The 71805-nt window shown below is 36.3% G+C and overlaps 5 protein-coding genes and 1 pseudogene across 9 annotated transcripts in view; 2 read left to right on the top strand and 4 right to left on the bottom strand.

Annotated features, from left to right (window-relative positions):
• The first annotated feature begins 5559 nt into the window (after positions 1–5559).
• On the top strand, positions 5560–6073 carry LOC145035194 (26S proteasome non-ATPase regulatory subunit 1 homolog B pseudogene; annotated as a pseudogene).
• A 4235-nt stretch (positions 6074–10308) lies between these two features.
• Positions 10309–18619, top strand: LOC145034493 (beta-glucosidase 24-like). Of its 5 annotated transcripts, none has more exons than XM_078982916.1 (13): positions 13972–14999; positions 15098–15233; positions 15671–15740; positions 15857–15915; positions 16007–16082; positions 16162–16327; positions 16442–16679; positions 17015–17133; positions 17236–17453; positions 17611–17711; positions 17792–17894; positions 17989–18097; positions 18225–18619. In XM_078982916.1, the coding sequence occupies exons 1-13, from the start codon at positions 14938–14940 to the stop codon at positions 18589–18591; spliced, it is 1824 nt and encodes a 607-aa protein (XP_078839042.1). In that variant the 5' UTR covers positions 13972–14937; the 3' UTR covers positions 18592–18619. The 5 variants fall into 5 exon arrangements, with proteins under 5 accessions (XP_078839045.1, XP_078839046.1, XP_078839042.1 ...); XM_078982917.1 differs by having other exon boundaries at positions 13975–14999; positions 15082–15233; XM_078982918.1 differs by having other exon boundaries at positions 13975–14999; positions 17680–17711.
• A 1788-nt stretch (positions 18620–20407) lies between these two features.
• LOC145035195 (uncharacterized) lies at positions 20408–22186 on the bottom strand. The gene is made up of 6 exons (XM_078983784.1): positions 21932–22186; positions 21541–21753; positions 21345–21424; positions 21063–21138; positions 20868–20969; positions 20408–20804 (listed from the first exon to the last, which is right to left on the bottom strand). Exons 1-6 carry the CDS (start codon positions 22184–22186, stop codon positions 20664–20666), a joined length of 867 nt encoding a protein of 288 aa, XP_078839910.1. The 3' UTR covers positions 20408–20663.
• Positions 22187–40007: 17821 nt separating this feature from the next.
• Positions 40008–43084, bottom strand: LOC145034494 (uncharacterized). Its single transcript, XM_078982921.1, has 12 exons — positions 42936–43084; positions 42696–42843; positions 42300–42418; positions 41980–42222; positions 41709–41864; positions 41537–41629; positions 41333–41444; positions 41099–41242; positions 40883–41013; positions 40675–40758; positions 40452–40595; positions 40008–40368 (listed from the first exon to the last, which is right to left on the bottom strand). Exons 1-12 carry the CDS (start codon positions 43002–43004, stop codon positions 40237–40239), a joined length of 1575 nt encoding a protein of 524 aa, XP_078839047.1. The 5' UTR covers positions 43005–43084; the 3' UTR covers positions 40008–40236.
• Positions 43085–64096: 21012 nt separating this feature from the next.
• LOC145033403 (uncharacterized) lies at positions 64097–65674 on the bottom strand. Its single transcript, XM_078982034.1, has 6 exons — positions 65402–65674; positions 65104–65316; positions 64925–65004; positions 64752–64827; positions 64556–64645; positions 64097–64467 (listed from the first exon to the last, which is right to left on the bottom strand). The coding sequence occupies exons 1-6, from the start codon at positions 65510–65512 to the stop codon at positions 64330–64332; spliced, it is 708 nt and encodes a 235-aa protein (XP_078838160.1). The 5' UTR covers positions 65513–65674; the 3' UTR covers positions 64097–64329.
• A 1535-nt stretch (positions 65675–67209) lies between these two features.
• Positions 67210–71805, bottom strand: part of LOC145034495 (uncharacterized) — a 6410-nt gene continuing 1814 nt past the window's right edge. Inside the window, exons 2-22 of the mRNA XM_078982922.1 lie at positions 71492–71746; positions 71266–71390; positions 71131–71175; positions 70943–71024; positions 70800–70868; positions 70552–70722; positions 70378–70443; positions 70207–70275; positions 69978–70046; positions 69834–69895; positions 69450–69728; positions 69232–69368; positions 68921–69054; positions 68775–68831; positions 68569–68679; positions 68433–68487; positions 68277–68332; positions 68108–68166; positions 67949–68000; positions 67744–67866; positions 67210–67663 (exon numbers count right to left, since the gene is read on the bottom strand). Coding sequence (XP_078839048.1) covers positions 67798–67866; positions 67949–68000; positions 68108–68166; positions 68277–68332; positions 68433–68487; positions 68569–68679; positions 68775–68831; positions 68921–69054; positions 69232–69368; positions 69450–69728; positions 69834–69895; positions 69978–70046; positions 70207–70275; positions 70378–70443; positions 70552–70722; positions 70800–70868; positions 70943–71024; positions 71131–71175; positions 71266–71390; positions 71492–71746 — 2022 coding nt within the window. The 3' untranslated portion in view covers positions 67210–67663; positions 67744–67797. The remainder of the gene's footprint in view (positions 67664–67743; positions 67867–67948; positions 68001–68107; positions 68167–68276; positions 68333–68432; positions 68488–68568; positions 68680–68774; positions 68832–68920; positions 69055–69231; positions 69369–69449; positions 69729–69833; positions 69896–69977; positions 70047–70206; positions 70276–70377; positions 70444–70551; positions 70723–70799; positions 70869–70942; positions 71025–71130; positions 71176–71265; positions 71391–71491; positions 71747–71805) is intronic.

The following is a 71805-nucleotide window of genomic DNA, read 5'->3' on the forward strand; positions in this document are numbered from 1 at the left end:
CTATCACAGGTTAAAAGCCGGTCAAAAGGGTTATGGTGAACGCAAACAACAAGTTCAATGATATATTGAATACAAAAAAAAAAGGAAAGGGACCAAATGAGTACAAACACAAAAGTTAATTACCTTAAGAGTCATTTTCCCTTTCAAATTTTAGCAAACGGCATTGTTGCGTCAACTAAGCGCCAGAAATATTTTTCCCCAAATCGTAGCGAAGCCACCCACGTAGCCCAAGAACACCGACATCCACCGGCAGCTCACACCAACGCCACCATTGTCGCCGACCAGGTACGATCCTCTTCCTCTTCTCTCTTCCTCTCTCTCTCTCTCTCATCTTCCTTATCGTCTGTCTCTCTGGTGACTCCGTCGCCGCCGCCCTCTAACCCGTGCACCCTATCTTCCATCGTTAATCAAATTGGGAGGAGCCGCACCACCAGCAGTCTGACCTTCCTTCACTTCTCTCCTTCCACTGATCTCCTGCCCCTCCCTCCCTTTAGTGCCATTTGCGAACCAAACACACCTCCTTTCCAACTTCGCCGCAGTACCCTCCCTCTCGCCTCTATCTGACGCCGTAAAAACCATGCATCTTGGAAAGCCCTAGTTCAAAACCCGATTTCGACACTGAACCACTACCGCCCCCTCTTCTACTCACTCACCCTGCGTTCTAAACCCTAGTTTTATGTTCTTGTGTCTAACCTAGCTTTTTTCCTGGTTGAATCATAAGATTTCGTTGCACAAATGCATACATACATATATACTTATTCTATTTATTTATTTGTTTGCTTTAGATCAGTTTTTTGTGTTTTGTAGATGCAGGGAACTTAGTTGATTTTTCTAAAAAGTCAAATTTTGCTCAGACACTTACCAGTAAGTATAGCTGTTTATACCTTTTAAAGTATAAGTAGTGGTCTATGGAGTGTTTGCTACTATTAAAACAAAATTTTGGTTTTGACATGATGTTTCTTATTCTCGTATGCTACTATGAAAAGAAAGGCAGTCGAATTAGGTGAAGTTGCTAATGTGGACCAAAGGGTTGAAGCTATGGTTGAAAGAATGCTCATCAGGTAAAGCTCTTGAACTTAATAAGCTTTTTAAATCATACGCATGTCCTATTAGGGTCAGATTTCGGGTTGGATGAATCTTGTTTATTCGGGATTCGTTATATATCGATTGCTTATGTTTTTGGGAGAGCTGGATGATGTTTCTATCCTCTTAGAAACACATTTATGACCGGAGAGTCGTGATGGTTCAATGATTGGGTATCAGCTTGCTTTTGATGTTGTATAGATTGAGAATGAGAGTTTTTTGTCACGTGTGCATGATCGACTCCCGGATCCCAATGTAGTAGGTGAGGGAGGAGATATATACTGAAAGGCATGCAATCATCAAAATGATTTTGTCTGGGAATATTTCAAATGGGTTGACCCGACTTTTCTTACACTACCGTTCCAAGTAAGTAACCAATTTTTTTTTCTAATTATGAAATAGTTTTTGTTAACAAACAGGGCGGATCCATATATCATCAACAGAGTAGTCCGGCCAGTGGCCGTGAAAAGTTGTGTTTGTCATGGTGCACGCATCTATGCGCATGCATGTATTTCTTTGGATAAATATTTAGAAGAAAATCAGGTGGACAGTGTTATGTACATAACAATAACATACATGGTTTGCATGATTATTTAATTTCACCAAAATATTGTTTTCGTTGCTATTGTTCTATTAGGAATGGCTGGGCATGGCAAAAAGGTGGGCAGAATTCAGCGCAGTTGCTGGGCTTGGTGTCATTTATAAGGGCAACTTAGAGAAAGTACAATCTTTAATGGATAGAGCTAGTAACGGTTTGGTTGGGCCTCCTTATGTCCAAGGTGGTGCCCTATATGCTCTCGGGTTTTCTTAACACAAATGATGATGGAAAAACCAAAGGATTCATAATGGATATCCTTAAAGAATCAGAGATCGAGGTTTGTATTTTCATCACTACTTGTAACAAATCAAAATAACACCTTATGCTAAACCTTGTTTGGTGCATGTTGTCTGACATGGAACTTGTCTTGGTTTAGGCTTGGTACCACTAGGAAGTGCAAATGATGATACATACGATGAGATATTGGATGTTGCCTTCTGTGTAAGTGTAGGCGGTGATGGTATCGGTGTTGCTAATTCAGGGTTTGTTGCCGGCATCAGTCTTAGATTGGTAAATGCTGAAATTTTAAGTGAGAGGACATACGTTATCCGCTTTTCATGTTGTGTTTCACGTGTACGTGCAACCATCTCGTATGTCCTCTCACTTAAAATTCTAGTATTTACCAATCCAATACTGATGCTGGTAGCAAGCCTTAAATCAGCAACACCTGTACCATCACCGCCTACACTTACAAAGGAGACAACACCTAATATCTCATCGTATGTATCATCATCAGCACTTTCTAGTACTAGCAAGCCTAAACCAAGACAAGCTCCATGCCAGACAACCTGCACCAAACAAGGTTTAGCATACGGAATTACTTTGATTTGTTGCAAGTAAGTAGTGATGGGAAATATAAACCTCGATTTCTGATTCTTTAAGGATATCTATTATGAATCCTTTGGTTTTTTCATCATCATTTGTGTTAAGAAACCCTAGAGCATATAGGGCACCACTTTGGACATAAGGAGGCCCAACCAAACTCTTAACAACTATGTCCATTAAAGATTGTAATTTCTCTGAGTTGCCCTAATAAATGACACCAAGCCCAGCAACCGTGTTGAATTCTGCTCACCTTTTTGCCACGCCCAGCCATTTCTAACATAACAATAGCAACAACAATCTTTTGGTGAAATTAATTAATCATGCAAACCATGTATGTTATTGTTCTGTACATAAAACTATCTACCTGGTTTTCTGCAAAATAGCCATCCAAAGAAGTATCTGCATGCGTATAGATGCTTGCACCATGTCAAGCACGATTTTTCATAGCCACTGACCAGACTATTCTTTTGATGATGTATGGATTTGCCCTGTTTGTTAACAAAAACTTTTCCATAATTAGAAAAAAAAAGTTTGTTACTTACTTTGAATCGTGGTGTAAGAAAAGTCGGGTCAACCCATTTGAAATATTCCCAGACAAAATCATTTTGATTATTGCATGCTTTTCACAACATATATCCTCACCTACTACATTTGGATCCGAGAGCTGATCATGCACAAGTGACAAAAAAAACTCTCAATCTCTACAACATCAAAAGCAAGTTGATACCCAATCATTAAATCATCACGGGTCGTAAATGTGTTTCTAAGAGGGTAGAAACATCATCCGGATTTTCCAAAAACATAAGTAATCGACATATAGCAAACAAATCGCTAGGCTCCGTATCCCGATATAGCTCAAGAAGAAGATGTAGAATTTGCACAAATTTTATATGTCAATGAAGTGAACAAATAACCAAACTTTGTTAAAAGTACTTAAAACCAATTATTAATATCATGTGAATATTTACCTCATTATGATATTCTCTCCATTTGGCTATCTTGCAATATGTCTTTGATTTCTCTCATCATATTATCCATCCTCATAAATCTCACCCATTTTAGGGCCTTCACCATCAGAAAAAAGATGGGTTTAGTGACAGCCGATACACTTTCAACATCATCCCCAAAACGAATCATCTTTAATTGTATCACATACTTTTGCCCCATTAATTTCATATTTTCATCCCCCCATTTAACCCAATCTTTCCAAGAATTAAGGACTATAGGCAATAGCCTCCCTACACCCCATAATTAATCTAGTTTTGAATTTTCACAAAACATCGAGAAGGTATGAGTATGGTTAATAAAGTATTTCACAATTGCTTTTCCCTTCTATAGGTATCACTCATCCAATAAAATTCTTGTGTCATATCTTTAAAAATTAAGTTTAAACTATGAATACCTTTTCGATCTTGCGTTCGGTGGCTTTGCAATTAGCCGTGTTGTCCGTCACCATTTGTAAGACATTACTTGGACCAACGGCTTCAATTGGTATTCATAGTTTAAACTTGATTTTTAAAGATATGGCACAAAAATTTTATTGGATGAGTGATACCTATAGAGGGGAAAAGCAATTGTGAAATACTTTATTATATTATTTTAAAAAGAATTATGGGGTGTAGGGAGACTATTGCCACAACTATAGTCCTTAATTCTTGGAGAGATTGGGTTAAATGGAGGGATGAAAATACGAGAATTAATAGGGCAAAAGTATGTGATGCAATTAAAGATGATTCGTTTTGGGATGATGTTGAAAGTGTATCGGCTATCACTAAACCCATCTTTTTTTTTGCCACTCTTGTTCTCTCGACCCCCGGATAATCTTCCACATACATACACACTGCACCACGAGCATTGACGACAACAACATTGAGAAGTGGCTTATGTTTGACATTAGACCATCCATCCGAAATAATCGAAAGACTTTGAGTGTACCGAGTATCTTTCACCAGTATTAATTCTTTATCAATATCTCTCAAACACTCATCTAGCGAAACGGTTCTTACTTTTTCACTAGATGGAGGTTTATATCCATGGGTGACTTCTTGATGGCTTGTATCATTTCAGTGAATTGAGGATTCCACAAGACATTGAATGAGATACCATTAGCATACAAGCCTCTCATGATTTTGATGTCCATCATATTTCGCTCCATGACACCAAAAGCATACTCAAGTCGTTTTTTTGATGGTGTATTTTTTGAAAGGATTGAATTTTTAAAGTTCTTGACACACCTCCGCTCCCGACTTCTTTCACCTTGCTTGAAATTCGTTTCGTTGTAGCTTGGATGAATCTTTAATCATAGCTAAAAATCTAATTTATGTCGTCTTCCCAACTTGAGCATCAAAGAAATGTGTATGAATCCTAGTGTATGAGCTTGTATATTTTACTTTGCAATGGTTACAAATTCATTGTTTTGATCCACCAACATTCTTACTAGTACCCGAACCAACCATAGTCACTTCTTCTAAAAGAGGTTTGCCAGCTTCTTTATCATTTTTTTTGCTTCCTGTTGCACTTACTGTTATGTCCCCGTTCTCACCAATGTTAACAAAATTTTCCTATGGTTCTGTTTCACTATCTGATACATGAATACTAGCCTTGCCATTGCCAAGGTGAAAAGCAGAAATCGGCAAGTGTATTAATGGAAGTCGATGTTATAGTGGAATGCAAGAATCATCTAATTGAGAAGTTGAAGTTTATGGTGACAAGGGCCTGATTTAATAAGCTAATCGTACTTGGTATCGAGGAATCAGACAAATTGTCATTACTTTTTGGAACCGACATTACCATTCCTGCCCAATCGGTGATCCAATCGCCGGTTTTTTTTTTTTGCAATCGCCGACCCAATCGGCGAATTGCTGCAATCCAATTCGACGGAAATGCGTTCCTGTCATCATACCGGTTGCTTGTTTGGATTGCCAAGGAGCCGTACCAGAGAACGTTTTGCATGGCGTTGGGATCGACTCATGCAATGGGATCGACTCTGTACCCCGTTTGGGTACGGAACGTTCAAAACGTGGTACGTGACCACATGAGTGGCTCCTGTGACTATGGTTGATATCATGATCCGTGATGGAGACCCGATAATAAGATGCGGGGACATCTATGCATTGGCATTAGCATACAATGGGACAACAAATAAAAAGGCAATCCAACAACTTCTGCATTTTGCTATTTCAGACGCGAGTGATGATGTTAGAAGGACTGTGGTGTTAGCCCTCGGGTTTGTCCTCTGCTCTGAACCGAAACAGGTCTTTGTTCTTTCTCTTTCTATATACCACATTCCATAATTGTTGTGGTAGTTAGTAACTTTAATAATTACTGCAGACCACACACCTGGTCTCGTCTTTTTCACAGTCGTATGATCCCCACCTTCGATATGGGGTGGCTATGACCTTAGGGATTTCATGTTCTGGTACCTGCTCACACAATGCCATATCGGTGCTCCAACCCCTTCTATTAGATGGGGTTGGTTTTGTTCGACAAGACGCATTCATAGGAATGTCCATGGTGATGATCCAAGCCACACAAGAGATGGACTCCCGTGTAGGGGAATTCAAGTAATGTTCTACAACAAAGTTGATATTTGATCACTTAACACCGTAAATTTCAAGACAAAATTTTCATTTAAAATAATCATTTTATTCTTAGAAACACTTGTTTAAAATCTCATTCATAGTCGATTTACAAAACATACCTCCATTTTCACTTGCATAGAAAACCAGTATCCTCCAAAATATGACTCTTTCTCTGGTGTGTACAATCAAGCCGGTGCCGTCCCGTGATACTGAAAGAAACCTGAAAAACATCACACAAAACACTGTAAGCACGAAGCTTAGTGAGTTCCCCAAAATACCACACATAACACATATTAGCCACTCGAGGCTATAACTCTATGGGTCCGTGCACCCAAACTCTGTGAACCCTCAGGTTCTAACTCTGGGAACCTTCCGGTTCCAACTCTATAAACATGCACAGCATAAATCACATAGAAATAATGCAGTACAACACATCACGTACATATAGCATACAAATACTCTAATCACATAACTCTGGTTACCTACTCAAGGTAAAGTATAGTGAGAAGACTCACCTGGCAAGCAGAAAGCAGATATCCCCACACTTGAATCTCGAACTCGCCACCGCCTAACACGTAAGGAAAATACTCTCATGAATATAACTCTCGAGACTAGAATAAATCCTCTCATAACACCCTCTTATGGGTAAAAGACTATTTTACCTTTCTCTTGGCCCAAAGGCCACCTCGCTGACCAAACCCTAAAAGTCAACGGCCAACCCTTGGTCGAAATCAAAGTCCTCAGTCTAAGTCAACCCCTGACTGACCCTACTCGCAGAGTCAACCCTGTGACTCGTCGAGTTCCCATAATCAGAACTTCACTCAATCTGCGACCTAACTCGCCGAGTCACCCCGAGACTCGCCGAGTCCAACAACTCTGAGTCCACTCGCACACGACTCACCGAGTCATCCCTCGACTCACCGATTCTCGACTCAACTAGAGAATATTTGGGACTCTTCGACAAGACTCGCCGAGTCCAAATGGACTCGTCGAGTCCAAGGCTATCTTCAACCTACTCGCCGAGTTGTTCTTCCAACTCGTCGAGTTCCAGGCCATCTTCAAGCAACTCATCGAGTCGCCCCATGTGACTCGTCGAGTACCACCGGTCTGAATCCATACAGAAGCGTCTCAGGCCATACAATTGATCCAAAACATAGATCTAGTCTCCTACCACTCATCCATCACGTAAAGTGGCAAACTTTACGTGAATCCAAAGAGATCTAAGCCGTTTGCACATTGGGGCTAGGGTTTGGGACATGTAAGCTTCACTAAACACTCCAACACAGGGACTTTCATGCTCTCTGATTCTTCTCCCTTCCAGATCTGAGGTAGCAACCTCAGATCTAACCTCTAAACTTCCCATTTCATCCATAGACAATTTCTCACAAACCCCAAAATGAAGAAACAACATAACAACAGGTCAATAATGAGATATTACCTCTAAGTGATGCCCCAACTGCAATGAAATTCGAATCCAAGCAAAGCCCCTTGCTCCAAGCCTTCAATCTTCCCAAAATTTCTTCAACCATTACTTCTCCAAGCTCCAATCCACTCAACAATGGTGCTTCTCCGTGATTTAGGGTTTTCTGGGGCTCAAGGGGTGATAAAGAGGCTGGGAGGAAAACATAGTGATCTTTATATAAGGCTCAACCCCGAGAATTAGGGTTTTCTCCACTCAGCGCCTACTCGCCGAGTCCATTACACTGACTCGCCGAGTCGGCGACTTAACACGCAACCAAGTCGCGACTCTACTCGCCGAGTCCGCACATGGACTCGCCGAGTCACTCTTTCCCAATTTACTCTTTTAGCCCTTCAACTCTACTCTTGATATTTCGGGATGTTACAAGTTTTTGATGTGGATGATTTTTCTCCAAAACCTATCCTCATCATCCATAAACCTTACATAAATAAAACATGTTTGTTTATTTTTTTTTCTTTTTGTCAGAAATTTTCAAATAATGGTTCCATTTTGAGCTTATCTTACTTACATGATATAGTTCTAATATATTAAGTTCATTAAGGTATAACCTAATTTCTTGGAAAATGGGAAAGTAAAACAAAGGATATATATATATATATATATATATATATATATATATATATATATATATATTAAAAACCAGATTAAAAAAATATTTGGTAACTATTACAAAATAACATTTTGATTCAACTAAAATGACGAAGTTATTAATAACAAAAATGTGACATTTTACAGTTTTTTTTGAATGAAACAAAACATGCCCAAATACAAATCAACATTGTCAAATAGAAAGAATTATATTTATTCTTGAATAGAATGATCAACTACATTTCTTTATTTTGTTGTTATATCTCAAAAGAGTTTATTGTTTACTTTCAGGACTTGTATGATGTTGACACCCTGACCCTGAATGGTGCCAAAGTGATTGTAAGTACCATTGTATGATAAAGAAGGAGTAAGAACAAGCATCACATGTCCAAAGAAATATAGCAGTTGCCGCAGTTCTTATTGTGAAGATTTTCTGGTAGTAGCATCACCATACCAGCTATTTGGCTGAACTGAAGACAGGAGGCACGAGATGTATGGGACACTTTACTGGTAAAGGTAATTATGCTTTGATTATGGCATGCCCTATTTTAGGTGTTGTGTGGATATATAGTGTTTGAATTCACTATTGTATAACCAACTAGGTTACGTCTTATATAACTAACTAGGTTACGTCTTCGTCCAACTAATGGATGTTATTATTATTATTATTATTATTATTTTTAAATTCCATGAGGGCAAAAATGAAAATAGGGTTATAGATTTTTGGCTTTCATGTAAGAAATATAAACATACTTTCAGCTTCTTCTTTCCTAATTCTTATTAATGTATGTTTCATGTTTTGCATAGTTGCTATGATGCATCAGTTTTTGAACATCTGATATATATTATAAAATTACTTCTTTTGTCCCAAAATTATTGTATATAGATAAAACACATACAGATTAAAAAAACATTAAGTACCATTAATTTTATACAATAAAATGACAGTTTTGTCAATTAAATGGTTATTTGTTTAAGTAATAATAAGGGGTATTTTGGTAAAAATGTTGTTTAATTTTAGAAGTAGATTATTATTTTGGAACAAATCAAAAATGAAAGATGGACTATAATTTTGAAACGGAGGGAATATAATATAATGAAGTCGCTAACTTTCCAACTAGAACTTCTGACCCACGCGAAGCATGGATTTCCTACTAGTTTAACATATATAATCGGAAATTGTTGAATGCCAAAAAATAATTTATCAACTTATTACATCTAATAACCATATAAGTTAATTTAAATATTTATATTTTTTTTAATTTTATTTTGATACCGATTAAACTAATAGAAATTTTAGAAAAAAACAAAAGTTAATTCAACCGAAAACCTTTTCATTTTATCACAAACTTTATTTATAAAGAGATCTAATCTACAAGGCAAAGATAACACGTAATGGTTATTATCTTATAAAAAGGTGGAGTATGAGAGTATCTTAGTTAAAACACTATAAGGAGTTTTATTACGAAAATAAGTGCAAAAGTCTAATATTAAGCTAAGACTATTTCAATATCAATCACAAAATTTTCTTGTTTATTTTGTAACAATCTTATCGTTAATGCTTCGTATTCCTTTTAGCAACAGCTTTGATCAAACGATTAAATACGGTGATGATCGGGAGTGATATAATGATGTTACTTAATTTCACTTGGAAATCATATTTATTTCATGAATAGTTTTGTTGAGCTGTAACGATTTTGATAATTAACTTAATGCATTATGCATTATAATTCTTTTTATGCTAATATCATGCATGGTCATAAGTTAGATTTGTTTATGTCAATTTATCATGGTCACCTGACGTCTACTTTGAGGATAGATAACTCTGCCATGTCACCGACCATCTAATAGTCAATTTATTCACAAAAATCACACGTTAGATAATATTCAAGTATTCAACCCTCAACTAGGAAAACTGTTGTTACTTTTAGATTTCAATTACTCTTTTGAAGTTTTCTCGTTCCACGGCTATTCCCCACAAATCAGTTTTTCAATTCAAAAAACACGACTTAATTTAAACCTTAATATAATTGAATCTTCGGTGTTGCATTTTTTATTTCAAAAATATTTTTATAAAGTCAATTATGATGGATGCATTACATTAGTATAAATTGGATGGTAAACCCATAATTTATCTTCATAACCTACAAAGTTGAAAATCCAAAAATATGGAAACAACCCAAAATATAGGAGCTACGTTTCCCCTTTTCCAAAATCTTGTACATAGCAATGATTTCAAACCGGATTTTGTTTGGGGTGCTGCTACTTCTGCATATCAGGCATGTTTTGACTTTATAATATATTTTTTTTATGTTTTAATTATAGGACGTTATTCCAACATCCACTATAACATTTTGTTCAAAACTGAAGATACCTATTAATACGAAAACATGATGTGTCTTATCTTTCATAACTTATAAGTTAATAGAACTTATAAGTTAATATACTAGTTAGTTTTTCTATGTACCTCGATTATAGGAATGATTTGATTATACGAATGACTCAATATTCTGATTTGTTTTTAGTACAAATTTCTTGATTCTTTATCCTCTTTCATATCATTCATGTTAAGAGGTAGAAGGTAAGTCAAATAAACTAACATGTCAAATATAAAAGGGTTTAAACTATGTTTATAAAATATATTGTTCGAATTGTCTTCAGCTGACAAAAAAAAATGTTATAAAAAGGTAATGAACTCTTATTTTGTGTATTTCCACATGCTTTATGCATGTCACTTTACATAACAAGTCATATATTCTTTTTACATATTTGGCCAAGGTTTTAAATTTTGTTCCGAATAGTCGAATACAGTCTAACTTTTGTTTTTTTTTAATATATATATATATATATATATATATATATATATATATATATATATATATATTTAGGTTCATTTGAGACCACCTATATTTTGTGAGACCGTAACACATATTTTATTTATTTATTTATTTATTTATTTTTTATTTTTTTAGTTAATTCAAGTTCCGAAAATAATATTTAAAAAAAGAATTTTTGGGTTTTTCTATTTATTTTGCATTTTAAAATTATTTTTTAGAATATGTACAGTGTAATATTATATTAGAATATTTCACGTATTTTAAAAAAAAACGAGATTTTTTTTATTTTTTTTAGTTAATTCAAGTTCCGAAAATAATATTTAAAAAAAGAATTTTTTGGATTTTTCCATTTATTTTGCATTTTAAAATTATTTTTTAGAATATGTACAATGTAATATTCTATTAGAATATTTCACGTATTTTTCAAGAAAAAATGAGATTTTTTTTATTTTTTTTAGTTAATTCAAGTTCCGAAAATAATACTTAAAAAAAGAATTTTTAGATTTTTCCATTTATTTTGCATTTTAAAATTATTTTTTAGAATATATCAGTGTAATATTTTATTAAAATATTTCACGTATTTTTCAAAAAAAAAACGAGATTTTTTATTTTTATTTTTTTTAGTTAATTCAAGTTCCGAAAATAATATTTAAAAAAAGAATTTTTGAATTTTTCCATTTATTTTGCATTTTAAAATTATTTTTAGATTTGATCTCACGGTCTCACAAAATTAGAATGTTCTATTTTTTTACAATATTTTAAAACCTTTTTATATAGTTTTTTGCTACAATTTCTTTTTACAGTTTTTACTACATTTAGAAATTCTTTTGTTCAAAAAAATTATATGCATACCCAAAAAAAGTTCAAAAGAATTGTAAAAGAAGTTCTAATCGTTGTATTAAAATTTTTATATATAAAACATGTTTATAACTTTCTTTGTAAAAAGGTATAAAGAAAGTTATGAAAATATTTATAAAAACTAAAAAAAACAACTACGAAAAAGTTCATAAAAGATTATATAAAAAAACCGAGTTTCTAAAAGTTTAAAAAATGTCTTAAACATATCTTAAAAAAGGTTGTAAAAAGGTTTTAAAAGTTATAAAAATTAAATTTGTAATAATAATAATAATAATAATAACAATGATAATAATAAGGTGATTCTTTTTTTTCAAAGTATTTGGATCGTATATATTCTAACAAAAAATTAAGTTGAGATCAAATTCTTAACAAAATCTAAAACTTTGGCTAAAAGTGCAATATTGTAATATGACATTTCTATACATTGGTATAACATGTACATATAGGGCTATAAACGAACCAAACAAACACGAACAAGATCTTGTTCATGTTCGTTCGTTTAAGTTAGCCGAACAACAAACGAACACGAACGAGATTTTCTTGTTCGTGTTCGTTCGTTTAACAAATTATTTTGTTCATATTCGTTCATTTATGTTTGTGAACGTGTTAAACAAACATAAACGAACAAACATTAGCGAACAAAAAAAAAAAAAAAAAAAAAACCACAATTGAACATATATGAACATAAACGAACATATAATATATCAATATAATAAAAAATAATTGAAAATAGATGAATATAAATAAACTTAAACGAACGAACATAAACGAACATAAATAAACATCATAAACGAACGTTCACGAACATAAATGAACGAACAAGACAATTGTTTATGTTCGTTCATTTAACTAAACGAACGATAATTTTTGTTCATGTTCATTCATTTATTAAATAAACGAACATAAACGAACTTCACGCCGAACAGTTCACGAACGGTTCGTCGAACGTTCAGTTCGTTTACAACCCTATGTACATGTGGAAATAAAAAACTTGAGAGCTCGTTACAGTCTTATAACATTTCTTGAGTGTGTTGATAACTTGAAAACATTTTCAATAGTATATTTTTTGAAGGGTTAATTTCATTTATATCCTTATAAACTTTTAATTTTGTGTCAATATCCTTACAAATATTAAAATTATATATACGTCCATGTAAAACTATAAAATTTACGTCTATATCCAAACACATATTTTACTTAAGATTAAATCAATTTAATATTAAAAACTTATCTAAATATCAAACTATCACGTAATATTACTAAATTACCCTTTTTTTGCCTCACGAAATCTCTGTGTATATATTTCTGAAACTCCATCAATGTTCGCTTTTTTTTCGCTTCATCCTTATACAAACACAAGAGATTTGATTATGTGTATCATTTGATGATCGTTATCTAACGTCAAAAACCCAAAAATGCATAAAAGCCCATTTGACACACAAATATCAAATCCTATTGACTTTTTTTTTTCTTATAGTTTTCTCTTGGTAAATTAATATCAATTCTCGTTTATTAAAAAGAAAGCAAAATATAATTTATATAAATTTTATGTAATTTTCAGAATTGAAGAAACTCAAAAAGAAATAGAATTTGGTATTTAGATAATAAGTTAACGTAAGTAGGAGTTGTTATTTAATTTATTCATTAAAAGAAAACTAAATACGAAGAAAGTTAAATTAGATTTATGGTGCGTTTAACTGTGAATGGTAACAAGCAAAACACAAACATACACATCTTTGTATGTGTATCGATGATGAATCTAGAAGAAAAAGCAGAGCCTCAATGGAGTTTAAGAAACATATACAAAGAGACAAAGGGAGGGTATTTTAGTAATATCATATGAAAGTTTGATTTTTAAATAATGTTTTTAATATTAAATTGATTTAATCATAATTGAAATACAAGTTTGGATATAAATGTTAATTTTATAGATTTAAAATGATATATACGTAATTTAAACATTTACAAGGATATTATAGTAATATTAAATGTTTACAAGGATATATATGAAATTTATCCTTTTTTGGAAGCAGTTTTTACCGAAAACAAAAATATTGCATATTTTAGACAAAACTTCAAAAATGGTCCCTGTGGTTTTTGAAAATATCAAGTTTAATCCCTAAGTTCAAAAAACCTCACAGATGGTCCCTGTGGTTTCAAAACTTTTAACAAATGGTTATTTTCGCTAACACCGTTAGCTTTTGGCCGTTAAGTGAAGGGCAATTCTGTCATTTCACTTTTACAGGGACCATTTATGAAGTTTTACCTTATTTTCTAAATAAAAAAAAGAAAAAATATATTAAAGGGTCCTACCCCCCTCTCTCTCTCTCTCACACACACACACACACCGTCTTCTCTCTCTCTCTCTCTCTCTCTCTCTCTCTCTCTCTCTTACATAAGCCATAGGAAGGAACAAGGGAAGATGTTGGTTACTCCTAGAAGGCCACCAACGAAATTGGCTAATGAAGAAGATGGTGGAAATCGATAACTTCCGCTACATCTCACCGTACCCTAATCCCTCTTTCTCTTCCCTATTCGAGTCAAACAAACAAGGAATTCTCTATTCGAGATAATGTTGAGATCGAAAATATTGATTCAATTGTAAGAGGTGCATGTGGGATTGGATCAACTAGGCGTTTGATTTCTTATTTTTGACATTAATCATAGCCAACATCACATTGTAGTTCTTCTTCCTTGGATCGTACAAGTTTCATTTTGTGTTATCAGAAAGAAGACTTCCTTGGAGATCGTACAAGTCGAACACGAGCGTCTGAAAACCAAACCCAAGGGAAACTCGGGTGATCGATGTTTGTAAAGGGGTTGTTGGGGGGTAAAGCTCGATCGAGCATATACAATACATAAGTGGATTCATTCTAAAAATCCTAAAGCCTTTCATCTTTGATTTCAATATCAAAACCACAAACCCTTTCTTACCCAGTAATTCCTTTCTAAAAAGGGCTCTTTTGGACCAACAAGACCCAGATTGTTGGCGCTGGCACATTTACGGTGGCCCTGTTCACGGCGACATCAAAATCACGACGATGACACATTTTCGCTAACCCAATTCATGGTTGCTTGTGTTCCAGGATGAGAAACTTAACAATGTTGTGTAATGAAAACAATGGCGGTCATTTCATAGTAGGAATAAGGTAGCTTGCACATGTTTAGGAGTAAATTTTGCCTCTCGTTCTGTAATCAGTTCGTGTTGCTTTTTACCTAAATCTGATTTAGGGTTGCTGATGGGAAGGGATTGCAGTAGATATGTGGAAGCAGATGGCAAGCTATCGGTTCTAATAGAGATGGGGTTCAATGTTTTTCGAGGTGAAAGAGAAAGACATATGTGGATGTGTGTATGTTTGAGAGAGAGAGAGAGAGAGAAAGAGGTGGGGCCCTTTAATATTAAATAATTATATATATATATATATATATATATATATATATATATATATATATATAAAAATTAAGGCAAACTTCATAAATGGTCCCCGTAGTGGTGAAATGACTGAAATACCCTTTACTTAACGGTCAAATGTTAACGGTGTTAGCGAAAAAGATCATTTGTTAAAAGTTTTGAAACCACAAGGACCATCTGTGAGGTTTTTTGAACTTAGGGACTAAACTTGATATTTTTGGAAACCACATGGACCATTTTTGAAGTTTTGTCCATATTTTATAAATAAATAAATAAATAAGTTTAATGTAAATGTGGTGGTAAGTTGTGACTAAATATTTCTACTTTCATTTTTACCGAAAAACATGTGCAATTTCAATCCAAGTTTCGAGTATCACAATTCTTGTTTGATAATTGATGATGATATAGATTGAAGGTGCCGCATCTAAAGGTGGTAGAGGTGAAAGCATTTGGGATGTCTTCTGCCACAACAACCCTGGTCGGTCTTTCTCATATTCTTTATTTATTTATTTATTATTTATTTTTTTGTTAATACGATCACACTGCTCTTTTTCTTCATTTAACTTCATGAGAATTTGCTTTAATTTATTGCAGATGCCATTGTTAATGGTGATAATGGAAACAACGGTACCAATGCTTATTTTAAATACAAGGTAATCATGCGTAACCTTAGTGTACTCTTAAAAATCAATTTGCAAAATTTCATTAATCCAAACCGTTTTCTGTTTTTTGATTGATAAACAGGAGGATGTGCAAATGATGAAAAAAATGGGTCTGAATGCTTACAGATTCTCAATTTCATGGACTAGAATATTTCCAGGTGAATTAAGAAAAAAAAATGACTAACTTATATATACATTTTGTTTAGTTAAAGCTATAACTTGGTGTTCAATTTTTAGGAGGAAAACCAAACAATGGCATCAACAAGGAAGGTATTGATTACTACAATAACCTAATCAATGAGCTCATACTCTGTGGAATTACGCCATATGTCACTCTCTTTCATTGGGACACTCCCGAAACCCTAGAAGAAGAATACATGGGCTTCCTAAGTGAAAAAATTATGTAAGTAAACCTGTAAAATATAATAATAAAATATATATACCGCTCTTAAATCATTCGAAAAACAAATTGCAACCTCATCAGGATATTATATTATTGTGCATATTTGATTATCAGATACGATTTTACGATTTATGCGGGATTTTGCTTCTGGGAATTTGGTGATCGAGTGAAGAATTGGATCACAATAAACGAACCGCATTCTTATGCTTCGTCTGGATACGCTGATGGTATATTTCCGCCTGGCAGGGGAAAAGACGGTGTTGGGGATCCTGGCACTGAGCCGTATATAGTAGCAAAAAACTTACTCCTTTCTCATGCTTCTGTTGTCAATTTATATCGACAAAAATTTCAAGTAATATTATATATCATTCATCTTTGGTTATTGCTTTTTGGTTTGTATGTATTTGTTATGTGGGTTGCGTGTATTTTTCATTTTTCCCATTCAAGAATTGGATCATACATATATGGTTGAATTTAATTCGTTGAATACCAACTACACCTTACATCCCATTCAAATCTTTTATCAAATATTTCGACTCTTATATTAAACTATGCATTGTGGTTACTTTCATGTAAAGATTAAAAAGAAAGACCCACAAAATGAATATATATGAACTAGTTTCATGTTTAGCCATGAGGATCGACATATCTATATTTCTTATCCATTTTGGACTGAAATCTTTTCAGAAAAAACAAGGTGGTAAGATTGGGATTACACTAAACACGGTATTTTGCGAGCCACTTAATCCTGAGAAACAAGAAGACAAGGATGCAGCCCTCAGAGCCATAGACTTCATGTTTGGATGGTGAGTCCATATATATACACACCTACGTGTATCATTAATTACGATGTGAAACGTATTTTATACAGATTTGTTAATTATTCTATAATAATTCAAAAAATTCAGGTTCATGGAGCCATTATTTAGTGGAAAATACCCGGACACAATGATAGCATATGTTACAGGTGGTCGTTTGCCAGAATTCACGGCAGAGGAAGCCAAGTCAATCAAGGGTTCTTATGATTTTCTTGGGTTGAATTATTATACCTCCTATTACGCAACCACTGCAAAACCAAGTCAAGTTCCCTCCTATGTGACAGATAGCAATGTCCATCAACAACCAGGTATATATATATTTCGAGAAATTAAATATCCTTCTACATTTTAGCCCTATTATCCTCCTTCTCATATTAAATGATGACAAGTGGAGTAAAATGTTATTAATTTCATTAAATGTGTCACTAAATGTAACACGTGTTAATAACATATTTGATATGGTAGGAAGATTACTAGGAATAAAATGTCGGACGATTTATGATGTAATAAATAAACATGTTTTTTTTTCTTCAGAGGGTCTTGATGGGAAACCTATCGGTCCACAGGTATAACTAATTTCAGTAACAAGTGTGGGGTTGTGTCATATTTTGTTTCTTAATTAATATTTGTGATTGATCAAATGTAGGGAGGCAGTGACTGGTTGTACTCCTATCCACTTGGGTTTTACAAAATTCTGCAGCACATAAAACGTACTTATGGAGATCCATTGATTTTCATAACAGAAAATGGTAATCAAATTTGTTATTTTTTTTTTCCTTTGGTTGTTTAATTCATTGTAATTTATAGGAAAAATTACATTTTCAAGTAAATCATTTTATATAGGTTGGCCAGACAAAAACAGTGACCAAATCGGAATTGGCGCAGCTTGTGTTGACACTCAACGTATTGATTATCATAATGCTCATCTTCAAAAACTCCGAGATGCGATTAGGTAAAGTTATATTGTATAATGTATTGTTTCTTTTTTGTTAAAAAAAATTGTATGATTTATTATGTGTAGCATCCTTTTCTTTACTTCACCTTCATTCTAATCGGACTCTGGTACACTATTAATGTAGGGATGGCGTTAGGGTAGAGGGGTATTTTGTATGGTCGTTGATGGATAATTTTGAATGGATAGCAGGATATTCTATTCGTTTTGGTCTACTTTATGTAGATTACAATGATGGGAAATACACAAGGTACCCAAAGAACTCTGCAATATGGTATATGAATTTTCTTAAAAGTCCTGAGAAACTTGGTGAACAAAAGAAAATACCTAAGTGTGTTGTTCCAAACAAGCCTATTGCTAAAACCCAAAGCACCGAGACGTCTAAGAAATCAAGCAGAGTTGTAGCCGAAGTAGTTCTGATTATGATATTGAGTATTCTTTGTATAGTCATGTTTATTTTCGACTATAAAATGAACATATGTTGTATTTATTAGACGTATCATTCATATTCATATTTATTCATTCATTTATTTATTTACTTTGTAAAGAATTCGTATTTGACTAGGTTTATTGTATGTACCCTTACCACTTCTTATGTATTTATATTTAAAACATGTAAAGGGAATAAACAAGCAGACAACTAAGTATTTTATGGTATCAAAGAGATAAAAATCTTCAAACCCCTTCTTTTTCTATAATCAAATGATTTTCCCAAAACTCAAAATTGTATTCCACCAACTATATAAAAAAGATAAGACCGTAAGATTGATCGTGTGGTATTCAAAAAACTTTGAATAAAGTCTAAAAGCTTTTCCACTTACATATAAGATTCAAAATCAATAAATTTCTATGAATTTGGTTCAAAAAAAAACTTAAACAGATAATTATGCTTTTTTAATTTATTGTTTTCTATTTTTTATATTTATTTTAATACTTGTTTAATTTAAAAAATATATGAAAAAGAAATTAACTCTCTCCCTCCCTACCTCCCTCCCTCCCTCCCTCCCTCTCTCTCTCTCTCTCAAGCGAATCCAACCACACACATGGAAGTTACTGATTTTATTTTATTTTAACACAAATTCTAAGATCTTAAACAAATCGATCAAGTCAGATCAAAACACAACCAGACTCATTTCCTCTTTAACACTTACTCGATTCTCCAAAAGAAAGAAAACCCAGATAATATATGAATCAAAGACACAAAACTAAAAACAGTTTTGGGTTGTTGAAAGGGAATCGGGTATTATAAAATATCACAGAAGCAGTCAAGTATGATCAAACACCCCCCCCCCCCCCCCCCCCCACAATCACATTCTTTATCTCTCCAATATTGATGATCAAAAGTTCCATAGCTTCTCTTCAGGTTGACTATAATATGAAAGTTGTTTTTACATAAGCATTCATGGATGTCACTTCTCAGCACTTCCTTCAACTTGCCCACAAACCAAATAAGTCGTGGGAGGAAATTGCTTTTTAGAGTTTAAATTATGGGATAAATCGACTAGGTACCCTCTGATTAAGTGATAAATCAATTGTATTTAACACACATACCTTGGATTATCGGACTCCAAAACAAAAACAAAACAGAGGTTTTAACATGGTCAAGATGATGGCTTCAAGGTATAAGAACATCGAGCAAGGAACCGTTTTTTTTTACAACACTAATACCATTTTACAAAATCTATTTTCCCATAAATTACTAGTCTCACATTATAAGGATATGAATATACAATTACATAGTGAATGGGCCTGACAGCTATATAAGAAGAGATGTGATACACCGATACTACACGAGCCCAAGTACATAAAATACGTGTGGACTAATATCTACAACATGTTTGGATCATTTCGATCTTATGTTTATTTAACAGAAATGTTTGTTTGCTGAACAATTTAGTTTCTCAAAACTATAAAGCATTTTCAGAAATTGTCTTTTTCAATTTTTTGGATGCTATTTAACCTAATTAGTTGAAATTGTTTTTTAATGAACATGTACTTTCCCAATCAGGATATCCATAAGGTCCACGTGATCATCAAGAAAAATTGCACGATTCCAATGACTAACACCTTTGTAAAGAATTGTTTAAAATAAGTATTAAAGCTGACATGGATGCCACATGGATGCCAATTTTGCTCAAGTTAAAAGAAAAGGCACTAACCAGTAAAACACCTACTGTTAGAAACCATATTGATAAAACTTAAACAATCATGTTCTAAATAGTTCACAGTAACTAAGTACAAAAAATAGTGAAAAAGACTTTACAAATTAAAGTTCTGATAGAAGTAGATAAACGTTAAGAAAAATCAACATAAGAAAACAAACGAATGAAAATAATATCAAAAAATTATTTTCACAGTGGTAGATCTAAAGTTCCTGATAAGAAAAAATGACATAACTTTGTTCATGTCTCGAATTGTAAATGCTATAATGATTGAAGTTTGAGAGCAATCAACACCATTTTCAACAAATGTGGAAACTAAAACACTCTTTCACAACCACTTATATCTATTTGTGAGATCAATAAAATGTTACCTAAATGATTGATTCATCAAACAATCATCTGATCTAATGTTTTTTCCCTTCATCTCCCTCTTCATCCAAATGATCAGCTTTTTTAGCAGGCTTTTTAGGAATTCCCCAACCACTAATCATATTTCTTGATTCATCATTTGAAGAAGGTAACTTTTGTTCATCTTTTCTTCTCCCCTGATCAACCAAAAACTTTTCACCCCATCGCCAATATTTGAAATTAAATTAATCAGTTAATACCTGTTCTGAGATTCTCACATCTTTCTCTGGAAATTTGTTCCTTGAAGCTCCATTAAATAATTGGAAACCCTGAAGATCTCCATTCTTGATGCTTGCTTCTAACTGCCAATCGTATAATTATCAGCTCTATACAGTATAAACATGTCAGAGATGTAGTTATGGTGATTGGAGACTATGAGCTTGAAGAGCTTTTACCTGAATGTGAAGAATGCAAAGAAGAATGCTTGCGATAGGTAACCAGCTTTCATCAGGTGACAGTGATAAGTTTGTCCTACAATCACAACCAACGTGGTTATTGAATCTGTACTCATCTTATCTTTAATCCCAACTGAAAATGGATAACAACAAAAAGGATTTGTAGAATATAGATACTTTACTGATAAAAAAGGAATGAAATACTCAATATCAATCGATAACATATGAAGCAATTCAATTCAATATCAACAAAATCAAAGAGTAAATGACAAGTTTAAGAACCTTAAGTATGGAGCCAAGTAAATGATGGCATATACAGCATATCGTTTATCGCCGGTATCCATCCAAGCAAAAACCCAACTCTACAAACAATAAGACGCAACAATCAATCATCAAAAACAAACACAAAAAAATATCACGTACAGAGTATGAACTCTTAATCAAGCAGCGGAATCAAGAGAAAGGTCGTAATGCTCACCATCCAGTTGAAGTAAGGGATGAAGCTTATAATCCCCATGACAGCGAACCTTGCGTCAGCTGAATCGATCACCGAATCACCATCTTCGTCGTCGTTGGGACTTACAGGGAGAGGAAATACCAACGAGTTGAGCACACACGCGCCCATAGCAATGACGAACGGCGCATCGTGAATTAACTCCGCCCTGCATCTTCCATTTCTGATTTTCCGCTTCTATAGAAAAAAAAAAAAAAAAAAAAAAAAAAAAAAAAAAAAAAACTCAAACGGATACACACGGACAGAGCTAGGGTTTCAGAACTCAATTCAAGCACCACCAACAACAAAATAAACTGAGAGAGAGAGAGAGAGAGAGAGAGAGAGAGAGAGAGAGAGAGAGAGAGAGAGAGATGACCTTGTTGATGTTTATGTAAGGGTGATAATCAAGTGTGTACAAAGGTTTAAGTTTTGGGAGGGTAGAAGAGCTGCAGGCGGAGGAAAAAGGAACGAGAGAAAGAGAGTTCATCGGCGGTGGAGCAGAAAGCGGCGGCAACTCAGGAGATGGGAGTGGCGCCGGGTGTGGAGCCCCGGTTGGTGAAGACTGAAGATCCGCCGAGTTTCGTACAATTGGGGAAGTGTGCCGTGTTGAGGGAGGCTTGGCTTCTAGCATTAGTTAATTTAAAAAAATAAATTAAATATAAAGATCTAAATTAAGAAAATATAAAAATAATTAACTATTATAATAAAAATGTTTTTTATTTTTTAAATTTAAATAAATAAATAAATAACTAATAAGTTTTAATTTTAAGAATTTTGAAATTAAAATATAAGTTTATTAATGATATTGATATCAATTTATTACTACATTTATTGTAATTATTATATTAAAATATTATGTAAAATTTTAAAAAATAAAAAAACTTATAAAATGACATGTGAAAAAATTAATTCGAAATAACTACAAAATGATATTTGACAAATTAAATGAAAGTGTGACAATTTGTAAAAAAAAAACTTTTATTTATTTTGAATAGATAGAATTAAACTTGGTTGTATGACTTTCGAAGATGTTTTAGATTTTTTTCAAAATAAATTATTCAATTATCAGATTTTTAAAAAGCAATAAGTAAAAAAATATATTTGAAATGACTTCAAAATAGCTAATTTAAAAAAAAAAAAAAAAAAAAAAAAAAAATGTATAAATGCTTGTTTAAAATGGAGTTTTTGCACATAGGTTTCCATGAATTTATTTTTTAAACTATAAATGACCCTACGACCTTTATTGAACCATTTTAGTCTTATTTTCTTCCCTTATTTTTTTCCATGTCCCTTTTAATCAATGTATGAAGTTTTTTTCCACTACAAAAATTAATTCACATATTTTTTTAAAAACTTATTTTGCTATCCTCGTAAATCAATAAACACTGTCCAAAAAAAACTTTTAAAGTCAAAAACAATCCAAAACATCCCATTACTTTTTAAGCTTATTAAGAGAAAAAAGTTAGAGTAAATGTCACAAAAATATTAAGTTTTATTTTATTCAAATCGAACATCGTGTTTTTCAATTTTATTCAATGTTAATCATTTCCCGGTATCCTTCAGGCTTACCCTATTGCCAGCAAGTGTGACATTGTTTTATGACGCATGACTGAAATGATATTGACATGGTATGATGGTATCAAAACTGAAACAAAAATTAAAACGTAGTGACTTTTTGTGATTGATATTATTTAAGTGCTCGATAAGGATTGTAAGGGATGACAAATTATCTAGGTGTGAGTATGAATTTGGTTCAGTATGTTGTTCTTCAAGAAGAAGCATGAATCATGTCTCCATGAATGCTAGAAGAGGAGTTTGATGGATGACTAGACTTGCTATATAATCGAACTTAGGAGATAATCCATTGATGGTGTACACATGACAAGATCCTTTTTCAACATCCCAACATCAATAATACCGATTAAGTCAACAACAATTTTGGTTTGGGTGTAATATTCGATGATTTTGGAATAGCCAATAGTAATATTACACATCGTTGTCAAGGTGAATAACTTTGACATCTTTATTATCGCGAAAATTATCTTTGTAATTGTTGTAATTGTTTGAGATTCCAATGCCTATCTTATTGATATTCCACTTAATATTTACAGAGAATTACAGAAAGAGAGACAGGAAAGCCTAATAAACGTATTGTGCTAAATATGGTACAGATCATACACAATAATTACATAGAACAATTACATAAAACACAATATAGAAATTTGAAATATATGGCATGTATACTTCCACAAATACTCCCTTGCAGTCGAATATGGTCGGATAGAGTGGCTGAAAATGGAAGCGGGTGAACAGGTGACGCGATAATTCGTTTGTGAAAATATCGGCATATTGGTAATTCATAGGAACAAGGAGGACACGTAGGGAACCCATGCACACTTTTTTGTGAACAAAGTGAATATATATTGCAACATGTTTTGTGTGTTGGTGTTAAACCGGGTTTTAAGTGAGATAATGTAGCATTCGGAATCTGAGGTATTAAAAATATTAATTTTTGCATTTAGAAGAGGCTGATGACGTGAGCCATAGTATTCACGTCGTGAGAAAGGACCATTGATCGTTTGACCCGTGTAACCGTGTTCTCGAACCTCACGACAAGAGGTATAAGTTCTCACAACGTGAGTCATGCCTGATGGTTCCAAACCCTAAAAATCGAGTATAAAACAGAATGAGGAGGCTAGGATCACCCATCCTCAACCTCTTTCACTCCGAAGTTACTGAAAAACCTTAAATTCGGCCTTCTTGAGCCCTTGAGCCATTGTTGGTGGTATTGGTGTGTTATAGTGGTTGATTTCCTTAAAGAAGAAGAAGAAGAAGCTCTGGTGGAGGTTCCTTTGGACGAGATAAGCTCCTTCTAGTGGCATTTCTGAGCTCATAAACCTCTATAAGTCTCAAAGATCTCACCTTTCTCTTCTAACCTTGCTAGATCTAGGTTATGGTTACCTTCTTTGCATAAGATCTTGAATTATCATGCACGAGGTCCATAATGTTAGCAACTTTATGGACCATTAAGTTATTTGTCGTGGTAAAACCTTTGGATCTAGATTTTGGTGCAGGTTTTGGACTCCAAGTTTGAATCTTGATGTTTATACCCATCTTTTGACCTAATTAGTGTTTAAGTCATGCATGAGACATCCATGACCTCTAAAGATATGATTTTTATGGTCCTTTCGTCTAGATATGGTACCATTGAAAGTCCCAATGTGCATCAAAAAGGATCAAGAGCTCAATGCTTACAGAACAATTCTCACGACGTGAGATGTATGGTCTCATGACGTAAGCACGGCTTTGCCTGGATCTGAAACCCTAAAATGAGTGAATTGAGTTGACTCGCTGTGCCAACCCAAGACGAGTTGACTCTCACAACGTGAGCCAAGGAAGGCCACGACGTGAGGACAAAATGATATAAAAGTTGACTATTGGACCTAAGTTGACTTTTTGTCAATTATTGAGAGGGAGGGTAAGTCTAAGGGTTTCATTGCATGATTTATTTGGTGTGGAGTAGTTTGGTGCGGCTAATAGCGTGAGTAGCAGTATTTAACTGTCAATTATGAGGTAAGTTTTCTTCCAGTAGAAGTGAGTCGAAGGTACCAATGTCGGCCCACTAGTAAGAGTTATAGTAGAGATGATTGTCTTTGTGATAATTATCTAGTATGTCACTATCTGTTATGCTTTATGTGCTAGTATGCTAAGTTATTATGTGGTAATGGTAGGGCTGGAATAGTCCCCAGTCACCGGTTGAAAGAGACTGAAGGGGACGCCAGCACCCAGATATTAGGTTGTATATGATTTATATGTTTATGTTAAGGTATTATGTGGTAGTAGTAGGGGTGAAATAGTCCCCAATTACCGATTGAAAGAGACCAAGGGGAAGCCAACACCCAGATATGCTAGGCAGCTACCGGTTGAAAGAGACCGAAGGGGGCCAACACCTAGATATGCTAGGCAGCTACTGGTTGAAAGCGATCGAAAGAGAGGCCAAAACCCATATATGCTAGACAGTTACCGGTAGAAAGAGACCGAAGGGGAGGCCAACACCCAGATATGCTAGGCATTATGTAATTATATGGTATGTGGTATGATGGGGGAACTCACTAAGCTCTGTGCTTACGGTTTTTAGTTTTTGTTTCAGGTCCTTCTTCTTCAAAGGGAAAGGCACCGAAATGATAACATCACATCTCACACATGATTTTCCGCACATGAGATTCTTGGGATTTGTACTCTGACATTGCTACTATCTTATGACATGATTTTGAGACATCTTATCTATGGTTTTTATGAAATAAGATAACTTGATGATATTTTCTATAAATTGTTGTATGAATTGTTACATCAAAAATGAAATTTTTGTCTGAATTTTTGGGATGTTATAGATAAATGGCAGAAATATTGTCATAGTAGATAAATGTGGCTTGACGTAGTGGAAGATGAAGCTCAAGAAGAAGATTATGTAGCCATGCGGTTTCAGTCGTTACATTATGACCCCTTTATATTCGGTTTCAACATTTGATCTGGAGATGTATGTTGTTGTTTGGATGACCATGAGACAAGGTTGTCACCGATGATTACACAATAGACGGATATGGAGCATCGGGAGTTAGGGCATCCCCTCAGTCCATATCTGACGCGGTAAGTTTGGTAGACTTGGAAGGAGAGATATGAAGATCATGATTACTTGTGCCATTGAGGTATCTTCAAATGCATTTTAAAAAGTTGAAGTGTGGTTCTTGGGGGGGGGGGGGGGGCATGCATAAAGATACAGACTTGCTGAACTCCATAGAAAATGTCTGGATGAGTGAATGTCAAGTACAGGAGGGCCCCAACAAGGTTACGGTACAAGGAAACATCTTGCAACGGGTTACCAGTGGTTGCACTGAGCTTGGAATTGGTATCAACAGGTGTGGCGCATGGTTTGCAATGTTGGACCGTTTAAAGATGTCATTCTCGAATCAACTCCCACGATGTAGCCATAGGTCGCCACGGCTGGGAAATTCCTGTCTATTGGTCGTATAAGAGCTACGACATAACCAAGGAAATCCATGACGTGGTGGTTGACTAAAGTTAACGTTAGGTGTTGAATTTGACCGTTGACTTTTGGTGCGTGTTGACTTTTAGTTAAATTTCTATTTTTAGAAGTTAGACTCATGGTTACCTTGCATGAGTTGTTAAGAGGTGCTTAACACCCATCATTTGGCGGTGAGAGCTGTTAGTTGTGGTCGACATGACATTAAACTGGGACTGTAGTCAACTGTTGTGACATATCGCCAAGCCTTTGGGTCTTGGGCCTTGGATATGGGTCAGAGATCCGAGTGGGATGTCGTCTGCGTATTCCCAACATGATACCTATAAAGAACCACAACAGATCGTTAGAGTTTCTCTAGGGCCGAAGCCCTAGAAGCAATCTCCGACGAGCAAGTTAGATCAATATAGAGGATGAATGGGATTCTCCTAGTCGGAGTGAACCACTTTGGTGTATGGGGTGTGTGTTTAGCCATGGAAGCTGGTTGAAAGGTGAGAGACTAAGAGGAAGTCCCTAGGGTTTAGATCTGAGTTCAAAAAGATGCCCCATCAAGGAGGGGGGGCTTATTCTATTTATAGGGGACAATTAGGTCAAGTGAAAGATAGGTCAAGCCTTAGGTCGTCATAATTTAGGCCCAACTAGCAAGGAGTTGGGACAGGCCTCCAGGGGTTTCCAGACGAGCGTCGGGGGTCGCCAGTCTACCATTAGGAGGTCTCCATACAAAACCGTTGCTCCCGATCTTGAGGTCTAGACCATGCTAAATGGGTCATGCCATAACAAGCCCCCCCCCCCCCCCCCCGGTCCGATGTGATTGGTATGAGGCCAATGACATTGGACTGGACATAGTCAAATATTAATAATGCATTAAAAAGATAAAAATAATAACCGAACCTCAACCACGAGAGACATGGTGTTATGCGATGGGATCATGTAGCACTAGCTGGCCTGATACTCTTTTTTTCTCCGAAGTGTAATCTGATCAATGTGATGCAACGTAATTGTTGCTGGTAAGATGATGTAAAGCAGGGATGCTATTGATGTTATGTAACTTCGATATGTGGCGGTTGTGGTGCCATGCTCCAAGGTTCTCCGAGTAATTGTAGCATACTTGGTCCGTGATTACTGCCTTCTAGCCACTCCCGAAAGTTATTCATGGAAACTCCATTGAGGAAAACACGTGTGCTTCGACGAGGGGGGTGAGATCCACAACCGGCGCCTTGTAGCGGGTTATATTTCTATGATAGGGGGAACTTGGAGTGATTGGTCAGTAGTGTACATATCTCAAGTCCCCTATAAAGGTTTTTCGAACTAAGCTTTACTCCGCGAGCCTACTTCTGGCGCCCTCTGTTGGATTGGTAGGTATGCTTTCTTAAGATCATGGATAATTCAGATTTTTTTTTTGTAATTGCCTTGAAACTCTTCGTAGGGTAGTGGCAGTAGTAGCATATTACTCTTCTCCCTTCTCCCCCACCCCTTTTGTAGAATCAAGTGTCACGAGCCGTAATGCTTATTTCAAAGTGTATTTTGCTGAGTTGGGATGCTTACCCACGAGAGCCATGGTGATGCTGCTGCTTCTCACCAAAAGTTTGCTTACTTGTTTTGGTCTTGGTCGGTTTGATCGATGTTGGTCTTTGGAATTGTTTGGGGGAATTTCCTACTTACTTGGCTGTGCATTAAGATTCGAAGAATTCTCTCTTTGTGTTGGGTGAGAGTTTGTTTATACCCAACCAAATTTCTTTGGCTATGTCCCAGGAGTTCACACTCGCGAGCTCAAGGCTCGTCTTTCCTTCGAGTCCTTAGCATGTGTTTTCAATCCAAGACCTTGGATGGTCTCTTCTTATGAACCTTAATCGGTTTGTTTTGCTAGGGTACTCTTTTTAGATAAAGTTTTCTGGTTACCATTTAAGACCTTGCTCTAAGTCTTGGACTGATGATTGTTGCACTCCAGGTGTGGTTATTCAAGTTAAGTCGAGGTCCTCACCTCGAGGCTTTCAGGACTTGGATATTCTTGTGTCAAGGGAAAGGTTGTGAGCCTTTAAGACCTTTATCCACGTCATCGTCAAATTTCGTGGGGTTTGAATTTTACATACGTGTTTAGGGAAAGGTTAGGAGCCTTTAAACCCTATTAGTTGCATTTTCACATCTATTTCGCTCAAGTGACACGGATGATCAATCCTTGTTATCACTTGGTAATGTGCACAACCTACTTGCACTATGAGTAAGAGTGGTGTGAATTGTACACGTTTAAGGTCTGGAGGATGGGCATACAGTGTTGTGCTTCCAAGACGCAAGCTATATTCTGGTGTGTTTCCACTATCCAACCTATATGCCAGAGCTATCCAGGCTACGCTAATGGGCCTGATATCAACAAGTCTTCCCAATGATAATATATAGAGCGAGGCCACTACGTGAGTATGCAACAATAATGTCATGACATTTCTTTAATGTTTTGGTGGGATGTCACCAATTAATCACCTACATAGTCTGTCAATGATAGTTATTTTCAAAGTGCTTCTTGCATGGGTATGCCTAGCCGGATTCTGCCAATGCTGCATGGTGATGCGCAACTTATATTGCATAGCTTAACGGAATTGACCTGGTTGATCAGTCTGTGATCGTCACCCGGGAAAGATCGAGCTTATCAGGAAACAATTGTGGAGATGTCACGACTTACGGTGTGCGGCTTAGCCAAATGGACCGAACTTATCAGGAAACAATTGTGGAGATGTCACGCAAGAGAGCATCACCCGGGAAAGATCGAGCTTATCATCCAACGATCATGAATATGTCACACAAAATGGTACCGCATGGATATAGATCATCAAAGGTTGTGAGCCTTCAAGCCTTATTCACGGTGCACATTATGTTGGTGGGGTTAGGGTAGGATGCCAAGAAGCTCAAGGCGAAGGTTATGTACGAACTTTGCGAGTGGAGCCAGCCGTTATACTGGAGTCGGGCTGAGAAATCAAGCCACTTAAGGCAAGGGTTATGAACCTTCTGAACCCTTAGCCAAATTGGGGTTAGCAATCTTCAATTTATGTGTCCAGACGAGGTGGTCGGTTCATTGAGAATGTAAAGGCACTTGACGCTTTGTTATACTATTGGTTGTAGGGACAATTGGTGCCCAACTGTCTTGGGCATAATGACACTGTTTTCCGAGAGTTGAGGCTATTAAGAACTAGACAACAGGGTTATTGAGAGCCATTAAACGCAACTGTTGAGAGCTTGTGCAACGAGATTGCCAAGAATTGGTCAGCACGGACACTAGGATTTAGGCATCGCGACCACTGAGGATTGGACCATGAAGTTGCTCATTCATTTATACTATTATTGACTTCTCAGGGATCATAATCATATATAATATTCCCTTGTCATGTAGTTCGACTCTTTTCTCGAAATTGAGTCAACACTGCGGCATAGTGTTGTGTGACTGTATTGGGTCAACACTTCGGCTTGATGATGATCAACAAGGCAATTTTTTGGCGGTTTTGATTTGAGCATGATTGTATTGGGGATTGGTATCCCATCAAACCTTGTCATTTTTGTAGGTGTTTTTCTAGTAGTAGGTACCAACTAGGCTAAACTTGAGTTGTTTTGTGTGTATTGGCTCGTGCTTACACAGTTAAGCCTCATTCGTTTATACATGCCATTGTAAATAATGATAACAGGTTATCTAGATCTATACTATGTAAATAATAGTAAGATAAATGCATGATAATGTCAAGTAAAGTGTACACAAGCATGTGTTGTAAATTGTTCACATAATGTTTCTTTGTGTAAGCTTGTAAGGTGAAATACTTGTATGTTGGGTAAAAATGTTTCATTAGTATGCAATCAGTGGCTAAGAACTGATGATAATGAAATATTTTGATTGACTCGAAAATTATTTATCAGAATATGGCATCTTTGCATATGGAAATAAAATGTTATGGTAATAAGATTTTATACTATGTATAGAAGGTTGATATTTGTTGCATAAATACTTTAACTTTCCAATGGTAAATGTGTGCCACAATTGCCATGATAAGGTTTGGGTAAATATTTTTGGTTTACTAAATGAAGATAATATGTAGATATGTATAGTATTGATTTACTTGAGAAAAGGGAGATATGTAGATCTTGTATCCGAAGTATGTCAATGTGTGTCTGACGTCAGTTTTTAACCTGAGCCTTTTTGTCATGGTAATGCTTGGGAACGCTTCGTAGAGTAGTGGAGATGTACCAGACACAAGCCATGGTAGTTGAGAAGCGTGGTCTCGCCGTGCGCTCTGTAACGTCCCAAAAATCCAAGGTATTTTTTTTACATGTTTAAAACAATAAATCATATATATGAGTTGTTCCAAAACTGATCAAAGTGAATATATCATTTAAACCTCAAAGTAATATCATTAAGTGAACATACAAGTTTCATGGGCTACCCCTATGTTCTTTCCTTGCAATGTCGAGGGCCAAATCCCGGTCTTACATATAAGTGCCATGGGCTACCCCCATGGTCTTTCATATAATTCCCACTGGCCAGATCCTGGTGTTTCATACAATTGTCATGGAGACAACTAGCATTCCACATAACAAGTAACGGGGTGGCACTGGTGCCTTCGAAACTTATTTAAGTTCCTTAACTTCCACAAAACACAATTCAAGAGTTTAGATCTCATAATCATCATTACTTCCTTCTAAAAGGTCTTTACATCGCCTCCTTAAGGCCCAAAGCCTTTACACAAGTGAGTTACGGCCCACGTCCTTGAATCACAGAATGATCTTGAAAAGGGTGTTACAATTCTCCCCCACTTATGTTAGATTTCGTCCTCAGAATTATTCCTTACTAGAAGACATATCCACCCCAACCACCTACCAGATCCTTGATAAAAGTCGACCCTATCATACGATGGCCTTCCAATAATCGAACCTATCCTTAGCAGAACTCTCATACTGACGACGAACGAATCCTTGCTCCCGCTGACCTTAACTAATAAAGGACAACCCAACTCAAAACAAAGAATCCAATACCTTATATTACTTCTTGACATACAAAACCATTCGAAAACACAACCAATATGGCTCCATTTCGCAATCTAATAAGAACAAAATCCTTACGACCCTAAATTATCCTGCTGACCCGCATTCATATTTTTGATCTATCCAATATCTTTTGAGCTCCGAGCTGATCTACCAATTATATGAAGCATCGGATTCTTGACCAGTCGCTGAAACCAACATCCTTTCCAATGACTATACCACAAGACTCTATTTCAGAGTCTGTCTAACCAAGCTACTCTAACCTACTTGTATATAAGGATGCAATAGCCCTCCAGTTCCAACCAGGGATATCATAACCAACCATCACACTGATGCAATGTAACTTACTTTGCTCTAAATGAATGTTACACTTCCAGCTGTAGTCTTACATCACGACCAACCCCATACGGCCCACATCCTTCCTTGATTCCACTTTGAAGGTATAAACTTTACAATTACCGATCTTACACCCACGATCAAACCAATTCCTCATTTCCTTGTATTCCCGAACGACCGCTACAACTTTTGCGTTCAAACCTATCATGCCCACCTTGCGGATTCCTTCAGTTCCTTGCTGATACTACCAAAGATCAAACCAAATGTTGGTCTTCTCTCACTCAAAGCTTGCTCTAAGGGTGGTCAATGCCCCCCACATCGACATCCAAAACTGGCTCACCCAGAAATATTCTAAGCATGACTCTTGGTATGCAAAATGACATATGAAGATTCTCAAAATAAAATATCTATGATGTCAATTGGTGGACCTCGGATCTCCTCAGCCCGAGACTGTAATGCTCGGCCCCTCACAAAGTAACTGGAGTCGTTACACACACTGCTCCACCCCACAACATCAGATGGTCGACCTTCTCATGGCCCACCTGGTTGTAGTGGAAAAATAATGGACTTGTTCCCTCGGGGACAATCTCTACTGACCTGACCAAGCCTTCCACACTTATAGCAACCCAAACCCCTAAATCGATAAACTCCATCATGCTACTTCCTGCACGTGCTGCACTGACCTTAACCCTACTGGCCTCTCACCCGTTGATCAAAAATATTGGGTCTCTTCGTAGGACCCCCAAATGGCTGCACCTGATTTGGCTTCCTCTTCCCGAGGTGCTCCAAATCAATACACGCTCTCGGGCTCTAGCCATCATGTCCTCTAAAGTCCGACAAGATGAAAAGTTGACAAACTCACTTATACCATTTCACAACATATCATGGTATATTGTCTTCTTCATTTCCTCGTCTGTGGCATACTATGAATCCAAAAGAGCGCTCTCCCTAAACTTGGAAATGATCTCTTCCAAAATCTCAGTCGTCTGGTGAAGGTCCTGACACTCCCTCGCCATCTGTTGCACCTCAATAGATGGTGCAAATTCTGCCCTAAGCCGGGTATCAAATTTCTCCTGAGTCATCGTCTCAATGACATCGCCTCCCAAAGTGAAGTTCACCTCCTCCCACCAATCTTGGGCTCTGTCTTTCAGAAGACAAGAAGCATTATGATCTTCGACCCCTCATGGTAGAATCTTGACTGAAAAGCATTCACGATGACCACTATCCACCTCCTACTAGCAATGGGGTTGTAACACCCCGAGTTCATAAGTGAAAGTTCAGGGTTCAAAGTGTAAATAAGGACGGTCAACTCGGCGAGTCCATTGGTGGACTCGACGAGTTGAGTTGCGGTTCTGGTCTTATGTAAAGTGGCCAACTTGGCGAGTCGGCGGCTGGACTCGGCGAGTTGGTGCTGAAGAGAGAAAACCCCTAATCTTCGGGGTTGCACCCTATTTAAAGGACTTAATGCCCTCCCCTCAGTCCCCTTAGCCCCTTTTGAAGTCCAGAAATCCTAAATCCATTTGTGAGAGCATTGGAGAGTATTTGGAACCTTGATAAGTGCTTGGTGAAGAGATCTTTGAAGATTAAGAAGGTTGGAGCAAGGAGATTTGCAGAGATTTGGTTTATTCTTCAGTGGGAGCTTGCATTGGAGGTAATAGATCTGTTCTTGAGCTTTTGTGCATCTAGATTTATCAATTGTGGGGTTTTTAGGGCATAAATGAGGTGCATCTCGAGTTTGGTGTAAGATCTAAGGTTGCTACCTCAGATCTAGGCTTGTAATGACCCTAGGAACCATAAAGTCTATGTTCAAGAGATGTAGGTGAAGTTCTTTTGTCCCAAGCCTTAGCCCAATAGTGTATTATGCTTAGATCTCTTTGGATTCACGTAAAGTTGGCCACTTTATGTGATGGATGGGTTGTAGGGGAGTGGATCTATGGATTGGAACCCATGCATGGCTTGGAAAGCCACTGTATGGATTAAGAACTAGAGGTACTCGACGAGTCACATGGGTGAACTCGGCGAGGTTGATGAAGATAGGTAGGAAATCGACGAGTTGGAAGAACAACTCGGCAAGTCTGTTGAAGATTGCCTTGGACTCGGCGAGTCTGTTCTTGGACTCGGCGAGTCTAGTCGTGAAGTCCTAACCTTTTCTGGTTAAGTCGTGAATCGGTGAGTCGAAGGATGACTCGGTAAGTTGAGCATGAAGGGACTCAGAGTTCGTGGGACTCGACGAGTCTTGGGGCAACTCGGCGAGTTGGGTCGCGATATGGGAGTTTTCAGAGCCTAGGGACTCGATGAGTCAGCGGGCTGCCTCGGCGAGTAGAGTCACTCAGGAAGTTTGACTTTGACTGAGGACTTTGAATTTGACCAAGAGTTGACCAGTTGACTTCCAAGGGTATTTTGGTAATTATTGGTATTTATTGAATTCAGTCATTTGGTATTGATCAGTGGTGGAATTCGTGTCGGAGGTTGGAGCAGTGTGATCTTATCTCTTCAGTCAGCAGCTGCGAGGTGAGTTATCCTCACTATACTAAGGGGTCTAAGGCACTAAGGCCAACCCAATGGATTTGATATCCTAGTAGTTATTGATATGTTGAGTTGAGTTAGTAATGTATGCCAGTTGATATGCTAGTCGGGTAGATTTGTAGGACTGCCTGTGATACTGATTGATTACTTGTATGTGCATTTATCTGTTACATGTCGACATGTTATGTGGGATGGGTTGAGGTTGTACTGCTCCGTGCGGTAGCCAACAAACCCTAGAGTATTCCAGATATGAGCTGAGGGCCATGTAGGCATTCTAGACCCATATTGAGGACTCGGGAGTATTCCAGATATGAGCTGAGGGCCCGATAGGCATTCCAGACTCATATTGAGGACTCGGGAGCATTCCAGATATGAGCTGAGGGCCCGGTAGGCATTCCAGACTCGTACTGAGGGCTCGATGGCATTCCAGATACGAGCTGAGGGCCTGGTAGGCATTTCAGACTCGTACTGAGGGCTCGATGGCATTCCAAATACGAGCTGATGGCCCGGTAGGCATTCCAGACTCGTACTGAGGGCCCATGGGGTAGTCCAGCTTGTAAAGTTGTGGACCCAGTACATGTTGTTTTTTTCAGTTTGTTATGATATGTTATTGTTGACGTGGTTATGTGGATTGTATGTGTATCGGTATTTTTGGGGTAACTCACTAAGCTTTCGGGCTTACAATTCAGTGTTTTGTTTCAGGTACTTCAGGAGATCGTGGCAAGGCGAAGGCGTGATCGTACAACTCCTCCTATTATATTTATATTTCTGGGAAAAACTCTGATAACTAATATTTTGAAAACAAAGTTGTAATGTTTTTAATGAATTTGATATGTATAAAAAGTTTAATTTGGCTTGAAATTTTTGGATGTTACAGGGGTCCTTCTCCCCAAAGAACTCGGGAGCTCCATAAGCACAAAACTTACAGAACGAAAGTGTGAAATCCCCCACAATAGCCAAAATCTTTGTGCAGAACGTGGCCACACGTTCATCCAAAATCTCCATAATCCCTTCCTTGACCAAACCAAAGATCACAAGAGTCTACTCCAAAATATTGTGGGTGATCTTCGACGAGATGAAGTTCCACGACTGCTCATCCATCGGTTCAATGCCAACACCTAAGTCTGAACCAGAGCCTAACCTCCTCCACGAGTGTTCATCACCATACTGAAAAACAATCATACAATAATCGGAACATACTCAAAGAATCCTCTTCCCACAGGCTTCATAGATTCTCTGTGACTCCCCTCGGTTCAAGTATGGATCCTATGCTTTCAGTAGTACGAGCTCAATACTACCTTCCACACCTACCCATTCTTTCCTCAAGAGTTATACCGAATCCTCCAAGTCACCTTCTCAAATCGGTACTCCAAGTACCCGCTAAACAACACAACCAACCCACTAAAGCATTTCCTAGGCTCTCTTAGGTTCCCGACCTCACCATGCCATCAGTTGCTGAAAAACTACCAACAATGTTAGCTAACCACTTCATGAATACAATCACATGCAACAAAACTTAGATAATCCTTCAAGTAAAAGATTCAACCATACAACGGTTGGACTCAGTGAAGAGTTGCGCAATAGAGTCAAATCCATCAATCTGGGATTATTTAACCTTTGCAACGTGTTGCTTAACATATTTACTTAATAGTTAACTCACATCACTAAGAGTTCCATAAAGCACAAAGCAAACAACATTCATGCAATAAAAATCCAAGCTATAAAATAAACAAGGGGCATCCCACACTCACTTGCTACTACCATGCTAGTAATGTCTACTATCACTTCCGGTTTCCTTATGCATGCAAATTATGCACAATACAGGATCAAATAGACTTTCGAATAAAAGATTCTACCTTAGGACCACAACCATACATGGAACAGGAAATAAGGCCAAATCATTCATTCTAGGGCTATATGATCCTACCCGTATACAATTTTTAAAGCATACACTTAGCAAATATTGTTACAAATATATATTCCCAATCATAGCATCCAATGCTTCCTAGGCTACAAGGCATCACATATCAGGCCGATCCATCATGCAATTCTTGAAAGTATCCCTATCCTTATCCTAGCATGTGAACATGCATATCATATATCATATCAACATGTATGGGTATTCTGGGAATCACTTACTTGAGCTTAGCTGATTCCACGCATCACACCCCTTTTTCTTTATAAAAATCTTTTCAGAAACTTATTTTCTTTACAAAAATCTTTTTAGAAACTTATTTTCTTCAAATGATTAGCAATTCCTCAATTTGAGTTCAAACATACAAAAGAGTGTGCCTAAATCCCTCAAACCAAAGCCCTGACACCAACTTGCAACATCCTGAAAATCCAAGGTAATTTTTTTTCATTTTTAAAACAATAAATCATATATACGATTTGTTCCAAAACCAATCAAAGTGAATATTTCATTTAAACACCAGAGTAATATCATTAATTGCCAATGTAGAAAACTTTGGGGGATGTTGTGTAGTCACGCTGGGCCTTTCCCTTTCGAACTGAAAGTACCTGAAACGATAAATTTGAAACCGTAAGAACAAAGCTGAGCGAGTTCCCCAAAATACCACATACCAAAACATACAAGTGCCATGGACTACCCCCTGGTCTTTCCCTGCAATACCGAGGGCCAAATCTCGGACTTACATACAAGTGTCATGGGCTACCGCCACAGTATTTCATACAACTGCCAGAGACCAGATCCTGGTCTTTCATACAATTGTCACAGAGACAACTTGCATTCCACATATACATTTAACAGGAACCAAATTTCAAACTATAAATCAAATTAACCAAAATGTTCAAAGGTCAAACTTAGTTAACCACGGTCAAAGTCAAAGTCAAGGGTCATGGTCCAAAGTCAATATTTCTTCTCAGCGGAGTACGCCCTGCGTACCAAGAGAGTATGCCTAATGTACTCTGATGTTGACCAAAAGTAGGGCGCTGACCGCGTCTACGCAACATACCACAGGTACACGTAGCGTACGACCCCAGTCCCAAAAGTCCATTAAGAGCTTATTAAATCAAGCCCTTACATCCAAAACTCAGATCCAAGCCCAAAATGATGTTCTAAGTCATACATTTTCCTTCTTTATGACTTTGCATGGCTATAAAGTACTTAATGTCCAAAACCCTAAGTTTTTAACCTAATAAGACATCACAACTCTTGTATAGAAGGGATGGAATGGCCAAGATCACATTTTTACGGTTCATAATAGTTCCATAATGGATAAAGTTTCCAACTTTAACCATTAGAATGTTCCCAACACACAAGATCTAGTCTTTAAGTCTCAAAGGGACCTAAAAGCGCATCTTTTTCAACTTAATCCATTAAGTACAAGTCTCCAACATTCATATATGAATCAAAATGATGTTTAAATGGATAAAGTTTCCAACTTTATCTATAACAAGGTTACAAACTTTCAAGATCTATACTTTATGCACTTAAAGTGACCAAAAGCTCATAATGCCATAATTAGCTAGATCTAACAATTTCATCAATAAGATTCAAACTTTATACCTCTAGGAGAAAGATCAAGGTGAATAAAGTCTGAATCTACAAGCTCCAATGCAACTGATACTTCTTCAGTGAGTTCCTTCTTCTCCAAGGTGCACCAAGAACACTCTAAAGCACTTAAAAACACATTCTTTTTGCCCACGAGGCTCAATCTCGGGTTAATGTTACAAGAGAGGGTGTTAGAGAGGTGGAGGCTGAGAATGGAATAGGTTTGGGGGAGTTAAGGAACTTAAATAAGGATCAAATTACACCCAGCGTACTAAGGATGCCCTAATATTCCCCGCGTACATGTTGAATATGCCCTACATACGCGACTCAACCCTAAAACTGCGCTAATTTCAAACGGTCATAACTTATTCGTTTCAACTCTATTTTCGACGATATTTATATCCATGGAAAGGTATTAAATAGCTCTACAATATTTTCTAAATATCTTGAACTAAAAACGTCTGTAACACCCCGTTTATTTATTAAATAAATAAATGAATTGATGAACGTATGGTAGCCTTAAAATTAATAATTATATATGCAGGGTGTTGGTTTCGAGGAGTTAGTTGGCATGATTTAGAAGTTGAGGGTTAAAAGTGTAAGTTTCGGACTCCATTTATAATTATTTATGAAAACAGGGGCTCCGTGGTAATTATTTGGATTTAATTTAAAAGGAAATGGAGGTGGAAGAGCTGATTATGTCATAATTAAGATATTAGGGGCTGTTTGGTAAATTTTGTATCTAAGGTGTAAAGGATTTTAATGTTAAGGGTTTAAATGGTAATTATCGGATTTAATTTGAAGAATATTTCCAAATCCAGGGTAGAAAGGGTAAATAATTGGATTACTTTCGAAATTATTTATGGAATGATGGACCATAGTTGTCATTATGGGGATGAGTTTGGAATGCCTCGAGTATATAACCCCAAAACCCTAACCCTAGCTTAACATCTTCAACCGCCACACCTCTCCACCTTATACCTCCTTCAACTCCGGCGCCGTCACTATTTAGCCGTCTAAGGGTGTGTTTGGGTTTAGTTTTTTTTATCACGAAAGTGATTTTTAAGAAAAGTGTTTATTAGTTTATGATTTTTAGGAAAAACTGTTTTTAAAAAATGTTTGAATAAGAAAAACTTTTTTTTAAGAGTAAAATGGCTAAAAAGCTGGGATTTTCCAGTTTTTTGAAAGTTTTACTTTTTTCTATCCAAAAAGTTGTTCTAAAAAGTGTTTTTTAAATACACAAACGTTTTTTTTAACTTATTAGCTTTTTGAAAAGCTAATAAGCTATTAAGCTCATTTCAAAAGCTTTCCCAAACACCTACTAAATATATTTTATGAAATTTTTTTTTCAATGTCTTTCTAATTTTCAAATGCATGAACAATCTGGTTTGATTTAAGGTTTTTTGAACTTCGCTTTCTTGAAATCCTTAAAGTTTGTTGTTAGTGCTTCCATTTTCTCACTTCCAATAAGATGGTAACGAAGGGAGATGAATCAAATGAGATCAAAAGGCTTTTTTGAAATCTTCTTATGTCATTGTTAGGATTTGTTGGCTTTTTGGATTTTGACTTGGGTAAGAAGTAATAGGTGTTGTTTTGCAGTTTGTAGATCATATCTACATTCTTTTTTGCAGTAGAAAATATGAACCAAACAGTTGGAGGTTTATTCTATGAAATCTAAACGATACAAAAACTAACCCATTTTAATTTGTTAATTCTATAAGTGATTAACCCATTATACTCTGTATGTGTATGTAACCTCAATTAGCCTTATACCATAAAACAAATCCACATGATTTGGTACCAACCATGTTTTAAAATCACATTAGACCACTTTGATAGCATGATACTACAATATTCATGATTTTCAAAGACGTTTGAAATATGATTTGAACCTTTATATAATGAACTTAGAACACAATATGAAAGGGTTATTATGGAATATACTAATTAGTCAAATTATCAAATGTATCATACATCTTCATGATAAAAAGTCATAAATCCTTATTCGGTTAAACCAGATAGTAAAAATAGAACCAAAAACCCTTATTCAGTTCGGGTGGTTTATTCCGTTTCGGTTTTTTTCAACTCCCAATCATAGTCACAGATGATAAAATTCTTCCACTAAATACCAAAAATCATATATATATATATATATATATATATATATATATATATATTAAAGTTTCTTATTCAATGTACGAAACCAACATAACCATAATCATAATCCTAATAAATAAATAAATAAAATAATTTAAAAGTCACGAAATAGCATAATAGCATCATCTAGGATCATGACAGAAGAATCTAGAACCGCCCATTTCTCTCTAAGCTTCATGCGTTTTGCCAACTCCTCTTCATTCGCAGCCTTTCCTTTCCCATTAACCTATAACAATTAACAACACAATCTAAGTAACCCCTGTCCATCATATTAAACAAAAAATATAAAATAAACTGTATGATATTTACATCTGATTGATGAAGCTCATATTCAAGACGAAGCTTTAAGTTAAGGGCAGCATGATACATGTCATCCACAACTTGTTCCCAAACAGAAACCTTATTCAGTTTCCAATACAAACTTTCCATCTTCGTACTTTCATTTCCAAGCCTCTGTACCATACATACATCATCATCATCATCATCATCATGTTAAAAATTAATTCTCAACAACCCTACAAATAAAAAATACCTCCATATGCAACAAATCATCTTTCCATAGCTGAAAAAGAATCTTCAACGCATCTTTCTTATCAACAAATGTAGTGATCGATATCTACATCAAAAACCAAAAATTATAAAGATACAAAGCCAAGTTACTTTATTCTTTTTACCAGTATGTACTAGTAGTCAAATAAGAATAATAATTAAAAAAAAAAAAAAAAAAAAGATTTGACTACCTGATCAGTTTCACATAGCCTTTCGCTTTGTAATAATAATCTAAATATCCTGTAAGCCTCCCTGCCATATTTTTTCATCACAATCGATTCAACCTCCTGAACTTGAGCCTCATCAATGATTTTCTTCAAATCTATGCAACAACAATAAATAGCAATTTATTTAATTATGGGTTTGAATGGATTATGAATAAATTATTAGTAAAATAATAAGCTTACCAATGCTATATGTTTCATCTATCCCAATTATGGGAAGTTCACAACCAAATTGGACGAGTGAGTCTCTAACACGCTCTAAAGTCAAACTTCTTCCTTTTTCACTTTTCATTGCTTCCTCATATATTGTATCCATGGAAAGTGGCACTGTGATCCCCAAAATTGTTTAAAATCTTCTTAGAAATCAAAATATAAAAACAAAAAAAGATGGAAGATTTCAGAAAGATGTAGTCATACCTGTTTTTTCCATTTTCACTATAGTTTCATTTCTTCTACTTGCATCAAAAATTGCACTTAGAACAATGCCAGCTTCATTATCCATACGTGTTGTCACATGAGCAACACAACACTGTAAACCACAATATATAATTATAACTTAAGCTAAATATGTTTTTTTTTTTTTTTTTTGTGTATGTAAGAAAAAAATAAATAAATAAAAACCTTGTGGCGAAGGCGTCGTACAAATTCCTCAAAATTAACGCGCCAAAGGATTTCTTTATTTTCATTTGTAGCCCCTGTTTCAGGTTGCTTACGCTGTGAAAAACAAAGTATAGCCATATGAGATCTGTCACCACATTTGCAGCTTTTCCCCATATATAAAAACAAAATGCACCTTTTCCCCAACAGCTTCTGTAATAGGTTTTTTTTTGCTGTTGTCATCAGGGGCACCATTGGTATCTGTATCTGCTTCAACTAAAAATCTTATTGATTCCATAAGAGATGCTTCTGATAATGCACGTGCTTCCAAGGTCTGTGATGCATCAGCCATCTGAGATAAGATTATAAATTCAGTATCAGTTTCTTGAAATCTAAATTTAAGTTTAAGCATAGTATCAGTCTATCATAATCACAATTAGCTCTTTTTCTTTTTCACTTTTTGTTACCTTAGACTTGGGAGTTTTTTTCTTTGCACCATCTTCTTTTTCTGTTTTAAGAAATGGTGAATGAGCAGGGCATCTTTCAATAAAGCGTGCCTCAGCAAGTTTACTGAAGTTTTCATGTAACACATCAGCAGCAGTGGTATTTTCATTACTTGTCAAGGCCTTATGCATACCCTTATGCCTATCCATGATCTGATTCATTGATAATCTACCATGTTGAACTAACCCTTCAAAAATCTCCATGCACTAAACAAACAAGTAACACAGTTAGAAAAAAGTTCTAGAGAAATTATTCAAAGAAGGAAACAATCTATCTAACTTACCTCTTGTCCTAATTCCTTTGACACCATATCTAAGAACTTAGGGAACCTCACATGGTGGATGATGTTGTCATGTAAGGCCATATATTGAGTCACCATCTTTGGTGGTTCCCCAAATCCACCTGTCCAGACATATGTGTCATTAGTCTTCAGAACAGATGGAGCATGACAAAGAATCTAAATCCACTTTGTATATTAAGCAAGTTGTATGGAAAAGCCATTGCATATAGTATGTCACCAGATCCAACAGCCAAATATTGAAACAACAGAAAAAATTCTTAAGTTAAAACAATTTGAACACTCAATTAACCATATCGATTGCAAATGTAGTGTGAAATTGAAGTTGGTGTATAATATAACAATGAGAAAACAAAACAAAAAAATGATTAGAAAGAGTACCTTGTTGTTGGATACTGAAGGCCTGAACGCAATTATGCTGAATCAACACAAGTAAAGCGTTGGTAGCATTCTGTTTACTGAGTTCCGTGAATCGTAGCACTTGCTGTAGAGATAGCGTTCCTTTACGTAGAAGACATTCGCATACTTTCTGCAATTGTATGTGATTGTAACCTACTTGGAGATATTTTAATTGGAAAATGATCGAAAAGTAGATGATATTAGGTTAATAGGAAAACTTACAGAAACGATATCGCCGAAGTAAGCGTTGATGAGATGTACAGCTAGTTTGATCCCGTGTGGCGACACCATGGTCGGCGTTTCTGTAAAGCGGAGCAAGGGGGAGGAGCGGGAAGATGATGGCAATAAAGGGAAATATAATGAGGTAGAAAATGTGCAGTACTAATATATAAATTTAGGGTAAATGTCTTGATGTGTTTGGCTACTTACTGGTTACGTCTGCATTTTGGGATCAAGATGCATTAAGTTCCTAACAAAATTTTTTAATTCACATAGTCTTTATTTTTTGGTTTTGTTGCATATTAGGTTCCTATTAATTTTACTTTTTTTTTTTATTATTATTTAAGTTATTATTTATTAAAGAAAATTGATAATTAGATGTATTATCCCAACTCCCATCTCCTCTCCTCCCGCCTAACCCATCAATCATCCTCTTCTTTCTATTGTCCTCCAGTAAACCACTATCAGTCTATCATACAATCGTCTTCTCCATCAAGGCTATCGCAAAGGCTATCGCATTGCCCTCCATCTTACCAGAAATTCATCAATCTTCATTTTACTAACAAATCATTAACAAGAAGAAATCAATAAAAATAACAAAAAACTTTTGTCACAAGAAAAACCTAGATGATATATATATATATATATATATATATATATATATATATATATATATATATATATATATATATATATATATATATATAAAACAGATCATAGTCTCGTATAGAGCTAACTAAAAAGTAATAACAAGAATCTTAACTGGGAATCTATTTTCCGAACATACTTCCGATGAAAAACTTTACTCTCATAAAATCTTAGAAATAAAAACCGTTAAACCAATTAAAATCCCAAACCAAAAAGCTTAAATCCCTAAATTCATTTATGTTATGTGATTTTGGTTTTCAAATAGATAGATAGATCCACCAAAAATACAACAGAACTGAGAAGGAGAATAACGGTAGAAGGTCTCTCCTTCGAATACGCAAATGCAAGGATAACCATATATAAAAAATTAAGACCCATACCAGTACTTAAGGTATACCCAGAAAACTCCAATGAAATTGATGGCGATTTGGCTAGATGTTTTCGTGATAAACAGATCGGTGTTCTTCTTATTCAAGTTTTTCTAAAATCTGAATTAGAGGAAGCCAAAATCAAACTCAAAATCGAATTGGAATACACCAGAAAACATGTGACAACATGTGACAGAGTAAGTCTAAGATGTTGGAGATGGCATGGGTTGTGTTTCTGGCGGAGTAAATTGAAACTGCTAGCGGCGTCGACAGTGTTCCAAATTCAGGGGTTAGGGTTAGTTTACCGGAGCTAAGATAGGGGGAGGAGAGGGTTATTGGTTTCTGATTTCCGTTCATCAGAAACATCCATAGTAGTGACGACGACAAAATTTCTTGTACTTGTGTTGAGTAAAGAAGAAACACAATACATCATATAGTTGGGGGTGTTTGGGAGTGCTTTTGAGATTTACAAGTGTTTTTAGACAAAAGTACTTATTTACTTATTGTGTTGGTAAAAAATGTTTGGATTAACTTTATGGTTAAAAAGTCAATACATTAAAAAGTGTTGGGCGTAAAATCTCATTTTTTAGTAATTTTGGTTAAAAAGTCAAAAACAATTTCAAAAAGCCAAATTTTACATATCTTTTTAAAATCGGGTTTTTGAAACTAATTGAAAGTTATTCTAAAAAATACTTTTGAGTTTGCCTAACACTTTTTTTTTACTTGTTGGCTTTTTAAAAAGCCAATAAGTCAATAACTGGTTTTGAAAAATAATCTCAAATACCCCCTTAAAGAAAGCTCTGGTTAGTGATGTGGGTAGTCGGTTAGGGGTGGAGGGGTTTTGCTTTCCTTTTTTTGTAAATTGTAAATAAAAATAAATGATAAGTAAATAAAAAATAAATGAATATGGGTAAATAATCATTTTAGGTCGATCATGAACTAAAGGCGCAACAAAATCAAACTATATAGACTACACAAGTTATAAATAAAATTTCGACCTCAAACTACAGGACCATTCATGTAAGTTACCCTATATTTTATTTTAATCAGTGGATAAGTAATTCAGTCCACTTTTAGGGCATTTACCAACATAAATAATTCTAAATTATTTATCAACATGCCAAGCCACATTAACACTCTATTGTGTGTGTGTGTATATTATATATATATATATATATATATATATATATATATATATATATATAGAGAGAGAGAGAGAGAGAGAGAAAAAAAAAAGAAATGTGATGGGTTTTACATAAAAGAACTTTCCTATATGCACATGCAAACCCTAATACTTGGATCTATGTTTCTCTATTGTACATGCAATTCATCCAATATTTATAGCCCTGATCTAACATACATATTACAAAACTAATGTAACTAATGAGATCTAGATGATTACCTCTTCAAGAACTCTTGATCTTTCTTATTCTTTGAGCTTAGAGTCACAAGTGTAACTCCTCTAATGGCTTACAAACACCAACTAGCAATAGGGTAGTATACGAGAGAGGGAGGAGGCACACAAAATCGGCTCTAGGGTTCTTAGAGAAGCAGTGGCCGATTTCTATAGGCTAGGGGTTCTATTTATACTGTGAGCAGCTAGGGTTTCAGTCAAAACCCTAATGGACAGCTTAAACATTAAGCAACCCATGAAACCTTCTGGAATAAGGCCATAGACGAAAATATGATGGTCTCCCATCATAATTTCGTTCACCCCTTAATCCATTAGGTTTCCCAGCCCAAAATACAACTATCACACATTTGACAGTTTTACTCCCCTTTATTCAATTAATCTCTTTTAGTCACCAAATTAATTCCTAATTAACCTATGACTAATATTAATCAAATAATATGATTTCTCCTTTGACATATTATTCTTATAATATATTAATAAACCATAATATCTTCTCTCTCTCCATAAATTACCCTGTCAAGTTGCTATGGTGAAGGCAACCCAAAAGGACCATGCACAACCGTGTAAGTACTAACCAAATATAGTTACGGTCTTAGACACTAATCCAACAATCTCCCACTTGGATAAGTCTAGTAACTACAAATGTAAGCACAATCCGATTAGCATTCGTAGCTCTCAAAGATGATGTCGAACTTTGATCTTACCAGTAACCTGTCCTTTAGATAAGGGATCGTATAGTCCTCCATTATAGATATTGTGCGGATAATTACATGGAACATAGTCATACTTATTGTCCAACAGTTTGTTTTGTCGATATCAGATTCGTTTGACATAGAACTTAATTGAACACATCAATTCAGTCCTGACCGGGCCCGACACATAAGTCAAACCAAATCATCGAGGGGCCCTGATATCGCTTTTACCCTCTTAGGATAAAAGGAACAGATAAACTTTGACTTATATGCATTTACTATACACTAATCAAATCATACATAACAATGTGTTTTATAACATCAAGTTACTGATGCGTTTACGCATTATCAATGCACAACTAATCAGCAAACAATAAACCATATATCTAGGTTTTAAGACCATATGATATTATCATCTTGCGATCACGTGAGATAAATTCCATGAAGTCATTCCAACAAGCGTGGGTTTATTCCAATGTTCAAATCAAACTCATAAGCACCCATGAATGTTGTAGCAAACTTTTGCTATGTCTAATACTTTTTAGACAATCTACACACCAATTCATGACATTCTTCATTCATACCTACTTCCAACATATGAACGACTGTGGACGGTTTGAATAATTCTTATTATTCAGGAAGTCAAAACATGCAAAATGAAATAATAGGGTAAACAATTAACACAAGACAATAACATTACTAATAAATAATACTCTTTTATTTAATCATCAAAGTTTAATTACAGTTTATCTATTACACGTTTCTAGACTATCTAATCCAAACTAATATCGTCCTTCAGCCTGATGCACCTAGCATGCTGCAAGTGCTTAACCCTGCTCAGTCCCTTCGTAAGCAGATCTGATGCGTTATCTTTTGACGATACCCTCTTTACAACAAGGAGTCCTTCTTTCACCCAATGTTGAATAAAGTGATATTTTCTGACGATATGTCGAGATCTACTGTGATCCCTCGGTTCCTTGGTCAAGGCAACTGCTCCTTCATTATCACAGAAAATTTCCATGGGCTCCTTTATGGCTGACACAACTCTAAGGTCTCCAATGAAGTTTTTCAACCATATTGCCTCCTTTGATGTTTCGCTTGTTGCAATGTACTCTGATTTGCACGTTAAATTAGCTACGCTCTCTTGCTTGGAACTCTTCCAAGTCATCATTCCTCCGTTAAGGGTAAAGACCCAACCCGACTGTGAACGGTAGTTGTCCCTGTCGGTCTGAAAACTGGCATCACTGTACCCTTGCACCTTTAAGTCATCACTCCCACCAAGGACTAGAAACCATTCCTTGGTCCTCCGAAGGTACTTAAGAATGTTCTTGACTGCGGTCTAATGTGCTTTGTCAGGGTTCCCTTGATATCTGTTGACCATGCTCAAAGCAAAGGCCACATCAGGGCGAGTACAAGTCATAGTGTCACACCCCCAAACCAGAATGGCGGAAACATTCAAGGGTGGATGACTTCACGTAGTATCACAACGATTGAATATTGTAAAGAAAGTAACACAACCATCATATATATAAAATGAAAACGTATATTGTTGCGTTATACATGTTATCAAAAGAATATTACAATATGATGATAAATGTTTAATGATAAAAACATCCTTTGTGTTCCTTCTTCCAAAAGCTGGTAGTTTACCTGTATCACTGATTCCCTGAGAAATACAAGTGGTTTTGAAAAGTGTCAACAATTAAGTTGGTGAGTTCATGAGTGTTTCGAGTTGAAAAGTATATCCCTTTTGGTAGTAAATTGGTAAACGAGGTTTTTATAAAATCCAATATTTTCTTGTAAAATGAAAAAGTTTCCAAAGTTGGAACGTGTTAGTAACTTTTATAAACAAATGATAACAATAATTTTGTATGAAAATATAATGTAGGAAAACTGCGATGCACATATGAATCTCGTAAATCAATCTTGTTTTATACTTATTATGTGAGTTTTATAACCATACTAATGACACTGACGGCCTGTAACAACATTCTTCAAGTGTTGCAGTGTTATGACATTTGTCACCCCAGACCTGCCGGTCTAACTATAGCTAGTAGTTTAGGTGCGGGATTGTCAATCCCGTATAGATCTATACACAAGTATCACGCTCTCCCTCCAAGAGATTATGGTATATAATAAAGGACTTGAAATGCATACAAAAATGTACGTTGAAGTTTAAATATCTCACATTGACTAGTATAAATAGATTTACAATGAAATGACTTTACTTCTTTTGAAAGTGTTTCGTTTTTCAAGATGTATAAAAATGTAGGATTGACTTGCTAACTATACCCATTATAGTTTTTCAGATAGTATGTTCCTTTTAGCAGAAATAATTTAATGACATAATCGCTCTTTGTATACATACGATGTTTGTATCGATATTCGAAGATAGAAATTTCATTTATGTTAATAAAACGATACTTTTAACGTGTAATGTACTTGTATTCCCCCCCCCCCCTAAAACATGAAAAAGACTTGAAAAGTAGGGGTATGAACTCACTCGTTAAGTTTGAAGAGAGAGACTAGAGTTAAGTAGAACTTCGATCGCAGATACTTGCGTCGTCGGGCTCTTCGGGGATCGCTGCAACGTAGATCTTTCGTCGGGGGCTCGAGTGCGGAAACCAAGGCAATGAAATGGTCTCTGGAACAGGGAGAAATGCTGAGAAATTGTGAAGGTGTGCCAAAACTCGAGTTTTATGCCCTCTATTTATAGGGCTGAAAACCCTCGTATGCGGCGCGTACTTCCGTAGTACGCGGGGCGTACTTCGGTTACGCGGGGCGTAATAATGCGTCATGGCTTACGACTCCTGGCTAACTAGGCGTAGCTTGGGCAGGCCGATGGGACTCGACTCTGGGTCTAGTACGCGGGGCGTACTCCCAGAGTACGCGGGGCGTAATCCCTGCTTCCAACTTCTAAATTCCGTAACTTTCGCGTACGAGCTCCGTTTTTCGCGTTCTTTATATCCACGCGTAGGTGAGATTATGATCTACAACTTTCATTTAGACTCCGTCGGCTAGTTTTGAATTTATTTTTACTGATATAATTTTAATAGGCCGGGCCTCCTAAAGTTCGTTAAAATTTCATAGGTTCTTTATTCGACGTCGGTTTTCGTTTGTCTTTCTATTGTTTTATTACCACCGAGGAGATCTTCAACTCCCGTTTAGGTGGCGATAGTTAAATAACACTCGATCTTTAATCCGAGTTTTTAGCTCTCTACCACTGTTACGAAACTTTGAAAATTCGTAACTTCTTCATACGAGGTCCAATTTGGGCGATCTTTTTATGCACGCTCATCTTTCAACAAGATCTACGACTTTTGTTTAGATACTTTAAGGCTAAAATGTATTTTATTGAGATTCCACTTTTTACGTCAAATAATGTTTTAACGTTGTGTCGTAATTATACGAGTGGTTATAATTTCTTCAATATAACTCGGTTTTGAGCGTTCTTTATGTTTTTGGAAACCTGGGCATGATATATAATATTCGATGCATCCCAACTTAGATACCTGAACACTTTATTTTCGAGGTTAATTTCGTTGTTTTTAGCTTTCGAGTGTTCACAATGCTTTTGGGAAAAATAGGGTTGTCACATCATCCCCCTGTTAAGGGAATTTCGTCCCGAAATTTAATCTAAGATAGATATTACAAATTAGGAAAAAGATGCGGGTACTTTCGTTTCATTTGATCCTCTCGTTCCCAGGTGTATTAAGGTCCTCGCTTGGCGTTCCAGCGGACCTTTACGATAGGTATGCGGCTTTGTTTAGTCCTTTTGACTTCCCGATCCATGATCTCTACTGGTTCCTCTACAAATTGGAGGTTTTCATTTATTGCAATTTCGTCTAGAGGGACAACAAGGGTCTCGTCGGATAAGCATTTCTTTAGGTTTGATACGTGAAAGGTAGGGTGTACGTTGTGGAGTTCCTGAGGTAGTCTAAGTTTGTAAGCCACTGGACCGATCCTGGCAAGGATCTCGAATGGTCCGATGTATCTGGGGTTCAGTTTCCCACGTTTTCCGAAGCGTATCAATCCTTTCCAAGGCGAGACTTTTAGTAGGACACGGTCTCCAACTTGGAATTCCAAGGGTTTTCGTCTCTTATCTGCATAACTCTTTTGTCTATCCCTTGATGCCTTTAGACGTTCTCGGATTTGAACAATCTTCTCCGTAGTTTCTCGTATGATTTCTGGCTCAGTAAGTGTGTTGTTAGTTGCTTGTCCTTTTGCTAGTTGTGTGTCCCCCACTTCGGCCCAGCATAAAGGTGACCTGCACTTGTGGCCATAGAGGGCTTCGAACGGGGCAACTTTGATACTGGTGTGGTAGCTATTGTTGTACGAGAACTCGACCAAGGGTAGATGTGTGTCCCATGCTTTGCCAAAATCGATTACGCAGGCTCTCAGCATGTCTTCTAGGGTTTGTATGGTTCTCTCGCTTTGGCCGTCGGTTTGAGGGTGATAGGCGGTACTCATGTCTAGTCTTGTCCCCAAAGCTTTTTGTAGCGACTGCCAGAATCTTGAGGTGAATTTACTATCTCGGTCCAAGATAATGGATACGGGCACACCGTGCAGTCGTACAATTTCCCTGAGGTATGTCCTTGTTAACTTCTCCAATTTATCCGTCTCTTTGATCGGTAGGAAATGCGCTGATTTAGTTAACCTGTCGACAATTACCCAAATGGTGTCGAGTCCGTTTGTCGTTTTGGGTAACTTGGTTATGAAATCCATAGTTATCCGCTCCCACTTCCATTCGGGTATTTCTGGTTGTTGTAATAAACCTGAAGGCTTTTGGTATTCTATTTTGACCTTAGCGCACGTCAGACATTTACTCACGTAGGTAGCAATTTCGGCTTTCATGTTCGGCCACCAGTACAACTTCTTGAGGTCGAGATACATCTTGTCGGAGCCGGGATGTATGGAGTATCGTGTTTTATGGGCTTCGTCCATGACGATTTCTCTGAATCCACCAAACTTTGGTGTCCATATTCGATCCATGAAATAACGAACTCCGTCGTTCTTGGTTTCAAGATTCTTATCCATTCCTCTTAGGGTTTCTCCTACCACATTTTCAGATTTCAAGGCTTCTATTTGGGTTCCCTTGATTTGCGTGGACAGGTGGGAATGGATCGTCATAGTTAGGGACTTCACTCGGCGACCTGAGTATTCCTTCCGACTGAGTGCATCAGCCACTACATTAGCCTTTCCGGGGTGATATCGAATTTCGCATTCGTAATCACTTAGTAGCTCTACCCACCATCTTTGTCTCATGTTGAGTTCTTTCTGGTTGAGGATATGTTGAAGGCTTTTATGGTCAGTGAAGATCGTGCATTTTGTGCCGTAGAGGTAGTGTCTCCATATCTTTAGAGCGAAGACGACTGCTCCTAGCTCAAGATCGTGCGTTATGTAGTTCACTTCATGCGTCTTTAGTTGTCTTGAGGCATAGGCGATGACCTTCCCTCGTTGCATCAGGACACACCCGAGCCCTTGGTTTGATGCATCACAATAGACCACGAAGTCCTCCGTCCCTTCTGGCAGGGTTAGGATGGGCGCACTACATAATGCTCGTTTTAGCGTTTGAAATGCGGCATCTTGTTTTTCTCCCCAGTCGAAGGTCACATTTTTCTGAGTTAGTGTGGTGAGTGGCTTGGCAATCTTGGAAAAATTCTGTATGAACCTCCGGTAATACCCGACGAGTCCTAAAAATTGTCGGATCTCTGTAGGGGTTCTTGGAATCGTCCAATTCTCTATTGCCTTGATCTTCGAGGGATCCACGTGAATTCCTTCCTTGCTTACTACGTGTCCTAGGAAATCCACTTCTCGAATCCAAAATTCGCACTTAGAAAATTTTGCGTAAAGTTTCTCTGCCCTTAATGTTTCCAGAACCTGGCGGAGATGTTGGCTGTGTTCTTCCTGGTTTCTAGAATAGATGAGTATATCATCTATGAACACGATCACGAATTTGTCCAGGAAGGGACGACATACTCGGTTCATCAGATCCATGAACACTGCTGGAGCGTTTGTCAACCCGAAGGGCATCACTACAAACTCGTAGTGACCATATCGTGTTCGGAAAGCCGTTTTGGGGATGTCTCCTTCCAGTACTCGTAGTTGGTGATAACCGGATCTTAGGTCGATTTTTGAGAAGTAGTTCGCTCCTTGTAGCTGGTCGAAAAGATCGTCTATACGTGGAAGGGGATATCGGTTCTTGATTGTCAGTTTGTTCAGTTCTCGATGATCGATGCACATGCGAAAAGATCCGTCCTTCTTTTTCACGAATAGGACTGGTGCACCCCATGGTGAGAAGCTTGGCCTGATGAATCCCTTGCTCAACAGCTCGTTCAATTGACTGGACAGTTCCTGCATCTCGGCTGGAGCTAAACGGTAAGGTGACTTTGCTACTGGGGTGGCTCCGGGAATTAAGTCGATTCTGAATTCGACTTGACGTTCCGGTGGAATTCCTGGGAGATCTTCTGGGAAAATGTCTGGGAAGTTGCAGACTTCTGGAATATCTTTAATGTTCCTTGGTTCTTTCTTCTGGTCTACTACATGAGCTAGAAAGGCATGGTATTCCTTGCGAAGATATTTTCGTGCTTTAACACAGGAGATGATTTGTAATTTTGCACTAGGTTTGTCTCCATATATGATGAGATTTTCACCGTTGGGAAGATTGAGACGAACGGCCTTTTCATGGCAAAGAATGTCGGCATGGTGAAGACTCAACCAGTCCATACCGATGATTATATCAAAACTTTTTATCGAAATGGGCATAAGGTCGATTTGAAATAAGTGTTCGTTTAAATTTAATGTGCACCCGACGTATATATCACTTGTGCTTTCTGTTTTTCCATTAGCCATTTCTACAGTGAATATTTTATTAAGTGGTTGGGGTCTCTGGTTAAGTAGATGTTTGAATTTATGGCTCACAAAACTTCTCTCCGCACCGCAATCAAAGAGTATGCATGCATAAATGTTGTCGAGGAGAAACGTACCCGTAACTCTTGTTGGATCAGTTATTGCTTCATTTTGACCTATCGCCAGCACTCTCCCAATACCACCAACATTCCTTGTCTTGGGGCAGTCCCTCTTGAAATGCCCGGTTTCTCCACATCCATAACATGCTTGGCTTACTCCAGTACCAGGAACTTGAGTGAATGGCCGCGCTGGTGCCTTACAGAAACGGGCTGTGTGCCCTTTCCTGTCGCAGTTCTTACAGTACATCTCGCGGCAATTACCGTGGTGATGGTAGTTGCATTTGTTGCACTTTGGCAAGTTCCCTGCATATTGTTTTGTTGGCGCCGGAGTTGTAGGAGTTGTGACGGGAGTAGTAGCAGCATGAACCGCCACCATTTGTTTCTTTGAAGGTTCTTGCGAGGTTAGTCCCTTTCTCTTGTTCCAGAATTTCTTCTTGCTATTGTTATTGTTGTCGTTGTTCCCTTTGGTTGGTTCAGTTACGATAGTCGTGACTCCTTGGCAGACGCCATGATCAACGAGAGATTGCGCCAGTTCTTTGGCACTGTCGAAGGTCATGGGCTTGGAAGCTAGCACACTTCCTCGCAGTTGGGGTGATAATCCCCAGATGTACCTCTCCACTTTTTGGCTTTCTAGAATCAACATCCCAGGACAAAGTGTTATCAAATCGCTGAACCTATTGGTGTAGCCTGCGATGTCCGATCCTTTCATCGAACGGTTCCACAATTCTTGTTCCAGCTTCTGAATCTCGCCCCTTGGGCAGTATTCCCGTAGGAGCATTCGCTTCAAATTTTCCCAACCCATGGAGTTCGCCACCACCAGGGTTAGTGTCTTGACGTGGCCGTTCCACCATGTCAAGGCGCGTTCAGAGAATGTACAGGCAGCAAATTTTACTTTGCTTTCTTCATGGCATGCGCAAATTTCAAATACGGCTTCCGTTTTCTCTATCCATTGGGACAGAGCCAATACTCCTCCAGTTCCATAAAAGGGAATAGGTTTTCCATTGGTGAAGTCTTTGTAAGTGCAGACTCCAGTACGGCCTTGGCTTGGGCCGTTGGTAAAGCTATTTATTCCACCTCCCGACCCATTGTTGCTCATTTGAGCCATCGCCGCGGTTACAGCGGCTGTTACAGCAGTTTGGAACATAGTTGCATCCATAGTTGGAGGAGGTGGTGGAGGTGGTGTTGGAGTTGAGTTTCTGCGTGTTGATCTACGAGGAGGCATGTTCTGGTAGAGAAAATAAGAATGAATACTATAAGTTTCTAATGTTTTGACAATCGTGTAGTTGAGGGTTAGTCGTATCTTGTAATTTGTTTTGACTTTAGTTTTTGGTTTCAAATTAGATATAACAATTTAATTAATTTCGAGAGGTATATAAAGAGGTACTGCATATCTATATATATATATATATATATATATATATATATATATATATATATATATATATATATATATATATATATGTCACACCTAAGGTGTGTTTCATTATGCTTCTAGGAAAATTTGACCTATCTAAGAGGTCTCCGTTTATAGATACAAAAGAAAATAAGAGAAAAACTTTATCCGCGGTCCTAGTCTATATCAAAATTTGTTGGAGCTTGAACAAACTCTACTTGTGGCGTTTGGAGCTGGATTCGGCATCTGACCGTTTGACTCCCATCAGTCGCCTCTCGAATTCCGCTTGTTGTTCTTTCATCTCTCTTATTTCATCTAGAGCTGTTATCATTTGGTTCTGAAGTGTCCCCGTGTAGATTTGGATATTCTCATGTAGTCCTTCCAAACGGCTGATGTCGGAGGCGTTACCTTGGGTAGCAGCATTGATCTCTCGAATTCTGGTTGCTTGTTGGTCTGCCTGGTAGTTCTGGTTAGCTATAGCGTTCATGACAACGGGAAGTGCTCGATCAGCTGAGCCTCCTCCACTGACATTGTAAAAATCCCGACACATGCCGAATGGAGGGCGTACACCTTGCTGACGGCTCCAGTAGTAAAGGTGGCTTCCCCAGATGGGAATGGGTCCCGGTTGATGTGGCCTGATCACTGGAGGATGGGGGATGGGAGGGTCGATTACTTCCGGTTCGGAATCTATTCCGCTAGAAATTTCCACGATCTCCTCGTCGACTTCGTATTCTTCTCCGACTTCGATTTCGAATTCTTCTTCGACTTCTTCTTCGATTTCCTCTGGGTCTTCCTCCGGGTCTTCTTCTATCCAGCCGCCGTTACCTTGATTTAGGTAGTAGGGGTCTCCCGGTAAAGGAAATCTGGCCATTTGTCTGTACTGGGATAGAGGTATGAGATTTTTATAAGAAAAGAAATTTCTAATTAACGACTTCCTAAGCCTATTTATATCTTTACTGAGCGCAATGTTTTATCGTTCAATTATTTTTAATAATAGGCTTATAGTATTTCAATTTAGCGAATTTAGATTTTATAAGTTTTTGGCTTGTTGACTACTACGACCATTCCTCGACGTATATTGGTCAGATCCAGGATAAATATAGTTGATCAGGCTATATTTATTCTTGATTTGATTACATACCCCAAGGCTCGATCGTGGTATTGCAACTTGCCATACTACTTTTTAGAAAAACTTGTCATGTTACGAGGCTAATACGTGCGGGTAAAATGTATATATTTAAAAGAGAATATATTTCTATGAAAATGTTTTTATCAGAGGGTTTTTGGTTCCCGTTGTATTTATAGTTTGTATATCTTATGTGGTTTGATATACTTAGTTCACTATAAACAATGCTCTGATACCAATCGGTCACACCCCCAAACCAGAATGGCGGAAACATTCGAGGGTGGATGACTTCACGTAGTATCACAACGATTGAATATTGTAAAGAAAGTAACACAACCATCATATATATAAAATGAAAACGTATATTGTTGCGTTATACATGTTATCAAAAAAATATTACAATATGATGATAAATGTTTAATGATAAAAACATCCTTTGTGTTCCTTCTTCCAAAAGCTGGTAGTTTACCTGTATCACTGATTCCCTGAGAAATACAAGTGGTTTTGAAAAGTGTCAACAATTAAGTTGGTGAGTTCATGAGTGTTTCGAGTTGAAAAGTATATCCCTTTTGGTAGTAAATTGGTAAACGAGGTTTTTAGAAAATCCAATATTTTCTTGTAAAATGAAAAAGTTTCCAAAGTTGGAACGTGTTAGTAACTTTTATAAACAAATGATAACAATAATTTTGTATGAAAATATAATGTAGGAAAACTGCGATGCACATATGAATCTCGTAAATCAATCTTGTTTTATACTTATTATGTGAGTTTTATAACCATACTAATGACACTGACGGCCTGTAACAACATTCTTCAAGTGTTGCAGTGTTATGACATTTGTCACCCCAGACCTGCCGGTCTAACTATAGCTAGTAGTTTAGGTGTGGGATTGTCAATCCCGTATAGATCTATACACAAGTATCACGCTCTCCCTCCAAGAGATTATGGTATATAATACAGGACTTGAAATGCATACAAAAATGTACGTTGAAGTTTAAATATCTCACATTGACTAGTATAAATAGATTTACAATGAAATGAATTTACTTCTTTTGAAAGTGTTTCGTTTTTCAAGATGTATAAAAACGTAGGATTGACTTGCTAACTATACCCATTATAGTTTTTCAGATAGTATGTTCCTTTTAGCAGAAATAATTTAATGACATAATCGCTCTTTGTATACATACGATGTTTGTATCGATATTCGAAGATAGAAATTTCATTTATGTTAATAAAACGATACTTTTAACGTGTAATGTACTTGTATTCCCCCCCCCCCCTAAAACATGAAAAAGACTTGAAAAGTAGGGGTATGAACTCACTCGTTAAGTTTGAAGAGAGAGACTAGAGTTAAGTAGAACTTCGATCGCGGATACTTGCGTCGTCGGGCTCTTCGGGGATCGCTGCAACGTAGATCTTTCGTCGGGGGCTCGAGTGCGGAAACCAAGGCAATGAAATGGTCTCTGGAACAGGGAGAAATGCTGAGAAATTGTGAAGGTGTGCCAAAACTCGAGTTTTATGCCCTCTATTTATAGGGCTGAAAACCCTCGTACGCGGCGCGTACTTCCGTAGTACGCGGGGCGTACTTCGGTTACGCGGGGCGTAATAATGCGTCATGGCTTACGACTCCTGGCTAACTAGGCGTAGCTTGGGCGGGCCGATGGGACTCGACTCTGGGTCTAGTACGCGGGGCGTAATCCCTGCTTCCAACTTCTAAATTCCGTAACTTTCGCGTACGAGCTCTGTTTTTCGCGTTCTTTATATCCACGCGTAGGTGAGATTATGATCTACAACTTTCATTTAGACTCCGTCGGCTAGTTTTGACTTTATTTTTACTGATATAATTTTAATAGGCCGGGCCTCCTAAAGTTCGTTAAAATTTCATAGGTTCTTTATTCGACGTCGGTTTTCATTTGTCTTTCTATTGTTTTATTAACACCGAGGAGATCTTCAACTCCCGTTTAGGTGGCGATAGTTAAATAACACTCGGTCTTTAATCCGAGTTTTTAGCCCTCTACCACTGTTACGAAACTTTGAAAATTCGTAACTTCTTCATACGAGGTCCAATTTGGGCGATCTTTTTATGCACGCTCATCTTTCAACGAGATCTACGACTTTTGTTTAGATACTTTAAGGCTAAAATGTATTTTATTGAGATTCCACTTTTTACGTCAAATAATGTTTTAACGTTGTGTCGTAATTATACGAGTGGTTATAATTTCTTCAATATAACTCGGTTTTGAGCGTTCTTTATGTTTTTGGAAACCTGGGCATGATATCTAATATTCGATGCATCCCAACTTAGATACCTGAACACTTTATTTTCGAGGTTAATTTCGTTGTTTTTAGCTTTCGAGTGTTCACAATGCTTTTGGGAAAAATAGGGTTGTCACACATAGCATGCATAATCAAGCCAACTGCGGAAGCGTATGGTACTCGGGTCATTTCTACTATCTCGACTTTGGTACTCGGACTTTGAGTCTTACTCAACTTGGCATTACTTTGGATCGGTAACTCCCCCTTCTTTGAATTCTCCATACTAAAATGTATTAGTACCTTGTCCAAGTAAGTATTCTGACTAAGTCCTATTAGTCTCTTACTTTTGTTTCTCACTATCCTTATTCCTAGAATATAGGAGGCCTCTCCGAGGTCCCTCATAGTGAAGCACTTCCTGAGCCAGGACTTAACCTCTTGCAGTGTCGGGATATCGTTTCCTATGAGTAGTATGTCATCAACATACAATACGAAGAATCTAACTATACTCCCATTTTCTTTGAAATATACACATGATTCATCCTCGCTTCGTAAGAAACCAAACTCTTTGACTTTCTCGTCGAAAGAAAGATTTCATCTACGAGACGCTTGCACACTCTATTAGGATGTTTCGCATTGACAAAACCCTTTGGATGAGCCATGTAAACATCCTCATCCAACTTCTCATTAAGGAAAGCATTTTTGACATCCATTTGCCATATTTCATAATCATGAAATGCAGCAATGGACAACATCACCCTAATAGATTTTATCTTAGCAACCAGTGAGAAGGTTTCATCATAGTCAACTCCAGGAGTTTGAGTGAAACCCTTCGCGAACAATCACACCTTGTATGTGTGCACATTCCCATCCATGTCGGTCTTCTTCTTAAAGATCCACTTGCACCGGACCGTCTTACGTCCAGACACATGGTCAACCAAATTCCAAACTTGGTTGTCATACATAGACTAAATCTCGCTGCCCATTGCCTCTTTCCACTTTGCAGAATCTGGGCCGGCCATGGCTTCCTTATAGCTGTTAGGTTCATCCAAATTCACTATCATACTATCACTAATGAACGTATTGTTGGATTAATGTCTAAGTCCATAACTATTTTGGTATGTACTTGCCCCGATTATGCGCATGGTCCTTTTGGGTTGCCTTCACCATAGCAATATGTAGGATGAATTAAGGAGAGAAACGTTTAATTATGATTTATTAATATATTATAAGAATAATATATTAAAGGAGAAATCATAATGTTTAATTAATATTAGTGAAGAATTAATTTTGTGGCTAAAAGAGATTAATTAAACTTAAAGGATTTATTGTGTAATTATAAGATAATTACATAGATAGGCTTATGGACTCCATAGAAGGTGGAGTGGACGAATTCTATGGGGAAACTCATTAGAAATCGTCCAAGGCTTCTAAAGAAGGAGTCCATGGGCTGCTTAGGGCTTAAGCAGAAAAATTAGGGTTTCCTTGTTAGATAACCCTAATTGCCTACCTATTTAAGGAACCCCTAAGCCCCAAAAACGTGGTGAATGATTCCCTTAGGGTTTCTGGACGATTTTGGGTGCTCCTCTCTCTTTTCTCTTCATCCAAGTTGCTTAGTGGTGTTTGTGACTCTATTAGAGGTGCAACACTTGAGGCACTAAGCTTTCTGAAGTCAATGATTGATTGTTATTGCTATATAACAATCAAAGGTAAGATCTAAACCCTAATTTTAGTTATAGTTTATTAGATCTAGGTTTATGGCTTTGGATAATCAATTGCATGTTCATTAGACAAACTAGATCCAAAGGTATTAGGGTTTGCATGTACACCATAGGATTGATGTATTGCTCAAAACCCATTAGTGGTATCAGAGCTTAGGGTTGTTTGTTGATGAATTGATGCTTATTTGATAGTTTATTGGCTGAAAAATCAATTTTTGCACCATCTGCTTGACTGAGTCAATGAGTCAGTAGATGTACTCAGCTTAGGGTTGTTTGGCGATTTTCTTGTTGTTTTGTCTTGGGATACTTACCATAAACGTTTTTAATTAATAAAATCCGGTTTTTATTGATTTTTGGTGAATATCCTTACCAAAATAGAAGATAATTACTAATTAATCAAATATTTATTGCCTTATAAAAAAACCTTTAATTATTTGAGTTATTTGATGAATTATCTTGCAAGAAATTGAATTAGGTCAAATTTAGATAATTGCAAATTATTTGTAATTTGACCTAGATAGTTTTGAAAAGTTTCAAAACTTGCCCTCACGTTTTGGAATAAAAATTTGATCTAAAGGTTTAATTTTGATATATTAAATTCAAAAACCCTAGTAATTTGAAAAGTTCAAATCACACCCTTATGGTTTTAATAATTAATTAAAGTGTATAATTAAAAGAGATTTAATAAACCCATAAAGTTTTGGTTTACATTTAATTAAATTAAAAGTATAATTTACTAAATTAAACCACCTATTATTTTAAAAGTGTAAAATACACCCTATACTATATATGACATTAAAAGTCTAATATTATATATATGTATGAGTAAATAGTCAGTCTTACTGTTAGTAGGCCTCATTCACGAAGCTGGTCTATAAGGGGTGTTTAAGGAAATTGCCTATAAAATGGTGATTGAATGGGTATCCACCCTTACCCACCGTACTCTTGACTAGTGGAGGGTCATTAGCCGAACGGGTAGGATAGGACGAAACCTTCCATTATAAATATAATGAAGTACAAAGTAACTACATGCTTTTTCAAATTCCCAAATCACAGTTACTTTAGGCAAAATGTGAAATTGTAAGCTAATCCATGGAATTACACTTTGTACCCTTGTCGAGACGTTAGTGGAGCGTGTGTGGTTAAATGACACACTAATTTGGGTTTGGCATTGGTGGCGAAGGGTGGCTCGATATTTATCATGGATCAATGGAGAATGTGTGGCTAACCGATACATTGATTAGGTGATAGTAGCATTGAGTGCACCACATGATTCACATGGTTATTCACACCTTGTTTGTGATCCTCGGCATCCCAGTCGCAAACTTGAAGGGCATAATCGAGATTAAACATGCCATTGAAAAGTTCAATGAATCTCAAAAGATCTAGGAGTTTCAATTCATTTAAAACTTAAATTTCATTTTCGTTTTTCATGGAGGAAATTGGTAAATCGTCATTTACCTACCTTCAAATATTCTGCAACTAGATTACGGCATCCCAGTATTGATTGTGATGAGACGTTCAGTCTGGTTGTCAAACCAGCTACTATCCGGACTGTACTCATCTTGGTTGTTTCACACACTAGCCGGTTCACCAGTTGGATGTGAAAAACACATTTCTTCATGGTCATCTTCAGGAGACTGTCTACATGCATCATCCCCCCCGGTTTTCGTGATAGATCCTTCCCTGATCATGTTTTCCTTCTTCAAAAGTCCCTATATGGACTCAAGCAGGCACCTCGGGCATGGTATCATCAGTTTGCCCGTTTTATTACAAGGTCCGGGTTCATTAACAACAACTTTGACTCTTATTTGTTTATCTATAGACAGGGTGACCAGATTGCCTACTTATTGCTATATGTTGATGATATTGTTCTGACTGCTTCATCTTCTAGTCTCCTTCAGCAGGTCATCGTCACTCTTCGTTCACAGTTTTCCATGACTGACCTTGGCACTCTGAACTATTTCATGGTCATTGTTGTTACTAGAGACTCCCACGTCATGTTCTTATCTCAATAGAAGTATGCCACTGTAATTCTTGAGTGAGCCAAAATGCTAAATTGCAACCCAACATACACTTCAGCTGAGTTTGATGGCACGGGACCTCCTATCTCTGACCCTACGCTCTACAGGAGCCTTGCAGGTGCCCTTCATTATCTCACATTCACGATACCTGATATTACATTTGCGGTTCAGCAGGTTTGTCTCTACATGCATGATCATCGAGAGCCTCACTTCACCACTCTCAAGCGTGTTTTAAGATATATTCGTGGTACGATTAATCATGGTCTCCAACTATACGCCTCTCCATCACGTGGTCTTCTTGTCTATTCTGATGCCAATTGGGCCAGTTGCCCATCCACTCGTCGCTCCACCTTTAGTTATTGTGTTTTTGTTGGTCAGAATCTTCTCTCTTGGTCTTTTAAGAGACAAGGTACCATCTCTAGGTCCAGTGTCAAGGCTGGATATCGAGGTGTTGCCAATGCAGTTGTCGAGACCCTATTGGTTGCGCAATTTACTACATGAACTTCATTATCCACCTATTTCCGCTACTCTGGTGTATTGTGACAACGTCAGTGATGTCTATTTGTCCACCAATCCCGTTCAACATCAGTACACCAAACACATTGAGATTGACATTCACTTTGTTCGTGACCAAGTTGCTATGGGTCAGATTCGAGTTCTTCATGTCCCATCCACGTCCCACTATGTTGACATTTTCACCAAAGGGCTTCCCTCAACTTTTTTTCTTGATTTCAGATCCAGTCTCAACGTCCGATCAAGACCTACTGTTTTGACTTCGAGGGGATGTAAGCCGTATATATTTATTATATTTGTTATATTATGTTGTAATCCTTTTGGAGTGTGGCCCATGTATATTTAGCCCTCACTCTTAGCCCTTTGATTATTTTGTATATATATTTGATGGAATATAATAATGAATACACGGGAAAATCATTTCCTAACACCTCCCAAAATAATTCTTACTCGATGAGTTTGAAGCCTCCAACTCGTCGAGTCCCTTTTCAATGATGAATGAATTGTTCTAAAAACACACTCCAGGAACCGAACATTACAGAAGGTGAACAAACCCTAGTCTCCATATTACTTTAAATAGGGAGAAAAACCTGGAATGTTATGGTTTCATCTCAGCGGTCTACACATCGTGTTCCAAGAGGAAACACGTCGTGTTGCCCAAATAAAACCCATGCCTTTTAATACCCATACACGCTGTGTGGTGCCTCCAACATGTTGTGTTCGAACCTCAATTATACCCAAGAGTGCTACCACTTGACCTATTGATATGAAATAGAATTATAAGGATGAATTTAGAAGTACTTGAACATCAAGGTGTTACAGAAAGTGTGTTTCACCAAAGGGGTTACTCACTAAGTGATGGTTAGACCATAAATCATATCATGGATGGGGAAGGAATGTGGAAATTATAAGATAAAAGTTGTTAGTAACTGAAACGGGGTTATTTAGTGAAAGTAAGAGATCTTGAGTGTAGAAATCGAAAATTAACAAATAAGAATGCATCACCTCCTCATTTCTAAACACCCAAACCAGTGAGAGCTTGAAGAACCTCCTCTATGGCGATTTTGATGAGAAGATCGGGCTAAGATTTTGATTCAAGCCAGTATTAATCAATTGAGGATAAATTAGAAGCTTTCTACAAATTTCAAGGTATTAATTCTCACAATTACTCTTTAAATTCGATTTTGGTATTTGGGGTAACAACCCAATGTCAATATTATGATCACTTGATGGTTAGTGTTTTATTTTTTTTAACCCTCTTTGCGTTGTTTATATGGCTCTAAGCTCAATGTTATCATTCACATGATGGATTTATTGTTCGGGTAAAAATCTAGCCATGAACCCTAAAATCTCAAATTACAATTAGGAAAATTTTAAGTTATTCTCTAAATGATTTTATGATCATTGTTGAGGTTTTGTTGCAATAAAACCATCATGGATGCACAAACTCACTTGAATGAGAGAATCATAGATTAAAAAAAGGATTTAAGGATTTCATGATTGAATTATGATTTTTCATGTGAATTTAAACGTATAGATGTGTAAATGATATTCTAATTTATATAGTGATACATTGGGAATAGTTTGGATAGAAAAACATGAAGAGTTGCTAGATTTATAAGTGACTCTAATGATTGTTTGATCATAAAGGCAATTCGGAAAACTATGGATTGGAGTTGATAACTCCATAATTATATTAAGAGCTTAGGCGTTGAAATCAGATCCAAATTGTGCATCGGAAGAGGTTGTGTACGTGTTGGAATCGGATGTTTTGGTGCTTTTGGATGGAGAAGGGGATTCTCACCCATTGGTCCGACGGATAACGATATATGTCGTACTTTCAAATATCACATGCCGTCTCGTGTAGAGAAGCTTTTATTTTAAAGAGTCTACGATACTCACTTTGTGTCAACGTTAATATATCTTGGTTTTATATGCATTTCAAAATTTTAACTTTCGCCTACAAATCATTTCATTTGGAGTAGTTCACTTGATGCTTATAAAGGATGGGATATAAAATGTAAAATGTTGGTAAATATGAAGATTTATTCATAAAAAATAACATAACATTATTTATTTGTCCAATTTGAATGATTCCAATGATTGAAGTGAGTGGACACAATTTCAAACAAATGTGGTAACAAAACGCACATTCAATCCCAACTGTTTCCCTTTTCTATTTCCATGACCCAAAACATTACCATGTTTAAAATACACAAATTGATTTATACCTTAATCAAACAATTCAAGGTATAACCATATAGTGCTTTTACGGTTTTACCCTTCCTCTCCGTTGTCACCCAAATGTTCAGCTTTCCGGACATGCTTTTTAGGAATTCCCCAACCCCTAATCATATCCCTTATTTCATCATTTGAAGAAAGCAACTTCCCGTTTAGTTCATCTTTTCTTCTACCCTAATTAACCAATTAAAAAAGTTTACTCCCCAATCCCATCATCAAGATTTGAAAAAGAAAAAGAAAAGATATTAAATTATATGAGTACCTGTTCCGAGATTCTAAGATCTTTCTTTGAAGACGTGGAATTAAATAACTGGAAGCCCTGAAGATCTCCGTTCTTGATGATTGCTTCTAACTGTTAATCGTATAACCATCAGATCAGTATGATCGAAAGAAGAAGAAGAAGAAGAAGAAGAAGAAGAAGAAGAAGAAGTTGCAGTTATGATAGAGCTAGCTTTTACCTGAATGTGAAGAATGCATAGAACAATGCTCGCAATAGGCACCCAGCTTTCATCAGGCGACAGTGATAAGTTCGTCCTGCAATCGCAACCAATAGCCAACTGTCACCCTCGAATATGTGATGATCATAAATATATCTTCATGGAAAGATTAGATGAGAAGTTTATTTAAAAACCTTAAGTAAGGAGCCAAGTAAACAATGGCATATAAAGCATAACGTTTATCACCGGTATCCATCCAAGCAAAAACCCAACTCTACACACAATAAGCCATAATTAACAATCAATCATCAAAAACAAATACAATGAAGATCATGTACTCTTAATCAAGAGAAAGGCCGGGTGGGATGATCACCATCCAGTTGAGGTAAGGGATGAAGCTTATGATCCCCATGACAGCAAACCTTGCATCAGCTGAATCGATCGCCGACTCACCATCTTCAATGTCGTTGGGACCTACGGGAAGAGGAAACACCAACGAGTTGACCACACACGAACCCATAGCGACAACAAACGGCGCATCGTGCATTAACTCCGCCTTGCACTTTCCATTTCTGATTCTCCGTTTCTATAAAAAAGAACCCAAACGGATTTCAGAAATTAAATCATGCATCAACATCGATAAATTCATTACGAAAAAAGTGAAAGATGACCTGGTTGACGTTTTTGTAAGGGTGATGATGAAGTGTGTATAGAGGTTTGAGTTTCGGGAGGGTAGAAGAGTTGCAGGCGTAGGAGAAAGGAGCGAGAGAAAGAGAGTTCATGGCTGGAGGAGCAGAAAACGGCGGTGACTCAGGAGTTGAGGAGTGGCGCTTCTAAACGTCGCCGGATGGTTGGTGGTGTTGGAGCGAGGCTTGGCTTTTAGCACTGGTCATATTCGATCCCTCATGTGTTCCTTTATTTCATATTTATCCCAAACCATGTGGCTTTATTCTTGTTAGATACGAACTATTTATTTATATCACCATGTTTTGTTTCTATTTTACCAAGTTATGTAATCAAACAATTTTTTATATAAAGTATACAAAAATATTTTAAATTCATCACATGTCTTTTGTTTGTTTGTTTTTTCTTTTTTCTTTTTGGTGTTTTTGTTGTTTCTTACCTTTTTTGTTTATTATTATTATTAAATAAATTAAACAAATTAAAATTTATTAAATAAATAGTAAATTATTGAAATCGTCCCTATGGTTTGGTCAAATTTACATGTTTGGTCCCTAACTTTTTTTGCATTCAAATCGTCTCTGTGGTTTGATTTTGTTGCGTTTTTCATCCCTTACATACATAAAGTTAAGGACCAAACGTGCATTTTTTACTAAACCATAGGGACAATTTGAGTACAAAAAAAAAAAATTAGGAATCAAACGTACAATTTTGATCAAATTTCAGTAATTTGCTATTAAATAAATGATCTTAATGCTACTTTTTTTTTTTTGTCAATTTAGGAGTTTGATCATATGGATGATGTCCATCCGTATTTGTGTTAGATTTATTCTTACCTCTATATAGACATCATTCCAATCACAAACTATAATGATTTTTGAAACATAGCCACTTGTTTTCGTTTTTGTATCTCTTTGTAATGCCCACATACATATCCGAGAGTTCGTACCACATTGTCAACCCACTCATTCAGATTTTCACGAGTACTAAACACCTAATAATTAAAATACATACGTGGTCAATTTGAAAATTGTCTCAACCTATTAATATAATAAAACTATGCAAGAAAAACATAGATGATCAGTTTGAAAATTCGCCATATGATTCAATCGTTGTAAATGATCAATCGATCGATAGTATTATATATGCTTAACAATAAAATAAAACCAAACATCAAATCGATTTCTTTATTATTAAAGATAAAGTTAAAGTTAAAGAGACATCAAATCAAGTTAAGTGTTTAAGTAATAATAATAATAATTAATTAATTAATAAAAGATAAAACAAAAAACAAAATATATTATATCAAAATGAGTTTAAAACACAATAAAATAACAAATAATAATAATAATAATATTTTTTGAACCGTAAATAAATCTAATATGTTTCTAAACTGCTCCTTAATTTTATCTATATCCACTACATAACTTAAACATTAAATTCTCAACCTCAAGATAACAACATTTGATGACTACTTTATAAAAACCTATTTATTAAAAGCATTCACGACCTTCATGGGTCCCACCTTATTATACTTTTTGCCAAAAAAATCTTCTGCAATTTTAGACTAATTAAGTATATTATTATTTTTTTCTCAGTGGAATACATGACAAACATAGCGGCTCAAATATGATGTAAATTTGAAAAGACTCGAAACTCTCGACCTAAGAATTGTAGATATTCAGTGATAGTGTTGGTCAGCGTGGACATAAAACTGGAGGCCAAGAACAATTCACACTCTTTTTAGACATTATTATTATTATTGCATAAACAAAGACAAAGCAGATAAACGCAATAATAAACACAAATTACTTACGTTTTATTGTGATATTCACATTTGTGCTATATATAAGAGTTTACAGAAAATCCCAAAATACAACAAAACTTATGATGATGTGAACATTAGTTGAGAAATTACAGGGTTTGCGGCTACAACATCGACACACTAACAGAAACATACATAATAATAATAATAATAATAATAATAATAATAATAATAATAAATATATATAATGAGAATGGTGAATGGGATGAGCTTCAAGAATGAAATCCATGCGCTTCTTTCTCTGTTTGTCTTTTACACAGGGAAAAATGAATGAAAGAAATGGTTTCCTGACTACCCTCGCAAGATTGATTGCTTTTGCTTTTTTGCATTTCAACTTGAGGAAGAAGAAATCATCATATCATATCATATCATTGCTACTCAAAAACTTATTACACATCCTTCCAACTGTTCTTCATCACCATCTCCACTGTTTCCAATTAATTGTATTCATTTCAGTTTATGAAAACTAAATAAAAATAGAATGAACAGAATTTTTTTTTTTATTACCAGAATATACACAGCAAGCAAGCATTATATGAGTTGTAATTTCCAGGTGGGATATTAAGAAGCATCAGCTTCACCTTTCTGGCTATCCTCCCGGTTTGTAATAGCATCAACTCGCTGTTGTAACTGAAACCAGAACAAGGTTAACTAACTCTCTTATTAATTCATTTTTAATATAAATTAAATTTCAAGAACCCGGTCAACTCACCTGTACGTATTTTGACTTTTCGGCAGTCAATTCCTCGGTCAAGACTGTTAACCTGTATAACAAAAATAAAAATTAATTAAATATACTTCCCGAGACATAACATATAAAAAAAAAAAAAAAAAAATGGAACCCAGTTTATATTGAGTGACAAGTAACAACCTGGATTGTAGCTCAGAAACCTTGGTAAGCAGCAAACGTTCTCTATCAGAAATTTCAACCTGAAAATAATTACCATTTAATAATTAAATTTATGTTTATGGACCTTTGGAGAATGCTTAAACTGTGATTATATAATCAAACAACAAAAAGTAGTAAGTCATCAACATACAGCTCCATTGTTCTCAGAGCTTCGAGGCAACGGTGGCAATTTCCCATTTTGAGAAGCTGAAATACAACCAGACAACATAAGTTTAGTTAAACAAAAGAAATAACAGCATACTTTAATTGATTTTTTTTATTATAATAAATGGAGATTTTAACTCACCTTCTGCTGCTACCTCAGCTGGTTGCAAACTATTCAACAGATTCAAGATAAGATCCTGGAGAAAGAACACCATTAAAAATTAAAATGGGTTAATGATTTTTTTTTTAAAAAGTAAGCATAGTTTAGTTTAGTTTACCTGTTGAAGTGATGTCTGCTGAAAGAGGTTTTGAAGGTGGGGCATGAGAACTGATGCAGGCAAATTGTTATGTACAGAAACGGAACTGCTATTCATCTCCCTAGGTGTAGGCTGCCAAAAATAAAAAATAAAAATAAAAACCTCAGAAATGTATAATTTTGCATTGATGCATGTAAGTACAGAAAATAAGCCAATAAGGAAAAAACCTGTTTCGAATCAAATATCCACTCTCCTACACTCGCAGATTTCCTCAGTAATGTGTCCTATATATTAAATAATAATGAATCACAAACGGAATTAAATTTTAAAAAAAAAAAAAAAATATTACTTATTTAGAAATATGGAATTATACCTGGGGGGACCTTCGAGGAACTGTACACAATGGAATATCCTTTACAAGATCTAGGTCTTCTGATGTCACAGAAAATCGTCCTTTTATTTGTACTAAATTTGCTTTTGACTTATCATCCAAAGAATCCCTGTATCCTGTTGAAGTTAAGAAAAAAAAAAAAAAATATATATATATATATATATATATATATATATATATATATATATATATATATATATATTAAAAGAAAAAGAAAAAAAAAAAAAGGGGGGGGGGGGGGGGGGGGGGGGGGGGGGGGGGGTTTCATTGAAGTTGAAATGAATAAAAAAAACCTCCAGATGGTTTAATTGGAGCTGACAAACTGTTTCCAGAAGCTCGGTTTGGAAGGTTTAAAGGACCACTAAAACTGGGAGCTCTTCTTACTTGATGATGGACTTTATCAACAGCTTGTGAGGTTTCAGTTTCAGACCTATGAGTATAAACAACAACAATGAAATCAGAAAAATATAATATATAATGAATAATGAAAGAAGAAAAGATATAAATAAACCTTTCTAAAGTACGAGTCCTGTCAGACTTTGAATGATTCAAGACTGCAGCAGCCACAAGAGGTCCACTCTGTGTTTGGCGATTTCTTCCTCCTCCTCCTGTTGTTGTTAAAATTCTATTTTTAGCCTGTGCTACTACTGCTTCTTTATCTGCTTGTGGTTGCTCTGTTTCTTTTCTGCTTTTTTCTTCAACAACAATACTTCCTTTATTATTATTATCAATTTCTCCCACATTACTTTCTTTATTGCTTACGGATTCAGATGGGACAACAACTTCATCACTGAAGGAAAAACAACGCTTAAAACATTAAAGACTATAATATAAAAACAACAACAGCACTAAGAATAATAATTGGTAATATAAAACTTGCACAATAAATATTGACCTAGATTCAATCTCGCTTGTGGAATTTTTCTCAATAGTAGCAGCCTTCGAATTGGATGCTTCCTGTAACAGAGAAAAGTTAATATTCCAAAGTTTGGATAATATTTTAAAATATATATATATATATATATATATATATTCTTACATTATTGGCAGATGAAGTCGAATTTACATCAAGGTCCCTGATATCTTGAATTTCGTCATCATCTTGCACCTCCGGTGAATACAAACAATTGAACAATTCAGTTATAGTTGATTATTTAATACAAGAAGCAAAATCCCATGGTTAAAAAGTTACCAAAAAAAAAAAGAATGTCGATTTAAAAAAAAAAAAAAAACAAAAAAAGAAGCAAGATCTATGATAAGATGAATACCAAGGATGCTCTGAATTTTAATTCTTCAAGGTCAAAATTCCAAGCACTAACACCTCGCTGATACTCGCTCTGTTTATTTATTATCATCATAAACAAGAAAAAATAATAATAATTAGACAGACAAAAAAAACTATATTTAAAAAAAATAAATAAATAAATAATGGTTCTAACGTGTGATATGGCTTCTTGCTCGGCTGAAGGCATCTTTTTAAGTGCTAGTTGGGCAGCATCTTTTAGCTGCAGATAGATATTTATGAATTATATATATACATATATATAAATAAATGTGAAAATAAAATTTTATAAATTATAATAAGAGATTGAAGATTGAAGGTGGATGCATGCCTGGAGGGCTTTGACACGATGCCAAAGTGGTGGCAAGTCACCAAAAAGTTTCTTGACAGAAAGTTCTGGAGCTTTAGCTTGCTTAAAAAAAGAATGTTTTAACAGCTTCTCAGCAGTTGGCCTTTTTGTTTGATCTTTCACCAAACACATTGCCACCATTTCTTTAAAAGACTGTTGTTTTTTTTTTCACAAATCCAACTTATTATTACTCATCAACATAACTATAAACAACAAAGAGAAAATCTTACCTTAGAAAACCGTTTATCCCGGTCGTAATCAAGTCCAGGTGGCGCATTTTGAATGGTCATCAACAGGACCTGTTGCCACACAAAACAAACTAGAATTAAAGATGTGAAGAATTTTTTTTTAAAAAAATAAAAAATAAAACAACCTTCATGGGAGGGTACTTTGAGAAAGGGGCATGACCATGAGCCAACTCAAGTGCAGTAATTCCAAATGACCAAATGTCAGCCCTGTTAAGTAAATGATCAACACAGATAAATGACATTGTTTTTTTTTTTTTATTTATTTAAAAATATATATAAATTCCTAATGAGGAAGAAAAAGAAAAACACTGACTTGAAATCATATCCGCTTCCAGGCTGCAAGACTTCGGGTGCCATCCTGTAAAGAGCATTAATTCATATTAATAATATATTAAGTGATGAAAAATGGTTTGACCAGCTAAAAATAGGAAGTTTGACTTTTACGAACCAGCAAGGAGTTCCTACAAAAGTATTTCTGGAACGTTGTCTATCACCTCTATCAAACATACAAGCTGAGACACCAAAATCCCCAAGCTTTATCACTCCATTAGTGTCAAGAAGTATATTTCCAGCCTTAAACAAACAAACATATAACAAATATTATTTATTTATTTATTTATTTATTTATTTATAAAAGAACAATAATAGCAGATACAGAGAAAGATTTTAGTGACCTTAACATCACGGTGGATGTGACCATGGTGATGCAAGTAGACCAATGCCTTGAGAGTCTCTTTGAGGATAGAAGAAATAGCAGACTCTTCAAATCCATCTGGATATGCTGTTTTCATCAGATGTAGACATGAACCTTCAGCCATGAATGGCATAACCACCCAAAGGTTTTGCTTCACAACAAATGAACAAAATGCCCTTATCACATTTGGGTGATCTATCAAACTCATTGTTTGTGCTTCCCTTCGAATATCATCCTGTATGCATCATCATATCATAATCATATCATATCACCATATTAAACCCTAAGATCAAT

This window comes from Lactuca saligna, chromosome 3 (genome assembly GCF_052625555.1).
Source record: "Lactuca saligna cultivar CGN05327 chromosome 3, ASM5262555v1, whole genome shotgun sequence".
NCBI lineage: Eukaryota > Viridiplantae > Streptophyta > Magnoliopsida > Asterales > Asteraceae > Lactuca > Lactuca saligna.

Coding starts and splice junctions, on each gene's coding strand:
- LOC145034494 (XM_078982921.1), bottom strand. CDS start 43,004: ATGGTGTCGCCACACGGGATCAAACTAGCTGTACATCTCATCAACGCT. Junction 42,223..42,299: donor CAAAGGAATTAGGACAAGAG/GTAAGTTAGATA, acceptor TTGTTTGTTTAG/TGCATGGAGATTTTTGAAGG. Junction 41,014..41,098: donor AGATGAAACATATAGCATTG/GTAAGCTTATTA, acceptor GTTGTTGCATAG/ATTTGAAGAAAATCATTGAT.
- LOC145034493 (XM_078982916.1), top strand. CDS start 14,938: ATGAGAAACTTAACAATGTTGTGTAATGAAAACAATGGCGGTCATTTC. Junction 16,680..17,014: donor TATATCGACAAAAATTTCAA/GTAATATTATAT, acceptor AAATCTTTTCAG/AAAAAACAAGGTGGTAAGAT. Junction 18,098..18,224: donor AAACTCCGAGATGCGATTAG/GTAAAGTTATAT, acceptor CTATTAATGTAG/GGATGGCGTTAGGGTAGAGG.
- LOC145033403 (XM_078982034.1), bottom strand. CDS start 65,512: ATGAACTCTCTTTCTCTCGCTCCTTTCTCCTACGCCTGCAACTCTTCT. Junction 65,005..65,103: donor TCCCTTACCTCAACTGGATG/GTGATCATCCCA, acceptor TATTGTGTGTAG/AGTTGGGTTTTTGCTTGGAT. Junction 64,468..64,555: donor ATCTTAGAATCTCGGAACAG/GTACTCATATAA, acceptor TTGGTTAATTAG/GGTAGAAGAAAAGATGAACT.
- LOC145035195 (XM_078983784.1), bottom strand. CDS start 22,186: ATGCTAGAAGCCAAGCCTCCCTCAACACGGCACACTTCCCCAATTGTA. Junction 21,425..21,540: donor TCCCTTACTTCAACTGGATG/GTGAGCATTACG, acceptor TATTGTTTGTAG/AGTTGGGTTTTTGCTTGGAT. Junction 20,970..21,062: donor TTTGCATTCTTCACATTCAG/GTAAAAGCTCTT, acceptor TACGATTGGCAG/TTAGAAGCAAGCATCAAGAA.